We start from the raw sequence: 72089 nt of genomic DNA, 5'->3' as shown, positions 1-72089 counted from the left end.
AGTGTTATTCTTTCCTGGGAAGGGTCAGTATACTAGTAGTGCTTGGACAAATGTGCCTACAGTATATATCAGATGGGCAATATTAATAATAGTATAAGTTTAGCGCATAACTAAAAGGATTGCTGTGGTTAAATGTCATTTTTGTTTTGTGAAATACCACTGCTTTCCATTATGTGAAACAAAACTTTATCATACAGTATTCAATCAATGTTCAGTATTATCTTATGTTTCTAAACACTTTACTCATACTGTAGGTAAGGAATCTGCCAAGAGCATTGTGACCGTCACAGTAAAAGCTCTAAGATAATATACTTGCTTGTCATTCAGAGAATGGTGTCTCCAGTCTCTTTCACAGAGTCTAACCTTGGTTCACATCCTGTATATTGTCTTAAATAGCTGTGCAAGTTGACTCATCCTTTTAAAATACCTTTTTAAAATGCCTGCAAAGAGACTTTTTCATTTCAAAGATGCATTGCTCGCTCCACTGAATTGCAGGGTTTATTGGGATGGCAATAGATCACGAAAGCACTTATTCTTGATTTGTTTTGATTCGAACCATCCAGTTATTGCCAGGGTTCAAAAATGCCCTGACGAACTCTTAGAACACTGATGTTATAATGAGTGGACTGCTGTGCTGTGGCTGTTAACCCTGCTGTTCGTCTGTCCCGGGCAGGACATGCTCTGCAGATCCAGTGCTACCAGTGTGAGGAGGTGAAGCATAATGATTGCTCCACGCCGGAGTTCATCGTCAACTGCACCGTCAACGTGCAGGACATGTGCCAGAAGGAGGTGCTGGTGATGGAGGATGGTAAGAACAGACGTCTCACCGGCCCTTTCTTCTGACGCATTCACTATATGCCATGAACCGTAAGCTCCGTGCTGGAGGACGGGACAGCATATGCGTTAAATATACAATAACACAAACCTGACTCCACACATTGAGGATTCAAGTAAACCTCTGCCGTAAAGAGCCTGCAAGGGAACCACATTAGGAATGTTGGAGAATGGAGGTTGTCTTTAACTATGTCATTTCATATAATGTCAGTTTGAGACCAGGAGCCAAACTAATTAACTTTATTTGCTGCAAACATAATTTATCAAAATAATGAATTTGTTTACCACAATATTATAAGTGGAATGAAGCACTCACATAATGTGTTTATGATATATGAAGACATCTCTAGCACACTAAATCCTCAGGGAGAGTTGTTCTTTTGCTACTGGTCTCGGGAGTCTAATGAATTGCAGTGTAAGGGCTGCAGGGTTCTCATCATTAGACTAATTTTCCTAAACACTCATGTTTTAATTTAGGGTTAAACTGATTATATCGACCTCCTACTAACCCTTCTAATTATGCACTGTTGAGATGCCTGAGTATGGTTGAACTGCTCCACCTCTGACTGTCTAATCGGAGATCTCTAAACCTCTCAAACTAATGTGAGCACAGACAGTCGCTATTCAACTCCAGCTCTCCAGCGATGTTGTTGTTGCCATGCTGTCAGTTCCAAACTTGCACAGCCAAGTCGTGAGTAGTGAACGGGAGCATTGAATATGCAGCAAATGTATTATTAGTTTTGTCAAACGTAATAGCAGTATTCAGAGCCAATAACTGCCTACTTACTCTTGATGACTAGTCTGAACTTGTTGAGACAGAAAAAAAAAGAATTATTTTAACAGGCTGTTCTGAAGCAGCTTCCAACATGTGACTATAAAGGTCACTTTATCGGCTGTATGTTCTTTTCTACCGCTGAAACATAACTTCTTTTCCCGTAAAGATTCACTGGAGCTTGAGTCGTATGAACAGGGTCACCTTGGTGTTGTTTGTGTCCAACAGCCCATCTCTGTTTCCCATAGGGGGTGCTTCCTGCTTCCTGCCAGGGGGCTCATTTATCACACACCTTCTTACCTGCTCCAGTGTGACGACTGACAGCTCCCCAGGACTGGCAGCAAATCAAAACACTCTTCCCCCATTAGTCAACGCTGCGTTTATCAAGATGCTGCTAACTTTCACAATCTTACGTTTTTGAGTTCTCCTTTGTTGAGGTTACATTCCGATTGTGGTTGTCTGCAGTGAGATTATAAAACTGCATGTGTGAATTGACTTGAAGTGAGGCGGCTGGAAGCCACATTTGAATGAACTGTGCCTTTTGTGATAAAGGCACCAAATTTGACACAGGGCAAGGACAGGTCTTAAAGATTTGGTGTGAAACCCCTCTGGTGGCCATTTTCAAATTGGCCGCTAACAATTGCTTTATGGCCTAGACCACAATAATTTTCAATGGCCATACATGAATAAATTATTGGTGCAGTAAGACCAATGATGGTTTATAATGTGTGTAGGAGTGCAGAGAACACAAACAAATGAATAGTAAGTTTATCCCTAGTTTAAATATTCTCTAGTACCGTATCTTCTGATTAAAATGATATGCAACATGACTCCTGTGCCTTTTATGATAAAAGCACAACATTTGACACAGAGCAAGGGCAAGTCTTAAGGAGCATTCTTAGCTAATGGGCCATCACCAATGTGGTCTTATACTTCCCTGGGGGCCATTTTGAAAATGGCCACCAAGCATTGCTATGGGGCCAACACCACACTAATTTTGAATGGCATAGTTGAATGAATTATTGGTGCAGGAAGCCCAATTATGGTTAATAATAATGGTGTTTGTAGGGTGGTGGGGAACACAAACAAATGAGAAAAGTTTGCCATGTATGTGTCCTTTATATAGTTAGCAGAAATGTGACAGAAAAGTACTCTAAAACGGACAAATGGGAAATCTCATAGGAATGTTTTTTTGTCCAATGGAGAGATAAAACCTCAATATTAGCAAAGTGTCTTAATAAAAGGTTAGATTGAGGTGATTAGCTTAACACCAGTCGTCCCAATCGGAGGTCCACAGGCACTTGTGACACTTTATAATAACATAACTTTGTTGTGAAACCCATGTCCCTCCTTCTCTGACTTTTCCTGAATGTCTGTCTCTAACAAAACACAAAAACAACATTTTAAGTGAGAAGTTATGGCTTGTTAAAAGTCTCAAAAGACAGGAACTTCAAAATGAGCACCACCACCCATAACTTCACTTATGCACTAACAAGGTTTTCCAACACACAGCTTTGATACCTGTACCGTGCTGTACTGTATGTTCATCTATTCATCTACTTCATCTACTGTACTTCAAACAACATGTACTCACCACTGGGCAGGTTGCTTAAGATTCAAATAATGTTTTGGGTACAGTCACATACCTTTGTCACCTACGTTTGTGTAAGGTTATAGAAGCTTTAAATATGTGTTCCTGTCTGTAAACATTCCCCTGTGTGACATCAAGGTCACTACCACAACAATTACCGTAATACCGTGTATATCACTTCCGTGATATATAATCAGTTCCGTGTCAAGTAGGCTAATAATGCCATAGTGTTTATACTGTATGTGTGTCTGTTTCACAATAAGTCTGGTTGTGTTACAATTAGAATATGGATAGGCTTAAATTCTGTTATATACAAATTAATGATATGCGTAAACCACCAAACATACACCTGCATCGGTGTTTCCTCAGCCTTTTGTCTGAAGCAGGGGTGCAGAAGCCCCCAAACCAGCATCCAGGCTTGACTTTTAGGGTTGTTATAGGACTGAGGTTTTTGGTGGGGCACAACAGACCTATTCAATGGAACACCGACCGGCATTTTATTCTGTGTGCAGCCTGAACCTCCATGGGTTTGTATTATCACTCTAAAGAGTATGAATTAGGCTGTTTGAGAGAACCTTTGAATTGTAGTGAGTACATGCTGTTTGAAGTACAGTAGACCAACATGCAGCACGATAGCAGATATCAAAGCTGCGTGCTGGAAAACCTTGTTAGTTTTTTGTCATTAATTTGCATGTTTTTTTTACACCGGAAGGTGATGTGCTGTTAAATTTCAAAAATGTGATTCCATTACTATCCTGTGAGACAATTAATAATCCTGTTAGAGAAGCAAAAACATTTAAAATCAAGGCTTATTAAAAAATATGACATTGGCTGACATGTTCCGATACAAAACAAAACTTCAGGACAGTGAGATAGCTACATAATATTAGGGATTTACATAATATTAGGGATTTTCTTGTACGATAAAGCCAGGCAGTCAGGCTCGAAGTTTGGACAGTATGAATAATGCAGTGACCCTCTGACATGTCACCTGTAAGCTGAAGGAGTGGACCTCCACATGTAAACACAAATAGCACAACTATGATGGGAACACTGACTCTAGCTGCTGTTGTTGTTTTTCAGTGCTGTTCTCTTGTTTGAAAGACTGGCATGGGCTACGTCCACAATTATTAATATAATCCATCCATCCATCCATCCATCCATCCATCCATCCATCCATCCATCCATCCATCCATCCATCCATCCATCCATCCACCCTATCATCCATCCATCCACGTCCTGACACAACATGGCAACATTTCAAAATCACACAGAAAAAAATAGACAGGCAGATAATAACAGTTATTTGCATGATCAATGTGCGATTACATTAAAATGATGTAGTTCCTGCGTTTTGATGATAAGGACATCTCCAGGCCTTACTCTGGTTAGTAATGAGGGCCCGGGCATCTAGTGTTAAAAGATAAAAGAGGAGAAGCATCTTAAAATGTATCATAGCCAATTGTCCCCATTGAAACCTATGTTCATTCAGGGCAACTTCAAATGCTAATAGTTTAAAAAGTCAAAATAGTTTTAAAAATCTCTATAGAAGTTAATTAAGTGGAGTAGGTCTACATACATTGTAAAGTTTGCTAAGGGCATCTAGCTCAAGATAAGAAAAAGTGCATTTAAAAATGTACCATCGAAAGTCAATAGCCATTGGAAGGAATAGGATTTAACACAAATTCAAATATAGCTTTATTGAGGCTTGGCTCAGTTTGACCGACGGTCCAATACATTGTAATCTGTAATCTCCCTGACAGTTTCTCTCTGTCTCCTCAGGCATACATTACCGCAAGTCCTGCGCCTCCTCTGGGGCCTGCCTCATAGCCTCGTCAGGCTACCAGCAGTTCTGCACTGGGAGGCTTAACTCTGTGTGCATCACCTGTTGCAACACACCACTCTGCAACGGACCTCGGCTGAAGAAGCGGCCAGGCCCCGCGAACGCAACGTCCCACCCGCTGCCCTCCTCCCTCCCGGCCGTGCTGGTCTACCTGGCTCTCCTCTCCCTGACATAGACACAGACAGGCTGCTCCTCCTCGGCTCTCCGACAGGATCCCTTTTACAGTAGTAGCCCTGCTGTTTCTCGGAACTGAACACTTGCATTGCCTCTGTCCTTCCTAACCCTCCACACCTCCTGCTTGCTCCACACGGTCCACATCAGGGCACCGACCTCACTGACCTCATCAGCCTCGCTGTGCTTCTGTTGGTAGGAAGCTGTAGTGCAGCCAGCAATCCAAATCAATATCTAATTATTAGGAGTCAGTCGTATGCATAGGCAGTGAATGCTGAGCCTTTCCTGTGAGAGCTGTGTTTCCTCATGGACCTTTGAGTAGAAGAGATCAAACTGACAGCTGAGGATATCAGGCAATGAGTTGCTGTAGGGGTTTGAGAGATACTGAGATGTTTGCATCATTTATTGTTTTTACAAAAGTTATGGAACAAAAAACAACAGACTTTCCAGACAAGTGCAGCTGAGGTGTACGGTAAGAAAAACAGGCTACAGTTCCTTTCACAGTACTTTTTAACATTCTAATAACCAGATATATTAGTGAAGTTCCTGATTAAGCACTTGTTGCCAAATATCAGGTCTTTATTACCATATTAGTTCAAATATTTTGGCAATTAGCTGACTGTAAAAGAACAGTGCTGGGTGTTTCTTTTCATGGGGCATACTTGTATCCTTTAACTCTCCATGTTTAATCACGTTAGTTGTAGTTATTTGCTTATGATCTGTGTCAACGAGTCACAAAGTCAGACTTTTAAATGGACACTGGGATTTCAACCAGAATTTTCCAAAATATATGTACCAATCCCAGATCCCCCATTTAACAGTCATGCAGTTCAGTTATGTATACAATTCAAATGAATACATGTCACTGCAGGAACCGATAAGTGATACATGTGCTTTTGTTCAGAAGAGAGATGTTGCTGTCATTGCGGAAGGTCGTTTTTGTGTACTGGTTGTTTTGTACCTGCTGAAACTGCTTAGAAAAGCCTATTAATGTCACTGCTTCTCTGGCACTATTCATAACTCTTTCAGTAGGCAGTAGCATAGGACTGCTGCAAACAAAGACTTGCAGGACTGTAAACATCTGCAAAGCATGTAGAATTTAAACATAAGCCCCAAATTCAATCACTTGCAGATAGGAGGTCTCCATGATAGTACAAAATATTCTTCTCCATGTGTGGCAACAATAAATGTATGGATTAATGTCCATAGCGCAGCAATGTTTTAAGTATGAAACTGAAGCAATGGTTAATGCATTTTGCAACTGAGCAATAATCATTGATATTCTGGAAAACCTGAATCTGCATTTGATTGAATTGTGGCCTAAGTACCTGAGAGAGACTGTGGATCGCTTAAATCTTGTTAAAGAGCACAGCTGAAGGATACATTAATTCTAAAACTCATCATGTACAAATACCGATGATAATTATCACACTTTATGTATCTATTGATGTTTTCTTCTTCATGTATTGCCATTTGTAAGTCCCGGCTTGCTTAATTGAACAAGAAGGCCACTCACACAATGACACACCTTTTAGGTCTTGAATTTCCCATTTAAAACACAATGAATGCACTTGGTAACACATTCAACTACAATCTCTATGGCAAGTCAAATGTATAAAAGTAGAGGTTATGTAAGATTGAGACCACAATTAGCTCTGGACAGGCATCGGTGTCAATGAATTTGGCATGAATGTGAGGCGCAGCACTCTCCATAAAAAAATACTTTATTACATTAATAAGTACTTTAAAATATGACAGACCTTTGGGTCAACATGACCATGACCCAAACGCCACGTCAGGTTTTTAATAAAAATCATATCTTTTTTTCCAGTAAACGGAGCTGCACCTCACATTCAGTTTCTCTCTTTGTTTGAACACGAACCTTTAACCTTCACATTCATATCAATGAATTTGGGGAACAGGTCTTCTGATTGACCCCTAAAAGGGCATTCACATGATAGGCGCAGGAAAGGCATTGCGCCGGGCGAGTCATTGCGCTTGTCTCTAAAATCCTCAATAGAACGTCCCTCTGCATTTTCTTGAAATAACCACCACATGTCACAACCATCAACCGAACATATATGTCCAATCAAATACCTCTCAAATTACCATAATTATTTATATCCTACCACAATCTACACATCGCGACATATAGGTATTTTTGTCATACAAGTACACGTGTCAAGAAAACATTCCTATGATTGGACGTGAAAAGTGCCTCCCTCAATGAAGGCGCTTGCTGCTCCATGCAGTCGGTGAGGAGCAACTGCGGGGCTGTACAGCGCCTCGCCTGATGAACTGTGTAAGCCTCGGTCTCACGCTATCGTCAGTCTCAAACAGTCTACTTTTTGGAGCAAGTCGGACACATTTTATCCCCATCAGGCAACAAGTTGAACAGGTACTGACGATCAGTACTGCTCAAAACCGATGCTCTCAAACACGCTCATTGTTTTCAATCAACTGTTTCCTAATTAACTGTTTTCTAAGTGGCGGTGCACGCCATGAATGTTTTAGAGTAAGTGCCGTCTAGAGTTCAAATTAATTACATTTTGGGTACAAGCTGCACTGTATTTTTCTTTCAGCTCAGCTCATTTCGCTTATCGTGTGAATGGCCTCTGCTACTGCTCTCAGAATCTATAAAAGGCTACTGAATATTGTACGTGTGTTTGCTGGAGTGAATTTGAAAGGTAATTGTACGTACATTAAATGAGAGAATAAGCCAATTATTGACTCATAAAAAAGTGATGTTTATTTATTTATTTTTGCCACATGTGTCTTTCTTGCTTCTTGTGCCATGGGTTTTATGAGTCAAGTTCAGTATAAGCTTTACAGTAGATTTAAGTATCATATATATATTGTTAACGGTCCACTACTTTGTCTTTGTTTTCTTCATGATCTATTGTCAATTTAATGTGCTTTGAAGAAAACACAGTGTTTATTAAATAGATTTCAGAAATGTATCTGATTGCATGATTGATATCAGGGTCATGTATGAATTTAAAAAGTCCGTAATTGTTTGTTTTCATATCTCAAAGTAAAATAAAATAACCTGATTGAATATAATAGTGAGAGCATTTTACCCCTTCTGATTTGGTGTTTGTCATGAACGTGTATGATATTGACCTAATATGTTGACAACAGAGTTGGGATATGGGCAATGTTTTCAGTCTACCTTGATTGGTCTTCTGTGAAGAGTAACTGTATTTTGCAAATGTGAAATTAAAAAAATATCTAGGCAAAAATAAATTGCTTTTGAACCGACTGTCAACACACTGTTATTAGAAGATGAGAAGATTTGATAGACAAATGTTACGTTTGTAACACTTTGTAAAGGGTCGATTTCATTTCCTTGAGCAGCCTAAATAACCTTGGGAGACCAAGAGGGTGGCTTCCTTTGTTGAGTAGGGTCTATTAGAGAATGATGGGCCCGGTAAGGTCAGGCTCACACTGGGAGAGAGGGATGGCCTTGAGAGCTGTGCCCCACGTTTAAATGAGGGTACGGGGAAAGAGGGTATGAAATATCCCAGCTTGAAGTCTAGCTTTAAATTACAGTGACCTCCACAGGCAGGGCTTCTATTATTATTCACCACAGATACAGTATATGGACCTGGCTCACCTTATTCCACCGTCTGAAAAATGGAAATCTACTCAAAGGGCCGTATATCTGGTGGTCTCTGGAGGAGATATCACTAGCTTTCCCGTTCTAGTAACCTCCACACTGCTAGGTATAGGACAGAATGGAACATATTGAAAGCCTTTAATTAGTTTACTAGACATCAAGTACCCTCTCACACTCATTGTGTTATGCAGTTTCAGTCGCTTTCAATTTTCAGTTGCTGTAATCCTATAAACAACTATTCTTATGTGACCGAGGTTGCAGAACGGTGAGTATGAACAAAGTTTTAATAACTAGGTTTGGTTTGTTACTGTTGTCGTAGCAGCAGCTTGAGTTATACTGCTCACCTGTCGTTGTGCTGTGTTTGATCATACTATGCAACTGCCATTGACGGCATTTTGCATGCCACACACTCCCATGCTAATATAATATATGCCATTTAGCTGACGCTTTTATCCAAAGCGACTTACATTGCAGTGAGTGCATACATTTCAGTACATTTATGCAGGAATCAAACCCACAACCTAAGCGTTGTTAGCACCATGCTCTACCAACTGAGCCACAGAGGACCACATATTCTCAGAATTGACAACATCATCAATTGTCACACTATGAAAGGCAATAACTGGGGACAGAGGCGAAGGATATGGAGGCCTCTGAGTTCCATTCATGGGTGCAAATGTAACTAAATGTTGCGGAGCAGTGAAGAAAAGCGAGTGCAAACAGCACTCAACAGTAATCAACTGTGTGATATGTACAGTAGGAACATGGATGAATGATGGACTATGAGGGATGATGTTTTTTGTTGAATGCATCTTTGATGATCTTTCAGGTCGGCTTCCTCTGTCTTCTTTGTGTAGCTCACAACCCAGTGCATAGTAACGCTGAATGCCAGCCGTGGACGGGTCTTGTACAATAGAGGCAAAGGGCATTTTGTCTCCTTATTCTTTCAAAAGATGTGCTGTACAGTATGTGTAAGGAAACATGCTATAGTGTGCTTCAGCATCATCTCTTCAGATGACTCACTGTGTTGTGTTCACTTTGATACTAAAAGGAAGGTGTGCAGTAGTTAGTATAACATCATGTTTTCAATAAAACACATCCACGTTCCTATTTGTGAGCATTTTACATTCACAAGTTTCAAGATTCCCTCTCATCAAAAAGCATTGACTAAAGCGCACAGTATCCAACATGGCCACTGTGGATCCAGGGTGTAATGTACTTCATATGTTGGACTTGAAAGAGAGAAGCCAGTGCTTCAGCCTGTTAAAATGCAATTTCCCAGATACGTGGGTGGGAGTGAGCTGAGTGGCCATCTCTTTGGTCAATAGAGTCAGCATAGTCTGTAGACACAGTCTTCTTCAAGCATGAGTGAGCTTCCAGAGTTAGCAATATCTGTGCGTGTGTGTGTGTGTGTGTGTGTGTGTGTGTGTGTGTGTGTGTGTGTGTGTGTGTGTGTGTGTGTGTGAGTTTGCGCATATGTTTTCAATGTCATACATAAAAGGCCAGACTAACCACTTGAGAGATTGTCACCTCTGGTTTGCATTGTGACCTGATAAAAGCTGGCAAGGAAACCAGGAGATTAAGGCTTCGAGGCCATGAATAAAAATACCTGGGGAGGAAAAATACCAGGAGGAATACAAATCAGAAATGATTGAACTCCTCTGCTCAAATCCACTCTTCACTGTTTCATGAGTCTTACATTCTGCTTCAAGTGTCCTAGAGAATGCTATTAAGGATGGGAGCAATTCAAGACTGGTGGTGGGGTTCTCAGAATAAAAAAGCCCATTGTTTCTCCTACTTCTGAGGTTTGAGAACAGAGCAAACTATAAGTAAACTCCCGAACATGCAATAATAGACAGAAACATGTTCCATGTTCAGTGGTCCCTCACTAGAGAGAGAAAACATTGTGTTTGATGGCGATACATTCTTTTTTGGTGTCATACAGGACAACACTTCAGATGTGGCTGTTGTAGCCTTTAATTAATTCAAACCTAATGCTATGTCCTGTTTTATGGTCCATCCACAGCTGCAGAAAAATCCATATCTGTGAAAGTCAGAATGACTTATTGTACACAAGTCTCTCATTGGATGCTGATTCACTGGGCTTAATAGTTCCGTTCAGAGAGACAAGAAGCACCATGCTTGCTTTACAAGCTTTGGCAATCAACATAACGGCCTTTTGTTCCTAACAGCATATACAAACAATTTCTACAGAGCAATAAAACTCTCTACTTGAATATCATTACATATCAGCACAACCATGGATTCCCAACAATGACTCATTGAGTAGATTCATGGCGTCAGGTTACTGTAGAATCTGCAGTAACCTGGCAGAAACAGTGAGCTCAGAGCTCTACAGTGTAGACAATCACTGAGCTCTGAGATCACTGTTTCTGCCTGGTGTCATTGATTACCATTGGCTCATCAAAAGGTTCACAGTGGGGCTCGGAGGTGGTTTACAGCCGTTGCTTGAACAGATGGAGGACACTTAATGCTGATGATAGCTCACCCAATTACACACACAAATCAGCAGCAGTATCTGGTGATTGTCCAGCGCTTGTTAGCAGATGTCAGACAGCAGCCAGAATCTCACAACCTCAGTACTGTACATTTCTTCTGTGTGTTTATTCTCTCTTAGTAGGAACGCTGTGTGATAGGTCAGGAAAGCAGATGCCACAGTGAGATTCTAAAGGAAGACATGTGCATAACTCAACCCTCAGTTGAAACATCTAGTGTCTGTGTTTCTCCGTCCTAAGAATGTTGTAGGTTTTAAAAGGACAGGGCTGCCTGCAAACATACCGTAAGGTCTTCATTCTTACCATTTAATGACCCAATGTTTTGTGAGGGAGTGTCAACATTCAGCTCACAACTCATTCTTAAATAGCCCAATATAAGTCTGGAAACACACACTGATATCTTGGGGAGCACTTAAGAGTCGGCTCACTTTCACCGTTTGGGATAAAAATGTGCAGTTAGAGGAAGATATGAGGGAAACAGTGATGAACACAACACAGGCGGATGTCTGCACCTTAAAGAATGAGATCATTAACAGCAAGTGCACCATGCTGCAGAAAAAGTGTGTTGGTGACAGTGCCATTAAACACAGACAGGGAGGCTATGTGGAAAAGCCAAGGATTGAGACAGGAGAAAGTAAGTGCAGACTACAGATCTCCTGGGTTTAACAAGCAGCAAAAAAATAAGATTATTAAAAATAATAAGACCCACCTCTGTTGCTGCCTAATGATGTGTGTGCAAACATAGTCATATTAGGGCTTGGTGGTTAAAACACTCAAGTTGATGAGGGACCTCAACTCATATAGCTTGTTTACTGTCTAAGTGTATTAGAAATGAGGGCAAAAGTATTGAAAAATTTGTGGGGGGAAATTGTTGGAGGTACAAAGATCAGGTTTCTGAGAGGAGAGTTGGGTGTAGAACCCAAGGGACTTCATTACCAACCAGAACCTCCATTACTGACATATCGGCAGAGCTGCTTCAATGTGATTGATCTCATCCAGTTCTCATGTGCTGTATGTTCATTGGAATAAACCATGCATATCAGTACATTTGTTCTTGGTACCAGGAGTCCAGCAGCAGGATAAAACATAAAACTATATGAAATTGATGCTGAACATATACATACTGTATTCATAGCTTGCTTCGTGCTCATACCCTTAATTACATCATAGGTAGAGTTACTGTGAATTAATCTCAATCTTTGAGGGTCAACAATGGAGAACATACTAATAACAAGCCAGGCTTACTCCCACTCTACAGTATTCTGGAGGGAAATCAAAAGTGTATTTACTTCACTTTTCTCAAGGTCAGAGAGTTAATAAAGAAGCAGAAACTTAATGAAAAAAATTCCGTTTTGATTGATTCCACTGAGTTATTGGGGATTTCAGTGGGAGGGATCTATATCACTGGGTAAGGAAAGACATTAACAAGCATCGGGCTGACACTAAGTACATCACACCTCCAGAAGTGGCCAGAAGATAAAGAGTGTGTATTAATCACAATAATGCTTCTGAGGAACCCTTGGTGCAATGTCCAGTCGTTTTACACTAATTAAAATAGAAGCCCAAGCAGGGAATCCAATAATTATGCTTTATGGATGGAGTGGTGGAAGGGCTATTGGATAACTCCAAAAGGACGCCTCATATAGCTAATCCACTCCATTCATTTATCTTTTAAAGTAAGATGCCATGGCCCGCAAGCTTTTTACCACATTGGGATAATTAGAAACAAACAGATAGAGTAGGTTTCCCATTCAGAGTGATAAATGGAACTGGTGGAGAACTGAAAGGACTAGCCCTCCTTACTAACTTGCTCTGCTTTCTCTGGGCCTACGTATTGATACCAGTAAAATTAGCAATTGAAAAGACCAACAGACATACTTGTATTAGATGATACTGAATTCAAATTTACTACATTTCACATCATTATGTTCACGTTCAGCTGTACAAAACAGTATTTGACATTTATTTTTGATTGAAACATTTGTTACACAATGCCACAAATATTACAACCATATATTGTAGGCATTATACTATAATGTAATCACTTGGGAGTGTTGGTTCTCTTTGAGTGATAAATTCCCACAAAACTGAACCTGAGTATTATGTCTTTTGGCAGTGTGATCCATTTAACCATGACTTTGCCCTACAGGTGATTTCAAGCCACTCACCAGTAAGTGCTTTCTTAAGAGCCTCCAGATTCACTGTCACACGTCTGTGTCATCCACAAATAATGAATGCTATTGCATTCGCAAGAGACAAAATCACCTAGGCATTGTGAAGTACTGTTGCTATAGTCTCTTCCATTGTGATAAGAGGAGGACAACGATGTTGCAGTCATTACCACCTCACTTCAGGTTGCACATACAGCAATCATAGAGTAGCTGCCCTGTTATAGTCCAGCTTCTGGTCCAAAGAATTCAAATGTAAAAGAAATATCATCTGGAAAGAATTGCCAAAAGCATTTTTCTCATGGACCAAATTTAGCATAATCTATATTCATGTATTAAATTTTTGCCATGCTATGTTTCAAACTAAAATGAAACAAATGTTCACTTGACATATGGTGGGCAAATGAGATTCAAATTATCACCTTATGGGTCGAGCTGAATAAATAGAACAATGTATTGTTTTCTCATGCATGTACATTTGTATAACAACACCAAAGAACCCATCTCGAGTGGTGTGTTGTGGGGTCAAAACAAGAGTGCTTTTAGCTTGCTAATGCCTTCCCCTGACAACTTACCCTTACCCTAACCCTAACCCTAACCCTAACCTAAATCACTTGAAATTATTGCCTAATACTGCCTGACTGCCACAGAAGTCAAAGTACTAGGTGCATTGCTAATGTAGCACTTGGCTGTTATATACAGTATCTCTCTCTCTCTCTCTCTCTCCCTTCCTCTCTCCCTCTCTCTCCCTCTCTCTCTCTCTGTCTCTCTCTCTCTATGCAATGCTCTCATGATCAGAGCTGTTTATTGGGCCCGGACGGGTACACCTGGGTCCAGACAGCTGTAGGCCTAGTGTCATTTTCCTGAAACTCGATCATTTTGTGCTTTTCACTTGCTAACCACCGACCATCAGTTATTATTCTCCCATCAAAATTCACCAGAATTGCTTGTTTTAGGTAGGAAATATACTTCGTTCGTCCTTCTATATGTCTGACAGTCTTGGATAAAAAGGGTGCTAATAACTTTATGTGTTTAGACTATAATTGGATATTTCTATACAGATTATGTGTGGACAACTCAACTTCAAACAGGATCTCATCCCTTGTCATCCCTGTCTTTTACCATTTGCAGGCCTCAAATGTGGATGAAAAATTATATAAGCAGTCATATATTTTGCATGGGAGGAGAGCGTAGGCTATTTCACTCAGAGTTACCCATCTGTTCTTTTTAGCAACCTTTCCGGTGGTCAATCAAGTGTTGACACGGTAAACGGATGATCCCTCCCGCTGACTTGGGAGGGGATTTTAACAGGTAGAGGAAGAAAGCTGAGGGCTTCAGGAGGAGAGAGGCAGTGAGGAAACCCTGATGTGAGTGATGGCTCTGCCTGGAGAGAAAAGGGCAATGTTCTATAAAGCTGTGGGATTGGATCTGGTCTGGTCATACGTGATGGATCCAGCTCTGCCCCCCAAGTGCCCTCTCTGATAATATATCTTCTTTATCTTGTGGATGTCACATAATTTCTTGCAATTGAACAAACATAAGACAGAGGTTTTAATTATCGGAGCAAAGGTCTAGAGAGAGAGATACTGTGCACTAACTTAAAATCCCTGGCACAAAAGGCCAAACCCCTCGCGAAAAATCTTGCCGTGCTTCTTGGCCCTGATTTGAATTTTGAATCTCACATCAGTAATTTCATTAAAACCGCCTTTAATCACCTTAGAAATATTGCTAATGTGCAACCGTTTCTCTCCCAGGTAGATACTGAGAGACTTGTGCATGCTTTTATCACTAGCAGGCTTGATGACTGCAATGCTCTCCTTTCTGGTCTACCTAAGAAAACTATAAATAAGCTACAGATCATTCAGAATGCAGCAGCATGTGTACTAACCCAGACCAGAAAGAGAGCACACATCTCACCTGTCCTTAAGTCCCTTCATTGGTTGCCTGTCAGTTTTAGAATAGATTTTAAGATCCTTTTATTGGTGTTCAAATCACTCAATGGACTAGTGCCTGAAGTTCAAGTTTATTTGTTACATCTCATACACAAGTGCAGGGAGTAAAATTCTTGGGCTCGGTTCCTTGACAATGCAGCATACAATACAAATAATACAAATAATACAGATAATACAGATAATACAAATACGCAGTAGTGCAATGAGGTAGGACAAGACAATAAGTGACATAGTACAATATAAGTGAGACAAGACAATAAGTGACATAGTACAATATAAGTGAGACAAGACAATAAGTGACATAGTACAAGATAAGTGAGACAAGACAATAAGTGACATAGTGCAAGATAAGTGAGACGGTTGGACAGTGACGATTGTTGGGGACACAAGACAGTAGACATGACACAATTGCAGTATAAATAGTAGAGTAAAAAAGTAAAGTGGTCCAGTGGAATGTCATTATTATTGCACTGTGCCGTTGGTGTAAGAGGTGTTGTTAAAGTGACTATGTGCTGGTAGAGTCGAATACTGAATACTTGTCAGTCATGCTTTTAATATATGCTCCGTCTAGATCACTCAGGTCCTCTGGCTCTGGCCGTTTAGTTGTTCCCTGGGTGAGGACAAAGAACTACGGGGAGGCGGCATTTAGTGTCTCTGGTCCTCCCCTCTGGAACAGCCTGCCAGAGGAGCTTATTTAAAATAAATCTTAAGACATACCTTTTTAGTTTAGTATTCTCTTAATCCATCTTATTTTAATCGACTCTATTCTACTGTGCTGCACTGGTCTCTCTGTTCTACCATGTCTCATGTTTCCTATACTATCATTTCCTTATATTACCGTTTATTTTCACTGTATTGTTAAGCACCTTTACAAATATTGCAATTTTGCACGGAAGGCACGATGTAAATAAAGTCTGATTTGATTTGATCAGTGGCCCTCCATGAGGTATTGGGAGGAGAACACCATCCTCCGTGGCTGTTGATTGGGGGTAAATCAATAGCATCATCTTTGGGCAGGGCAGACCTGCGTAGATGAGCTCTGTGGGAGGCTGCGATACAGCTCAGCTCAGCTTTCATTGTTGTTGAAGTGATGAAAACTTCTGGGGTCTTAGGTGAGACGGATCACTCACTATGATTGCAGTTGAACCTAACTTCCATTTTTTGCGACATTGTTTAAAGGTGCAATAGGCAATTATTACAAATTATCAATGGTCAAATCAATCAATGCTATGTACCCATTGAGTGTTGGAGAATGCCTCGAGCTTGTACAACTGTACTACCCCATCAAAACCCAATATGGTCCTTTTACTCCATTGTTTATAAAAAATGTCCATGTAAACAAACAATGTATCATTTCCAATAGCTTCTAAATATGTTTTATCATGTTCAATTTCTCATTGACTGTCAGTCCGAGCATCCTTTGCTCTATCAATCAATTTGAGAGCGGAAACATTTCTCTTGCCCCATCTTTCAGATTTAAGAAAGTGGTGGGGCAGATGTTTCATACAAATAAATTCAGGATTGTAGCTTTAAACAAACAAAAAACATTGATTGACAGTTAATTGATTAAATTAATTGAAGGCTACTGTACGAACTGCTTAGGCTACAAGCAAACAAAATATTTAAATAAACCCTCCAAACCCTATTTTAAGACTAAAATAAAGTCTTAACATATCTAAAACAGGGGGACAGATATGTACGACGCTGAAGTTTAACATGAAAAGTTTAAAAATGTTTAGTTTTTGTCTGATTCCAGAGTCGTGAAAAAAAAAGAGTATTCACACAAACCACAGTCTCACATCTTTATTAGCTCAACATCTCCCTCTGCTGGAAGGTCCGGGAAGTCAACTGCTTGCGCGGAGAAATGTCATAATAGGGGGAGAAGAGATAATTAATATATTTAGCCATGCAATAGTGATAATGAGAGTACATGTCGAATATAGCACTCAAAGCACTCAATTTCATTGTCTCCAAAATCAGGGTTCAGGTCATTGAAGAATGGGTCAGTGCCGCGTAGGCGCGTCGCGTAATCGCGTCGCGTCACTTTCAACTTCCGCATCGTCTCCTGAATGATTACGGAAGAATCAGCTGCCTCAAGTTGGTCATCCCTTTTCCCCGGCCGAAACACATCTAGCTTACTTTAGTAAAACGAATTTAGAATACACTACTATTCAACTACCGTATTCAATAGATACTAAAGTAAAATTATGGCTGGTCGGTTACCGGCTTGTGTTGTTGACTGTGGCACAGGGTAAGTAGCTAGCGAATGCTAACGCGTTAGCCCAGATTGACACCGTGTAGTTTGCTATGATATATCCATTTTATAGGCAGTAACGTGAAGTCAGGAGGGAAGTTTGGGCGTTTAAGATGTGCTCCTTTACCTTGTTAATTCAACGCCAACCTTTTGCCATCGGTTGTTTGGTCCTATTTTATTTAGCTCGTACTTCCTCATTACTTTGACTGTCTTTACTGGCCTAGCTACATAACAGCTATCATTTTTGCTATAATACATGACCTGAATCAGTGATTGGAATTGAATTAACGTATTATATGTGAAAAGAAAATGTGTGTGTGTGTATTCCAGTTTCATGCAGACATTTGTTAGCAAGTGTAGCCTACCTAACGTGTAGAACAGACCCCTCCCTATGCTGCTCATTCAAGGATGGGCAGTCACAGTCTCAGTCACAGTCACAGTCACAGACTCAGTCTCAGACTCAGTCTCAGACTCAGTCTCAGTCTCAGTCACAGTCACAGTCACAGACTCAGTCTCAGTCTCAGTCTCAGTCACAGACTCAGTCACAGACTCAGTCACTCTGTCACAGGTCAGAAAGTGAGCCTCTGTCACCGCACTTGTTCCACACCTTAGAGCGCTTATCCTTGATTGTAATATCAATTTTCTTCTGCTCAAAAAGACCCCAGTTTCTTGGATTGGATTTACTTTGCGTAGGACTAAACATACAAATTGAGGGGCTAATTCGTGTAGCCCAGGGGTGCCCAACCGTCCTCCTGGGGAGCTGCCATCCTGCACGTTTGTACTCCAGACCTGACCCCCTAGCACACCTGATCCACTTAACAAGGTGTCAATGAGTAGCTAATTAGTAGAACCACATGTGTTAGGTTAGGGGTTGAGGAGTCTCGTCTAGCCATGGAGGTCTGGAGACTTTTAGTGGAAGGAGCCTGAGAGTGTGCTTGCAATTTCATTGGATGTTACATTCCAAGACCCCCCCCCCCCCCCCCCCCACACACACACACACACACACACACACACACACACACACACACACACACACACGCCTAGAGAATAGTTTCTTGTTACTATTATACAGAGAGTTGTTGCCTGGCTTGGAGCCCCATCCAAGCAAGGTATCTGATTTGGTTTATCGTGTCGGGAGGCATCATTCATTTCAAACAGGTTTCCACCCCTTCGTAGCTACATTTTGCCAAGGATTTTATAAAATAAGAAAAAAATGCTGTCGGGGGCCCTAGTCCACGTATGGGGAGAGATGGTACTGATTACTACATATTTTGCATAGAGACCCCTCAGACAGTGTTCTAGCCAACCGGGTTAGAGGAATGCATCATCTTGCTAGAACCTTCTCTCTTCTTCTTTTTTTTTTTTTAGATATACAAAGATTGGATACGCTGGAAACACAGAGCCACAGTTTATCGTTCCATCATGTAAGTATAATTGTTTTAGACTTATTAGTACAGTATTCTTCCTAAGTATGCACCATTTTTATCTATAGAGTCATGATTTTTCAACAAAAAATGTAAAACTGTTTTAGACAAACTTTGACCAGAATCACACTGATGTGGTTCAGTTGATGGGTGAACACACAAAAAAAGCATGATAAAACGCTGTGATGATTCTCTCTTCAACAGTGGCCTTTGTAAAATGCATTTCTGCATGCCTATGACTGATTATGATCAGGCTCATCTCTCGATTAAGATTCTGGGGGCGTGGGATGTAAACACTAGGGACAGGAAGTTGTCAGCGAGTCCCCACCCCCCTAAAGTGTTCAATGTAGCTCATGCTCACATTGCAAGAAATTAAAACATGGCATTAGCTAAAGATGCCATCATTTCGCAAATGAGCAGTGTGCATTAAATTCCCTGTTTGAAAGAAAATTCCTATTAAAATCCCTGCCTACATTTCAAGCACCTCTATTCATCAATAGAATCCATGGTGCTGGTAAAATTCACCGGATGGATAACTGCTCCCAGCCCCACTTGCATTATGGTTCACCATCAGACTCTTCATCTATGGAGACTCTAACTTGGTGAGACTAGTTATTTGGGGCTTGCATATATACATATACAGTTCTGTAGAGTATTTATTATATTTATTGAAAGAGTTCTGCACTTGCAATCAGGTCATGCACTGCTTGAGAGGAAGCTATAGCCTAGTCATTTGGTTCCAGAGAGTCCCATTATGCCCCTGCTGACTGGAATAATTGACTAATGTTGTCATGCCATCTCCCTGTGGGGCGTAGAGTACACAAGATGGTGAAGCCTAGACTACATTTTGAGTCTTAAATTTTCAACATTAGCACCTCATTGTGTAGGAAATGTAGGTCATGTGTCTTGGCAGTACAGAGAACACAGGGTTGAGTCTGAGTGTGAGCTTGTGTGCGAGGAGGCAATGCTGTGTACATACAGAATGAGGCCTGTTCCACCTGCACAGCCCATCTCCAGCCCACTACCATCTGTGATTGGTGTTGTGGCTGCTCCTCCTCCTCCTCCTCCACCGCCAACAACCCACTATCAATGCAGTATGTATCAGGCTCTGTCAGCCGTGCCCTCCCAGGAGAGGAGGCATAACAAGCACCAAGTCAGGGAGCTTTTAAACCAAATTGAAAAGGTTTATAGACTTAATAAAAGTGATTCTGATAGAAGCACGATGAAAGCTTCGGTGAACAACAAACTGAAGTGCGAAATGCGAAGTGTTGTTGGGGGTTTTTGGATGAAGAATGATTATGGTGTTTTAACGTTCTCAAACTTTAGGTATCGCAATCAAAGAGTCTGCCAAGGTTGGAGACCAGGCCCAGCGCAGGATGATGAAAGGTGTGGATGATCTGGACTTCTTCATCGGTGACGAGGCCATTGACAAACCCAACTATGCCACAAAGGTAGAGAGGACAGGGTTCCCTAAACTTAAGCTTGATTAAAAGATCTTCATCACTATGTACTGCAACTGCAAACATACATTAATACAGTGTGTGTGTGTGTGTGTGTGTGTGTGTGTGTGTGTGTGTGTGTGTGTGTGTGTCTGTCTGTGTGTCTGTCTGTGTGTCTGCATGCTTCCCTGTTTTATAGTGGCCCATTCGTCATGGGATAGTGGAAGACTGGGACCTTATGGAGCGGTTCATGGAACAGGTCATCTTCAAGTATCTGCGGGCAGAGCCAGAAGACCACTACTTTCTCTTGGTAAGTTTCGAGAATGTGCATTAGTATGGAAATGATCAGAATGCCTCAAGAGCTGTTGTGTTGGTGGACACTTTATTGAGACAAATGCCAGGTTGAAAATGTTTATATAGTAGGAGCAGGCTCAAACTCACAGCAGCAAATGACTCATGGTATTATTATTATTTTTTATTTTTTTTCACAGACAGAGCCTCCCTTGAATACTCCTGAAAACAGAGAGTATACAGCAGAGATTATGTTTGAGTCTTTCAACGTTCCGGGTCTATACATCGCTGTTCAGGTAAGTCCAGTACGCCTTACCCCCCCCCCCCCCCCCCTCCATACTCTAGTATAGACCTCAGTTGTGTTTTCTTGTTGGTGGAGGTGGAAAGTCATTGGGGTTGTCTTTTCTCCCCCAGGCTGTGCTGGCGTTGGCAGCCTCCTGGACATCCAGGCAAGTGGGTGAGAGGACACTAACTGGGACCGTGATTGACAGTGGAGACGGTGTCACCCACGTCATCCCAGTGGTAAGTGCCTTCGCTGGATTATCACGATGCATAACGATGCAATGCAAGAGCAGCATGTTCTCCATGATAGATTGAAGCACGTGTTTGGATATTAAGTCACTAGAACACAGTATTCTGTTTTCTTAGCAGTTAGTGGTGTAAAAGTTGTTGTTCTTTGTCTTCCCCAGGCGGAAGGGTACGTCATCGGCAGCTGTATAAAGCACATCCCCATCGCTGGTCGAGACATCACATACTTCACCCAGCAGCTGCTGAGGGAGAGGGAAGTGGGGATCCCTCCTGAGCAGTCTCTGGAGACGGCCAAAGCTGTCAAGGTTGTCCTCTCTCTCCACACCTCTTACACCATCTCTCACATTCAGTGTGCAGCCAATTTGGTCTATATTTGTGTCTGTCTGTGTCTGTGTCTGTGTCTGTGTGTCTGTGTCTGTGTCTGTGTGTCTGTGTGTGTAGTCATTGTCACCCTGTTATTGCATGTAATAACACTGATGTAATCAAACTGCTTATCACCTGCATTCTGAAGATCTCTTGAGTTATATGCCTGTGTTTTCTTATATGCATACACTTGAATTGCCTTTCCCCCTCGAAATCCAAACCCAAGAATAATGTCAATGTATCACTACTACTGTACTCTCTGGGCATTTCTCAGGTTCAACAGTAGATGTCAGTAGAGCCTCGTTGTGGCCAGGGCGATGTACAGTTACAAACCAAGAGTCCCTATTTTCAAGTCTTAAACTATCTGTCCACTAGCAGTTATCTGTTTAATTGTGGTCTCATAAATCACTGGTACTGTGTTGTAGGAGCGGTTCAGCTATGTGTGCCCTGATTTGGTGAAGGAGTTCAGCAAGTATGACACGGACGGGTCCAAATGGATCAAGCAATACACAGGCATCAACTCTATCAGCAAGAAAGAGTTCACCATCGACGTGGGCTACGAGCGCTTCCTCGGGCCTGAGATCTTCTTCCACCCTGAGGTAACACGGTCATATTGATCATTTGGAAGATGTCCGTCCATAGCCCACCCTATCGCTATGCTTCATTAAGTTCACAGTCACATTTCACTTCCCGCAGTTTGCCAACCCTGACTTCACCCAGCCGATCTCTGAGGTTGTTGACGAGGTTATTCAGAACTGCCCCATAGACGTCAGACGTCCTCTTTACAAGGTGAGTCCTGGGCCTGACGTCCTGGTTATAGCTCGCTGTAGACCTTTACAATAGAAAAGGATGTTTCTGTATGACTTGTTTTGGGGTGTTTCCAAGCTTAAGTGAATGTACAGCAAATGTCTTCTCTCGTCTGCCTCTTTCTATATAGAACATTGTTCTCTCCGGAGGCTCCACGATGTTCAGGGACTTCGGCCGTCGTCTGCAGAGGGACCTGAAGAGGACAGTAGACGGCCGGCTGAAAATCAGCGAGGAGCTGAGTGGCGGCAAGTTAAAGGTAAGACGGTGGGAACGGCCCAAATCGGTACAGTGGTCAGCATTGGCTCAATAATGACGTCCCTGGATGCTGAATTTATTTCCTATGTCTTTTGCAGCCCAAACCCATTGATGTGCAAGTCATCACTCATCACATGCAGAGATACGCTGTCTGGTTTGGTGGGTCCATGTTGGCGTCAACGGTGAGTATTGGAACAGAGTTGATCTTTGTCACTCGCTTCCATGTTGTCAATGGGAAATTAAAAGAAAAATCAGGAATTTTTAGTAGGATATGTTAGACTAGGGCTGGGGAATATGGCCTAAAGTTACTATCTCTGTGTTCTTTTGGGTGAGAAGATGTTTACAGTCTTGTCACAACATTGAAAACACAACAGAGTACGTCATGAGCGTTTCTCGGACTTTTCAAAATGACAAGAAACGCTCAACAAAACTATCAGTCACTCGAGCGAAACGCATCATGTTCACTATTCTCCCAAGCGTTCTGCGTGTGCCCCGTGAGACGCGGTGCGATACTGTGTGAGTCCAGCAGGCTTCGCTTAGACCCCGGTACGGCCGCTTGCAGCTTTACATCCTCTTTTTTGTTTGTTTTGGTGGAACGCACCCTCAGAGTTTTTGCCTGAAATTAGGAATGTTCAACCAATGTCCCGACAGCAGACTTGACGCGAAAGCTGCGACACGACAACACAAGTTCTGCGAGATTTCTCTCTGGCCATCTGTGGCGCGTGACCGCCGCTCCAGTACAAACAGACGAGGGCGAGAGGTTGGCTTCACTAGAGTCTGTGGTCATCAGTGCATGATCTGGGCTCATGTAGCAGGCCTGTGAGATAGTACAGAGGTGGGGGAATAACGCAAATGTATCGACATAAGCAAAATGCCTTTACAAAAATAAAAAAAAAGGATAAAATGCACTAAAACTCTCTACTCATGATGCAGCTGATGGCCATTTCATGCATACAAATACATTGAGTATATTGTTAAAAATCGATATACAGCCCAGCCCTGTGTTAGACTATGAATGAAACCCAATGAATAATAACACTCATATCTACTCTCTCCCCAGCCTGAGTTTTACCAGGTATGCCACACCAAAAAGGACTATGAGGAGATTGGACCAAGTATCTGCCGCCACAACCCTGTGTTTGGGGTCATGTCTTAAGAACTTCCCCCAGGAATCACTGGGGCTTGCAGTCGGATACAGGTGTGAATGGAGAGAGCAACTGTGTGCTACAGGTGCTGCTTATCTTGCCTATACGGGGCTGCGGTTACAGAGAAACACAGGAAGAAACTGACCAGACCAAACCATCAGACGGGCACACTGTTGTGAATGTCTTCAAAGGAGAGAGTGGAATGGTGTCTAAGCCAAAAGCATCCTCAGAGCAATGTGTGTGTGGACTGAAAATAGTTCTAATGTTTAAAATCATGATAAAAAATAAAAAAAATCATTTATTGTTATGTGCCCAAAGTATATTATTATGGTATCCTAATAAATACAGGGTTGATATATATTTAGTTTATCAATATCTCTTTAGTTCAGGTGCACTTCTCTCTCTCTCTCTCTTTCTCTCTCTCTCTCTCTGTGTATAGGTAGAGCTTGTTTATATTTCATATAAAGTTTTTTATATATAATGATGGATAATCAGAACAAATTAACATGAACTCATAACAGCAAAGTGACATTGACAATGTGGTTGTATTTCTCTCAAACCATAATGTAGTCCTATCAATAATTCAACATTGTGTACAATTAAAAAAAAACACTTTTTGTTGAATGTTTTGTTCATTTGTTTGTTTGTTACATGCTCACTTTGTAGGCAGGCCTTGGAATATATGTTCTTGAACCCCTGATTCATGTATTTAAAAAAAAAAATAACGAAAGAAAAACAAGTAGGATAATTTACATCTAAATTACTGTTGAACCATCACTGTTGCATCTCATTTGTACTGTACTGTATGACCACATTCCAGTGTGGATTTCAACACCTACCGACATTCCAATAAAGGCAGATATTTCTGTAAGTGTGTTTTTGATGTGACGGGTCTCCATGGCAATGGCATTGAGTTAGGAGGCCCGTCAAAAGCCAAGGTTTGCAATTGTCAGATTATATTGAAGAGAAGGACTAGCTCGGTTTTGGGTAATTTTACATGTCTACTAGGGGTGTGCGTCTTTGATACAAGCCGATTGGATATGCATCTCGATACAAAAGCAGCGATATGATACGGAAAAAAGATTCCTCTTGATATGATACGGAAAAGATTCCTCTCATTTTTAACGATTCGATTCAATACGCCTCAGCTCAATGCAATATTCATGTGTCTGGATCAATTGTCATTCTTATCACGAATCAATTTTAACATTAGTATTCCGGTTCAAATATTTATTGAGAAAAGAAACAGGCAATCTGCCTTTGTTTCAATTAAGGAATCTACTACCACAATAAGATGAATCATGGTGACAGAAAGATATTCTAGAGGATAATAGAGAATAGGTACAATACTTTGCAATTGAAGTGAAGGGGTCAGCATCATGACCAGGTACAGTGATGAAGTCAAGGACATAGGAGCCAGCTCGACATGAGAGGGGACACATTGTGCTACAGTGTGGATGGACAAAATATATGACTGAATGTGGATATATTTAATTAAACAACCATTTGTGTTCATGTACACCCCCCGCCTCCTAAACCCTTGGATAAAGTAATAAGGGTCAGACTTAAAAATATGAAACTGGTATTGTAGGTTGGAGATTTCAGATTTGGGTGCTGGTAAAACTATGACCTAACTGACACGTCTTTCTTTCCATCTGTGATGAAAATGTGTATTTTGTATCAGTATGTGGGTTGGATTGTATTTGTATATAAAGCAGTTCTTTTAAAACTCATATTTTATCTCACGTCATTGCTTTCATGGCGACCCAGTGGTGATCAGACACACTCTCAGAGTTTGCTACTTATGTTCCATGGGTGTCCACAGAATTAGGAAAATATGCTTTTAGCTACTGTGCTCCTCAGACTTGGAACAATCTTCAGGGTAGACGGAGGTTGGAGCACTTAGTCGTTTTAAGTCCTTGGTTAGGGACCAGCTTACAGAGACATGCTCTTGTTTTGATTAATTATTGTGTGTACATTGTGTTTACTGTGTATATTCAATGTGTTGTTTTGTAATTGTATGTATATGTGGGCAGGGCACACCTGCAAAAGAGACTTTGGTCTCAAGTGTGTTTTCCCCGATAAATAAAGGTTCAATAAAAAAAACTAAAAAACAAAAAAGAAATTCAAAGAACTGTGAATGGACAGTCACTCAAACAAATGTCGTGTGTCGAATGTACTGTTTCCCTGGTAACTGCTGAGGTCATTGGAGTTAAGATTCTCTAAAGCACCCACAACTCTCATTATCTGCTATAATCAACAGAATATAGAAACAAGAATATATAAGCATCATGTACTGCAGATAATAGCTTTCTGATTGCAAAGAGGCGTGCATCCTTTCATGCTCTTGGAGGCTGCATCGAAGTACGGATGAGCGGTGATGTGGTAATTGCCTGGTCAGTGATTGAGACAGCCTGTAGATTTATGGAATTCAAGTATTGTAATATTGTAGCTGTGGTCAACTGTCCATGATAGGCAATGTCGCATCCACCATGTCGGTTCCATTTGCGGGATTATAAGTAAGTAATTTGCATTTGGCAGGAAAGGACAGTCAAAATGATTCCTTTCCTTGTGTTTTTTCTGTAGTTCATGCACTCAGGGGTTGGTACAGTAGGTTGATCAATTATAACGTCAAAAGAGAGGTTTGTCATCATTTGGCGCTGCTTTGGGGGACAGTAATTCAATCACTGTTCAATCAATTGTTCATAACTTGTATCTAGCCTTCTTTTTTTAAATGTCACTATATCTTTCCTGAACTATGAAGTATATTCTGAGGCTCTGTGCTGTTCCTCATTCAGTGATAGCCTGGTTCTTGCAATCTCCTATGGCTATCGTTAATAATAATTATAGTTGGCATAACAACGAGTTGGCTAGAGCACATGCAAATCTGGAAGCAGGCTAAAGTCAGTGGAGGTTTGAGGAAAGTGATTTTGACTCCTGCTATTTAGAGATGTTCTTTCTAATTCTGCCAGGTTTCTTCTCTCCCAGCTCCTGCCCACACCAGTCACACTGAATGTGTATCCCTTCAGTAATTAAAGATGGGCCATAGTGATTACAGGGATCACATATTTGCAGAAAATCACCTTAGTGTGAAATTAGGCAGTATATTCAGAAAGAAAGAACATAAGATAAATGTGCCAATTACAAAGAATGCCCACAATGCAAATCCAAAGTCTGTAGTTTAGGTGCTAGCTGAGGCCACATTCCATATGTCTCCACCACCACCATGATGACCTGCACTGTATTTTTCTTTCTTTTTCCTTTTTCATTTTCTTCATCATCTTTGATGTTATGCCTTTATAGCCCTATAAAAGGCAAATGGAAAGAAAAAGCAGTATTAGTCGCAATAAGGTGATGGGGGGGGGGGGGGACTGTCCATCAAATATGTATGATTTCCTTCTTACATATTTAATGTGCAGTAACTTACTGTAGCTGCTGTATGGTGTAATTGTTCTTGGAAAATGCAATGCATATCCTTTCTGCTGCACATCCATGAATTTGACAACCAGGAACAGTAGGCTAATATAGTGGTAAACTGTTTCACTTTAAATAGATGTCTACCATCCTTTCCTGCTTGTGTTTCACACATGTACAAATAAGGCAGAAACATGTCTTTTTTTTTTTTCTGATCTGGGCAATTTAACACATCATCTAAGACAAGCGTAGGCGCTGAGACGGTGCTATGACCAGGTCTAAAGTCAGATTGGTGCACATTTAGAATAGAATGAGAAGATAAAAGGGTTCTTAGATGGGAGTTGACTGGAGACTCTAACACATTGGAAAGGCATACATCTACATTTCGGGTCCTGAAATCCTGCGATAGTTCACTGAGTAAATCCACTGGCTTAAACTCGGTGGGCTGAGGCACTGATATTATGAGTGGGGAGTAAGAAACTTTTTTCTGTTTTATTTCTTCTTTCTTTCTTTTTGTATTCGAAACCTTATGGCCATATGTGTAAACATGTTGTCACACTGTTACAAACAATTCCAATTTCACTTTGATTTACTTAACTTTCAAAACATAACTGTCCTCAATGAGATAATCCTGCCGTCTACCGACTGATCCTTGGAGTGTTTTGTGACTGCACTCTTTCTCGAAATGAGACAGAACCAGTGACCATGTAACACTCTGTCACTCTCACTCTGTCTGCTCAGAAGTGTTGCAAGTATTTCTCATTCAGAGAAAAAACGGAGCAGTGACGGGAGAAACTCAGCGCGGCCACGAAGATTGTTGACTGAGAAATGTATTTCCAGTTCAGCAGCAGAGCTGAAGACACCGCTGCATTCTGCGGTGTGAAGGAAGCCGTTCGTGATCTCTAAACTGGGGAAACACTAGAAAACGGAAATTGGTGAATTTATATAATTTTTATTTTGACAATAATTTCAAAGTTAAAGATGAATCAAACAGCCTCCGTCTCTCATCAAATACCATGCCAATCATCCAAGGATTTGGTGAGTGTCCTAGTTTTGTTCTTATGATTAAATAACGTGTGTGTGTGGTGGGTGTGTGTGGGGGGGGGGGGGGGGGGGACCTGAACTTGCCAATATGCAAATCCAATATTAGTTGTATCTATCACTTGTGTCAATCACTTTAAGGATGCTCAGGTATATCCTCCCACTGTAGCTGCAACCTATTAATGCACTGTGTATAATTGCTTATAGGCTAATTATGCTATCATACACAGTACTGTACACTCTTTGTGTACACTCTCATTGAATAATTGCAGATGTCTTACTTTAACATGTTGTATGATGTCTTACTTTAACATGTTGTACAATGGTGCCTGTTTGATGCAGAACCCCCACCACTTATTTACATACCACCATCTTGTTCTGTTAGGACAGTATATTATAACAGTGAATGGTAATCATTGCAATCATCATCTGAGACTCCACAATCAAGTGACCGTAGCTGGTTTCCTAGCAACAACCATGATAAGAAGTACAAGGGAAGTATTCTGTTTGCTTAGGGAAAATGGTTACTTTGTCAGACAAATGAAATACAATGATTCCTTTATTGATTAATTTCACTGAAGCCTGTAAGACCATGATCAGTTATCCTTCACACATAAAGACCAACTCTCTCTGGCAATGGTTTCCAAATAAATGATGATGCAAATTGTTCCATACACTTCCACTCTGAACAGAGCAGAACCTAATGACAACGCGTGTTGAAATTGAGAATTCTGCCTGGATTCCATCAAAAATGATCAACTGTCTCCATTTGAGCAACATTATGTGTCACATTCATGTTATACTGCATAATCACTGTGGGTTTGTTCAAGGCTGTGCTTGTCTCTAAGCAGTGCAGATCCCTACGAGCGTGGCAGGCAGGTTTTAATCCCCCTCTCTTCATTTAAATCCACAATTATTTATGTGAAGAATTTATGTTATGGACTCTGCAAGAGGACAGCTTATTACATGGTTGAGGATTCTGCCAGAGGAAAGCTTAGTGTGTGATGCCAACAGGTTTGGGATGTATGGTAGGATTTAAGTTTGTTGGCCAGTATATCACTGTGCGCACACACACACACACACACACACACACACACACACACACACACACACACACACACACACACACACACACACACACACACAGACACACACACACACACACACACACACACACACACACACACACAGACACACACACACACACACACACACACACACACACACACACACACACACACACACACACACACACACACACCGCTGATCTCTGTAAACTCATCAGCACTTGCAGAGGATGTTCATTGTTAATAAGTGGGAATGAGAAGAAAAGACTGTGAGAAGCTTATGAAAAGCTGTATCTCAAGGTACCAGAGAGGCTTTGCTGACAGGTTGTTAATCTGACGTTACCTGCAGAGCAGACGGTTTGATCACAGTGACATACAGTACAAAACAAAGTGAGAAAGAGGGAGAGGGCGTTTAACGCCGCCATCTAGTGGTATTGCATGACATTGCATTACAATTGCATTCAGAAGAAGGTCATATTTACAGTTGCTCCTTAAGAATATACATGATGAATGAACAGTGATTTAAATTATACGTGTTGATGCACATCTTATTATTTTAATGATGTGTGGCCTTCTACAAATAGTGTGCTACATTGTTAGTTTTTCAATCTTTGTGCAGCATAATTATCCATTTGAGTTTTTCCTTCAGTTACATTGTTTTCTGAGGTTTAATTGCTCAAAGATTACTCATTAAGCCACTGAATAATTAAGTGTTTGCATAATTGTATATCAACTCCAAGTTATTCGTTAGATTGAATGAACACAAATGCATAATAATATTTTCACCACTAGAGGGTGCTGCTATCATGACTTCAAGATTCAAGATTCTTTATTTGTCACGTGCATACAAGTATGCAGTGAAATGCAAAAGTGACAGTGCCACAGAGTAGTGCAACAATACGTTTTAAAATAAAATAAAATAAAATAGAACTAATAAATAATATAACCAGTATAACCAGTATAAACAGTTTAAGCAGTATAAAGCAATGTACACAATGGAATGACAGGTTGACAGTACAGATAATTACAGTGGAAGATGAGTCTGCAATGGATATTTATGTGTGTGCATGTGTGTTATGTTAACATCCAGTCAGAGAAGCTTTACTTGTCTGGAGTGCTTGACCTTCTCTCCTCATTCTCCCTTACCCTGTCCCACTCTCCTCTGACTCATAAGGCGGGCGATCAGCTCGACCTCGTCTTCACCAGATCCTCCCATACCTCCGACCTTACTGTTACCCCTCTCCCAGTTTCTGATCATCATTTTGTATCCTTCCCCCTTCCCCTCAAATCCACCCCCCCCTCCCGGTCAGACTTTACCTTCCTTTACTTTACTGTATCCTCTTGTCATAACCTGCGTACCCTCTCCCTCACAGCTCTCTCTTCCTCTGTCTTATCCTCCCTACCCTCTGTTGAATCCTTCTCCCTTCTATCCTTCCTCTGTCTCTGTCCTTCTTCTCTCTCTTCCTCTGTCTTATCCTCCCTACCCTCTGTTGAATCCTTCTCCCTTCTATCCACTGATGCAGCCTCCTCCACCCTCCTGTCCACTCCTCCCTCGTCCTTCGACTCTCTCAGTCCACAGACCTCGAGGCCAGCACGATCCTCTCCACATGCTCCTTTGCTGTCTGACACTCTGCAAGCTTGTAGAATAGGGCTCCGGGCAGCTGAGAGGAAATGGAGAAAAACCGGCCTCCCTGATGACCTAAAACCTTATCTCTCTCTCCTCCTCAACTACACCTCCTCTGCATCAGCTGCTAAAGCTTCTTACTACCATTCCGACATTCAAACCTCTGCCTCTGACCCAAGGAAACTATTCTCCACATTTTCCTCACTCCTCAACCCACCTCCCCCCCCTCTTACCTCCTCCCTGTCTGCAGATGACTTTGTCACCTACTTTGAAAAGAAGGTTGATGACATTAACAGGTCTTTCTCTCTGTCTCTCTCCAACACTGTTACCACTCCTCCCAAACCCACTCCGCTACACTCGGTCTCTGGTTTATCAGCTCTTTCCCCGCTCTCCCCTGTTGATATTCTAAAACTGATCTCATCCAAGCGGGCAACCACCTGCCCTCTCAATCCTATCCCCTCCCCTGTTCTCCAATCCATTTCAAAAGACCTCCTCTGTTCCTTACCACCATAATCAATTCCTCTCTATCCACCGGATCTGTCCCAGCTGCCTAAAAGACAGCCAGAGTCAAGCCTCTTCTCAAGAAACCAACCCTTGACCCATCTGCTGTCCATAAATATAGACCAGTATCCCTTCTCTCCTTCTTATCTAAAACCCTTGAACGTGTTGTCTCTAACCAACTGTCTCACTATCTCCTTCAGAACAACCCCCTTGACCCTCATCAATCCGGCTTTAAGGCTGAGCACTCAACCGAGACTGCTCTCCTTGCTGTCACGGAGGCCCTCCACTCTTTTCGAGCTTCCTCCCTCTCCTTTGTTCTCATTCTTCTGTACCTGTCTGCTGCATTCGACACAGTAAACCACCTGATCCTTCTCTCCACCCTCTCAGAACTGGGCATCTCTGGCTCTGCACTCTCCTGGTTTGCATCCTACCTGCCGATCGCTCTTACCAGGTGACGTGGAGAGGATCGCTGTCCTCCCCACAAGCCCTCACCACTGGGGTCCCCCAGGGCTCTGTCCTAGGGCCCTTACTGTTCTCCCTCTATGCCAAATCTCTTAGCTCGGTAATTTCGTCACATGGTTTCTCCTACCACTGCTATGCAGATGACACTCAACTCTTTCTCTCTTCCCCCGCCTCTGAGTCACAGGTGGCAACACATGTCTCTGTGTGTCTTGCAGACATTTCTGCTTGGATGTCAGCCCACCATTTAAAGCTCAACCTTGCTCTTCCTGCTCTTCCTCCCAGGGAAAGCCTGCCCTCTCCAAGACTTCTCCATCACAGGAGACACTCTACTGTGACCTCCTCTCAGACAGCCAAGAATCTTGGGTGACCCTTGACAACCACTTATTCTATGCAGCGAACATCACAGTGACAGCACGCTCCTGCAGATTCTTCCTCTACAACATCAGAAGGATACGTCCATTCCTCACGAGACAACTCTTGGTCCAGACACTTGTGATCTCCCACCTTGACTACTGCAACGCACTCTTGGCCGGGCTCCCCGCCTCCTCCATCAGACCTCTGCAGCTCATCCAGAATGCTGCTGCCCGTCTGGTGTTCAATCTTCCCAAGTTCTCCCATGTCACTCCCCTCCTTCGCACCCTTCACTTGCTCCTGGTAGCAGCTTGCATCAGATTCAAGACCCTTTGCTCACCTACCGGGCGGCAAAGGTAACAGCCCCTCCCTACTTGCAAGCAATGGTCAGCCCCCAAACCCCTGCCCGATCACTCCGCTCTCCCACCTCGGCTGGCCGCCTGGCATCACCGCCTCTACGTGGATGCAGCAGTCGCACTACTCGGTCACGGCTTTTCACTGTCCAGGTGCCCCGCTGGTGGAACGAGCTTCCCACTGCTGTCATGACTGCAGAGTCACTACCTATCTTCAGCCGTAGATTGAAGACCTAACTCTTCAGGCTATACCTTAACTGCCCCTCCTAAAGACCTCTTCATCCCCACTACCCCCCTTCCTTCCTCTAGCATTGTGACTGCCAATGGCCCCTGCTCCTAGCATAGATTTGTTTTTCTTATGATAACTGATGGATATATGATTCACTTACTTAGCCAAATGTATTTGTTGTCAGTCGCTTTGGATAAAGGCGTCTGCTAAATGTCAAAAATGTAAATGTAAATGTATATGTTCAGCTAAGACATTGTATCTGGTGTCATCATTTGTGTATGAGAGCATGTCAAATGTATCAAAAGTCAGCAACATCTTTGCTGGAGGAACAGCATCTGGCTAAACACCCATGAAATTATTATTAGTTATTAAAAAAGGAGGAGATGTGTCTTGCAGAAATAATTGAACTTTAAATATTGCATATGTACCAAACAGATATTGTGACCGCAAGCATTGATAGCCTATGAATGTAGTTGATCAAGCCAACAATACTTTAAAACATATGAAACACACATTAGGATTCACATTAACTGTAGACATGCGGTATGCCATTTTACAGCACACAGGGAAAAAAGTGATGAGGGGAAGCAAGGTTATTCATATCCTCAAGAGCAAACAACAATGTTACCAAATATAAACCAGTCCTGACACATGGTGATGGCCATGGTGACACTGACGCTAATATGAGATATGATGAAACAGAATGAAATGCAATTTCCCTTGATAGTTAGAGTCACCAGTTTAGATCAAAACCACAGCATCAAAGTCTTTGAAATCACCGTTTTTTTTAATTCACCTGCTGCACAAAAGGACTGTAACACCTGTGGTTATAGGAGATAATGTGCTTTTTCTTTTAAGGTGCAAATGTTCTTGTACACTTCTCTTTGCCTCTCTGGATGTCCTGTTCATGTCACCTACAATCAAACATCAAAGTAGCTCATACTCAAAGCCCAACAAGAAAATTGGCAATTGCACAGAAATCCTCTGGGAAATTCATCAGCTAGGTCTCTTTGTGGACATATGGAAATGGTTATATTAGGAATATACAGTTGTTATTTCATTATTCAATTATACATTATTCAAGCATGACAACAATGGGCTGTATCAATGAAGATGTTCTAAAACATCCCTTCCCAGGCTATGTAATGAACCTTGAAATTAATCAAAAGTTCAAACTAATTTAAAAATATGAAATTAGTTTTAGTTGTTCTTCATAGCTGCCAAATTGTTTCCCAGTTTGTGAACGTCAAATTACGTTTAGAACATGAAGCTTTGTACAGATGAGCAGAGCACTTTGTGGTCTGTGGCTTCACTCCAGGAGCAGGCAAAAGATGGGCTATTTCTGGTGCTTGATCCGGAGAAGGACATCGGAGAGAACAATTCCCCCCACCGCCCCCTTGTCTCAGATGCTGTTGTTGGCCATTGTCTGTTCTTCTGTAAGAAATGGGGGAAATGCTTGTTATTGGTTCAGGGGACACAGTGAGCTGGGTAAATCAAATAAACATGAGTAATCATGTGAACAGATTCAATGAAGCTTTAATTAAGCTTTTTATCCCTTTGTTGGTTTGTGAAGACGGGAGGGGGAGGCATACATGGTTTGTTGTCAAGTCTTCAGTGGCATTGAGGTGTTCAGGCACTTTGTGTGTAAATAAACCCAGGGAGCCATGCTGTCAGATCCTCCCTGGGTGACACATAACCCTTGTAGATTAGTGATGCTGTACAAATTAATCAATGGCGAAGAAAATAGCTCTGCACTGAACAGAAAAGGCTGCCTGAGCCACAAAGGCATTGTGTTTTGACTATTTCAACACGGCAAATGATGAATGAGGACATTTTTGAGGTTAGGTGCTTCTGGAGGATGTTACCGTACTCTACCTCCAGGTTGCCAGGGGGCAGTATTGGGGAGATACAGAGGAGACATCTCTGTTCTGGATCAGACCGGGGGCTGTTGATGGAGAAGCAGGGGGAGGGAGAAGGAGGTGTGTGTGTGAGTGTGTGTGTGTGTGTGTGTGTGTGTGTGTGTGTGTGTGTGTGTGTGTGTGTGTGTCTGTGTGTGTGACTGTGTGTGTGTCTGTGTGTGTGTGTGTGTGTGTGTGTGTCTGTGTGTGTGTCTGTGTGACTGTGTGTGCGTGCACATGTGAAGTGTAACAGTCCTATGTGCCTCTCAAAGACCTCAGGGAGAAGAAATGGAAACAGCCCCTCTGGGATTGGAAGTGTGTCAAGACTCTTAGTGCTGGGGTTGTTTTCTCCAAGTGAGACTCAATTCCCTCTTTTTACTGACATACATTAGACAGCTGTAAGACCAATTGCCTCTATGTAATGCATATTTCAATAATTTGATGTGATTGTTACGATGCTATTTGTTGTATTGCTGCTTTCTACACCGATTAGAATGTTTTAGAATACTCCCGTTTGCTTGTGTGGGGGTGCATTAACTAACGTCAACAGCTGGCCATGATAACATATGAACCATGAGGTTATCTTCTTAGGATTTATTTCATTAGATCATGCCATGTTAGTTTAGGTGTGGCTGTGCCATGTTCAGTGGATCTGGTCAGGTCAGTGTGAGTCAAACAGTAATCAACCTGTTTATCACTAGCAATAAGCCAACTGTAGGCACAAAAGAGGTGGGGAAATGCTTTGTGTTTCTGTCTGGGATTTGAGATAACCTATTTGTAGCCTTTGCCACAAAACCTCATCAAGAACTGCATGCGGTGGATAAAGGATCCGATCGTTTGACTAGCAGTGTGTGTTGAGTGTTGCCAGAGAGGCTGACTCAGAAGTGCACAGGGCCTGGGCAGCCTCTGTTCTGCTCATCTTCTTCCAGGCAGTGTTCATTGACTGCTTTAGTATTCAGAAGGAAGGCGGTTTGGCAGGTCAGACTATTGCCATAATAACAGATGACTTAAGGCGAAATCCTAATTTGCCCCTGCTTAAATCAAGCTCGCTACGCACAGTTTATTCAAATTTGAGTTGTTTGTATCTAAATTCTAACTACACGACCACTTAGCCCCATTTGTGGTTAGACGTACTACTTTTTACTTGTTGGATGTAGAACTAGACCCATGCATAATTTACCTACCTTTGCTGTGGTTGTGACATTTCTGACCTTTATTAAACTGTATTTTAGAAAGGACAATATATAAGATGAGTTTGAGAAAATATTGTTAATGACAGCAAAGCTGGTGTGAATGCGTGGTCACGTGACTGTGAATCACATGGGAGTTTTTTCAGTTGGCCATCGTTCGGAATGCTGACTGAAATTGGGAAATGCCTGAAACAATGTAAACCTTTCCAGTTCACTGTAGGCCTACCCTTATCTAAAAACAAACCAACTTCAAAATGTGCAGACTTACTTCAATTAATTAATGAATGTACTTACATTTTGAGTTATATGTACTTTTTCAAAAACAAACAAACATATATTTAAGATGCTACTTCTCTAAAACCTTTAAAGGTTAAATAAACACCAACCTTCCTTTAAAATGTACAGATAGACTCAACTTCGACTCAACGTACAAATGACTTAAAATTCATTCTATTTCAGGAAGGCACAGTGTTTACACACATATTGCAGTGCATTCAAATTGTTATCTGTATCTTATTTAAGAATAACAATGGCTATAAATACTATATATGCCACTTCTGCCCACGTAGAGTTTAGTATATATGCCTATTATAGCCAGTTTAGAACTGAACCCCAGTAAGATGGCTGCCAAATTGCTCCATTCCAGAGCATTAGGTTGCCTATGAAATCAGCCCATCTATTGTTCTATATCTGTGGACTCAGCATTGTCATGTGGAGAAGTGTTTTGCCCATATTTGGGCCCTGGCAGTTACAACTCCCAGTAGGCCATTTGAGAGGAATTTGAGAGGATGAGAATATTGAATTACTCACTTCAAAGGAGCTCTGGGCCAAGGGTACCACATGTGCTACGTCAGCTTGTACGAGAGGGGAATGGAAAATATGAGTGATACTCTTGAGATGGTATGCTTAAAAAGTTCATATCACTTTTGGCTGCTATCCATGTTTACTGAATATAGTATAGTATATCCATATCACTATTAATGAAATGTGTTTTTAAGCTTTTTAACATTTTTTTTTGTTATTGACAGCTTAAAATACTTCATGGTAAAACTCATGGTAACACATGGTAAAACTCATGGTAACACACATTAGCCTGAAATGTAACTTTAGAGGTAGACTCTGGGATATGACATCATAGCAACAGGAGCGGGGCCACGCTGCCAGAGACTCTTAAAAACCAGAGATGCAACAGACGGGAGAATAGAACATGTTGCGAGTCGAATGCGATCGGGGCATGCCCTCTGCCATCTTTTGTCGGAGGCCGGTGAAACGACTGGGCGCTCTGGTTCGCTTGTGTTCGCTACAACATCTTTGATGAAAGTTGCTCTCTCTTCACGGGTGTGTGTTCCGGGTGGGGGTCGCACTACCCAGTGCGGTCCCTAGGTGTCTCCCTCCGGCCGTCCACTGTGCCGCCTCATCAAGAACTTATCACTCAGCACCTGTGTGTAATTGTCACTGATGCTTTGCGTACCCTCACTTCCCTTCACTCCCTGCTTGGTCTTCACCGTTTGCTGGTCGCTTCATGAACGTAAGCTATTGGAACATACAAAGTACTGTTTTTGGAGAATGCGTTCTCCCCTTTTGTTTTCGAGCTTGAGTCTGTGTTTGTATCCTGTTTTTTCTGCACTTCTTTAAGTAAAGAACCTTTTGTTTGGTACCGCTACCTAGTCGCCTGCCTCCCTGTACCTGCACTGGGTCCGCTTACTATACCTGATCGTTACAGGTGTGATGCCGTATCCCAGAGTCTACCTTCAGTTACAGTATTTTAATTCAGTAAGGACCATTTTACGATAGTTTTAAAAGAATAAGTGAGGCTATGTAAACACAAATGCTTGCAACTGTCACATTTCTCGTCGCAACAAAGCAGGGCCCTTAGGGCGAAGCTTACTTCGCTGGTAGCCTATTTGATACTGAGCAATGATACCATACCAGACAAACAGAACAGTAAAGATCAGTGAAATGGTTCAATGCAGAAAAGGGAGGAGCAGAAATACACATTGATGACATACTTAAAATCTCTCGATCCAGGCTTATTAAAGTGTGACCTAGCGAGCCCTCATTTCCACTGACCCACTCTCTGAGTAACAGGGAGAAGAAAATCAATCCCATTTCAGTCCCTACATATCTCAGCACCCCCCTACTGTGTGGCCTAGCTACAAATACCAGGATATAACACCCGTGAACCACCATACAAACTCTATCCATCAAATATCTCTAATTGGTACACACATAAAAGTCTATAGGCAATTTGGACTATCATGACTGAGTATGAATATTTTTTTTAATTGCAAGACTTTCAAAATGTATTGTTTGTTTTGCATTGTTTGCATTGAATTTTCACAAGGGACATACACTCAACTCATCAAGACACACCAGCTACTCATTGACATGCTCATCATGGTAATTGTACTTCTCATACAGAATTAGAAAATGTTCACTTACAGCAGAATTTTGATGAAATGCATATTGCCTCGAAATCCACTCCCACAGTGTGATAGTACCCTTGCTAGTACCCTTAATAACCCTTGCTTTTATTTCTGGCAGCTCAGTAGATTACTTCATCTCTGAACATTATAAACTCCCTTCATTCAAAACCCCTTCCAACTCAATTACACAATGGGGATTGAAGCTAATGAAACCTCTGCCTGATTTCATAAGGGCATTGGTGCCATTGTCAACAAAGAACAAAGTGCCTCCTTTCCTATAGCCTGGGCTTAAGTAATGAGAGAGGGGAGCCTTGCTCCTGCCTTAGCCACAGAATAGAGAAACACAATGAGGCAATCTCTAACACAAACAATATGGCTGAACTTACAGACACCAGGGGAGGTCACCTCTGAATGGGAAAGAATTTCCCATGGTCTCTGATTCCACCGGTTCAATATTTACTGGGTGAGGAAGGAAAAACCACAGTTCTGATTCCTTCTCGCTGGCATTGCTCATTCCACGTCACTCACATTTCCCACAATCAAAATAGAAAGTGAAGAAAAATATCCCCTGGCTGTTTTCCACCCTTTCTTCTCTCCTCTTATTTTTAGGTTTTACTCCGCAACTTGAAGAATGTCCAAAGGGCATTTCTCAGTGAAATCCATCACTTTGTATTCAATCGTTCACACACAAATGCTCTCTCTTGCATCAGTGAGAGGATTGCATGTGGGTTTCAGGTTTGATCAGTTTGATCAGTTGCCATGTAGTGGAGTCTAAAGTAGTCATATTGTCATTGTCCTTCTGAGATATACCCACCAACCTTGAGAGATATGGTCCGAATAATTGATTCCTGTATTCACCTGCAACACAGGCTCCTAGCAAAACATGCTTGCTGCAGTGACAAGAGAGAGAGAGAGACGTCAGTTTGCCCTTCAGTCCATTATATCAAGACAATCCAAAGAGACAATGAGGGTTTCAGTGTTCTCTCTCTCTCTCTCTCTCTCTCTCTCTCTCTCTCTCTCTCTCTCTCTGTCTCTCTCTCTCTCTCTCTCTCTCTCTCTCTCTCTCTCTCTCTCTCTCTCTCTAGTGTTAATGGGCAACCAATAATTTGTACCAATTTGTCACTCCTGATTGTAATCCTGCAGGACATTTTTGGGACAGTCATGATGTGGTGAATGTATAAGCATATGACGTATTCCATGATGCATATTCTGAGAGCTGGATATGATTGCTTTGCTGGAGATAAAGGTTGCAATCTGCATGATTTGTTGTTGGGTTTGAGATTGAATGCCAGTGTGCTGTATTTCTGCCCGACTTCTCAGGTCCAGAGAGCTACATCTTATGTCCCTGATAATTGTGGGTGGATGGCTATGCTCTCAATTCAACTCAATTGAGGACTTGAAAGCATAATTTTCAGGATTTTGGCGGACGTTGTGATAGTGAAACGGTTTGATTATGTAATGTAAATCATTGGCTATGTGCTGTAACGCATGTTGTGTTGGTAAGAAAGCTTTATACGATTCATAATCGTTAATTGAATTGAATCTACCAAGTTTCATAAGACACTGCATGAAGCAGTTTCGATTAAGCAAATGCAAATACCACATATTTTCACTTTGGCGAACCCTAACACTCGATCATGTTATCGTGGAAAGTGGTTTTCAATATTCAATGGTCTAGAGCGGTTATTGGTCAATGATTTCAAATGTCAAGTCTCCCTACAGTATCTCTCCTTTGAATGCATGAAATGCAAAGAGGGAGAACAGAAGCCTCATGATCAATGTTTTCTTTATTATTTCTGGTATTTTAAATGTATTCTGCACATTCTTTCCAAACCAGCGTCTGTTTGATATTATGGCGGTCCATTTTGTGGGAGAAACTGTGCTGATTTGATAGTTTGTAGTTTCGAGACCATGGACAGTTCCTATGCGCGTAGCCTATTACCCTACTTCGCAAAACGTAAAATGACCTCTTCATTCAGAAGGCTACTCACACGAATAATCCTGTGTATGTTAAAGGGCTATACTGATCCCACCTCAAATCCTTGATCCTGAACTCCTGAAAACTATGTAAGTAATGATCATGAAGTTCCCCGCCCACTGTGCCGAGTGTCTACAGATTGAAGTGAAAGGGGGGCACATTTCGATTCATGGATCATAACAGCGCACCTCAGTCGTCTGGAAATAGGCTATTGTCTTTTTGACATTGCTTCAAATAGAAACAAGACAGGAGGTATTATATATGGCACGATATTTACGCACAACTGGGTTTCTCTCCCCTGTAATATGTTTATTTTGCCCGTGAGCCCCAACCTCCAGGTGACCGGTAGATGTCTTGGAATCGTGACATCCTTCTTACTTCGGTTATAATTGAGATTAGGTAGACTGACGCCGGCGCGGCCACATCTCTAGTTTCGTTGGTTAAAGATTCCCTTCTGAAAAGATTGATGCATTCGTCACAGGCTAGTATTGTTAATTGTTGAGTCAATACGATTGAAGACGTCCGAAAATTTCAAGATTTCACGATGACAGCTTCAAAGGAGCAATCAAAGCAGAGATCGAACCAGCCACAGCCAGAAGAGGTAATTCAACATACTGATTTTCCATTTAGTTGGATCAACCGATTTATATGAAGTGATCCAGTCTCCAATATGTGTTTGTTTCAGGAGATCGTGCGGTTATTTTACTGGGGCATCGTAGCATCCGCGTGATTGATGCAACAGATAGGCGACGAAACATAATCGATTCAGTTACTCATCAGGAATCAGTTTAAAGTTCAATTTCGTTTGCGGATCACTTGATTGCAAATACTTTGTTGTGAGAGATTGATTTCACATATGCTTGTTTGTCGAGTATGAGTAGCCTATACCATTTTGATACATCAAACGTGAATCTCATAGATTTGTGCCTATACTGTAGGCTATAGGTTTAACTCAAGTTGACTCTTAGTATTATACGCGATGTCTAGATTAATGAGGAGGATGGTGATGGACTAGGATGATTTCTTGGTTAAGCCATGTGGCAACTCCAGCTCTCTAGGACCAGCATAGAACATTCACTACCTGTTAACGACTACCTTTCTATTTAGTGATGAACATTCACTACTTCAAAGTTCAGCCTACATATAGTAAACACTATTTAAAAAAAAAAAAAAAGAGCTAAGAAAGTGACTTTTGAATAGTTCTGACTTTTCTACACATAATGCACAACAAGTAAGTCAGATAATCATAGAAGATTATGATCTTACTCACAGCTGGTCATTAGATCCTTCATGCATCTCATAATCACTGTAGGTTTGTAGAAATCCTCTGATTGGCCAACCACATGGTGTCCTTCACAAGCCAAGCTTGTAGACTCTGGCTGTTTTTATTTACATACATTCTGTCATAGAACTGTAACATTTACATTCTGATTTAAAAAAACAGATAATAGTGTTCTCTTTTCCTCATGTTCCACAATGATTTGAGTTACCAATTATCATCTCAGGGGTGTCTGCTCAGTTCTCTAGGGTTTTGCCTGGCCTTTTATATGTAGAAGAATAGCTCATGATGTTGAACAAATACTTAAGGAGTTGAAGGTTGATAATGAAATATGTCATGATTATAATCATGCCATAGTCATTTACAGATATGGAAATTGCATTTGTCAGCAACAGACTGCAGTTGGTGTCGAGAGGATACATGTTTAAAATCACTCCCAAATGCAGAAATGTAAATGCAGAATTTCAAGGCATCATAAGGAATACAATTATACTGTATTATTCCTTGTCAATTTGAAGTGGGCTATCCACCAAGCATGGCTCAAGCAATGGTCTAGCAACTACTCTGGACTATAGCAAGGGAAAGAGTTAAAATAAGTCGTCCTTGTCGCCTTTTTGTGTCGTCTGCCTGCCCCTTGGTATTGTCCCAACATAGTGTGAGATGGTAGTTGATTTAAACAAGGACATGTTGTCTATTGAACGATTTCAATCTGTGAACCTGCTCCTAGTTATTGAATAAAAGATAAAGTGTTATTTTGACAAAAAGCCAAAGTAGGCCTCGTGAATATGATCATGAATCGGTACGCTCCCACTGTCAAACCTATAATCAGGCAGTAGTGATTTCCCCTTGCTTCACCTGACAGCTCAGATGAGCTCAAATGATTCCAGCAGGGTACACTTACGGCATGGTTGCACTATCCACAACAGCATCCCTCCCTCTCCACCTATCAGATCTAATCATGACAAGCTTTTCAGAGTCACTGTATGAAGGAGCTGTCGTTTAATGGTGAATCATGCCTTAACCTTTCAATAATGCAGTTTTCTGTGTAGAAGCTAACCACTACTAGTGAGGATTGCATTTGTTTGTGAAATGTCTGTGTCCAATGTATTGTTGTTCATGTTCAACAGTTTTCTGGTATCTAGATTGAGAATGTGTGTCTGATGCATCCACTTGGATAATGTGCTGTTTTTAAAAAAAAATGTATTTATGAATGATGCTATTCTGCACTATTGTGCAGTTCAACATGTTTACTTGCTTGTCTTGACCAGCCACATACTGTGTCCACACTGATGGCCATTCTGCACGCCTGTGCCATATGGTCAACTGTAGTCAATATGGTAAGGAGGGTATGCAGCAGGGCAAGTGTATTTATTGAAGCCTTTGCCCTCTTTTCAATGGCCTGGAAACATGTAGGCTACTTATTACTCGTGAATTGGAGAGAAAAAAAAGAGTTGTGTACCTCTCCACAGCCCAGTTCTGATTTATACCACCTGTGCTGCCAACATGGGTCATAATAAAACCCTCACAACAAAACAGACCCGCTGTGAATTATTCAGTGCAAGTGTCTCTCCGTGGGGAATGTTGGACATGTATATGGTTTAGGGCTAACCCCTAAAAAAGCCTGTGTGAAATACATTTGGACAGGTTAGACAGGGTTACGGCTAGGTAGGTGCTTGGGGAGATCCGATGTCTTTTGTCATGGCTGCAGCAGAACCCTGATCAACAAATATTTACTGACTCTCTCCGACTGATTTTCGGTTTCGTCTCAATTGTTGGCCTGATCCTCAGAAGAGCTTAATCAGGGTCAGATGGTGACAGGTGGCCTTAGTAACGAACAAGGAGATGGGTTTCTGGCGTGGTGGGTACCCTGGCAGTAGAGCGGAGGGATAGGGAGATCTGTTTGGTGAAGACTTGGCAGGGTCTCCCGCTCCCTCATTCCACTTGTTCTGCAGTGTCTGGCAGACGGTCAGCGTTTTAATGACTACCCCAACGCCTGGGGAGTCCTCACCATTCTCTCCCTCTTAGCTCCCTAAGAACACGGTCTGTCACCAACAAACAAACAAACAAACAAACAAACAAACAAACGGACAAAAGAAAAAAGAACAAATAAAAGCGTAATGTACTGATGTTGTATGCGTAGATGACTACCATCCATTTCAATGTGAGACTACCATATCATATATTGTTCACACTCTGGGAGACACATTCCAAAGTGGTTGGAACCAGGATCAGGCAGACATGTACATGTACCTCTGCTCTAGGTGCAAATTACAGTATGTTGGTTTCTTTGCACAGGGGATGTACTCACAGAGTTGTTTATGTATGCAGTCTTGAAGCTCAGTCACAACCAAAACAACAGTGAAACACTGCAGGTATCTGGAACATTATTGCTTAGTTATTTGCCACACAGAGTCAAACACATGCACCTGTACCCTGTGGAGTTGACTTCCTTGCTTCGCATTTTGTGTGCATCTCTTGTGCATTTCTTTGATGAACAGCTTTGTAAAAAGTTCAGAAATCTGTCTCTCTCCGCCTCTGTAGCTACGGCCTCTGTGCCTCGAGAATGGACAAAGGAAAGGTTAATTTGAAGGTCGAGGTCAGGATGGTAATCTTTCCTGAGATGGCTACTTGACAATCAATAGTTTGTCTCGACTACTATCTGCCCTCTGCTGCGTCTCAGGACCTCTCTCTTCACATCCCTAACATTTCAGCTGTAGTCAGTAATGATATTGATTCATTTTTATTCATAACCCTTTTGTTGGTTTATATTGAATGCTGAATCAAATCCCTTCATTTATTCATGTTTTGTTGCTATAATGTAATGGGTTGGTGGAGTAGTAGTTCTCTCTCAGTCGACTCAGTTTGACCCCTCATTATGGGACATACTTGTGTACCACTCTTGTGTGCCTTTCGCTGAAGGCCGGCATTCAATAATGACTGGTACAGGCAGGCCAGCTATGCCATGCGCAAGGGGGGCAATGAGGTGAGGGGTCTCCCTCATCTTCTTCAGAGAACCTAGGTTACATTTCTAACCTTTAGTTCTCTCCCTTACTATGGAACCCTGCAAAACACCCCTATTGCTTTAGGATGGTGTGCACCGAGGGTGCAGTCCAGGCTGTAAAAAAAACATTGAAAAGTATGTGGAGATGCCCAGATGGCAGCAGCACATATCTCTGATCTATCACATGTACAAGTGAAAGGTAGACAAGAGCACGTGTCCCATAATGCGGGGGTCTCCCTCATCTCCTTCAGAGAACCTGGGTTACATTTGTAACCTTTAGGTCCAGGTAATGTAGTAAGGCAAGAAGAGTTATCAGTGTGTTCTGTGTGTTGTTGTTTTCTTCTCAGGACTTTGTGGATGTGAGCCCCTCTCATAGGAACTGGAAAGGGATCGCCATCTCCCTGTTGGTCATAGTGGTGGTCTGCTCTCTCATCACCATGTCTGTCGTCGTCCTCACGCCAGGTAACACATGATGGGGAGGAGAATGCATTGGCTTCCAGATTGGGTTTTTTAATCTTGGCTTGACCAATGCTTTATTGTTCAATCTGGGCAATGTTCAATGTTGTGTCTGTCCCCATCGGGTGAGGGTTGGAGGTTGTAGCAACTAATACTGTAATAACTGCAGACCATGTCATAATTGCTAATAATGTAATAAAATACATTGCTTAAGTGTAATGACTGCAACTAATAATGTAATAACATACTAACATCTCAGTCTTTCTGATTTATTTAGAGTCGCACTTAAGTAACAGTTTCTTTGAAGAATCCCCTGCTGTTGTTTTATCAATCAATAATCTATATAGCACCAATCCTAACCCATACATCCTAGCCATACACACACACACACACACACACACACACACACACACAATATCATAGAGAGAGAGAGAGATTACTTCCATCTGCCCGCCAAGCTGTGTGTTGTAAACTGAGCGTATGTGACACAATGTAACACAAAGGAAGTGTGAGCTCTCGGCACCTAGTAGGATGTTTCAGTGCTCCAGTACTTTGCTAATACTTACTGATATTGTTTTGCAGTGGAAGTCCCCGGTGGCAGTAACTCCAGACTTACTGTGATGGACCTGTTTAAACCAGACTTCACCGTGCATGACCCTGAAGCCAAATGGATAAGTGGTAAGTGCTTTGAGGAGAATTATCTCACACGCCTGGTTAAATGAAGCATTTTTTAAGGGACCTGTCTCCCCTGAATCTGATTACATTTCCAATTAAGAGCTCTGATGTCCTCACAAACCAACTCAGCCACCCAGGTTAGGTGATTTTTTGGGCTCTCCTATAAATTATAGGTACAATAACTTTAACGGGATAACAGAGATGTTGCATTCTGTTGACATGAATGCACGTCGTGAAGGAACCATTGAATAATATATTTAAGATTTTGTTGTTAGCAAGCAAAGCCTGTGGAGGCACCCACCGAAAAGCGTCAGAGTGACACCTCCTAATGCACATCACTAACAACAGATGGCCTCACAGCCATGCCTGTTTTGGGCCAAAACAGCGGACTGTCTCTTTATCCCATGTTATGACTCGGACAGCCTCTAGGATGTAGCCTTGGGTCAAATCTTCTAGCCCATATTCGGGATAAACACCCTTTGCCATAAAGCCAACAGGCTCAATAGTGCGAGACAATAGTTTGGGCACAGGTGTCTGTTTTTGTGTCCACCTGCCACAGCGAGTGAGCTTCCTCACACGGCCACGGTAAGAAATGGATACAGAGAGCCTGTGGCTCCATGGGCAGCAAATACAAATGACTTTTTCAGTAGCCTGTTGATTCTCATTACGTGGATGGGGCGGGACGCCTTTTCTCACACTGTGCCAGGCTGATGGACGGCGTGAACTCTTCTGGAACCCCTGTTGATTTCACACCCCTACCATGATGGATCAAGCCGTATCACCCGTCCACGCATTCACGCTAGCTTTCCCTTTCTGCAGGGTACAGGGCCCTAACACCGATAATCCCTTTAGTAAACCACTGTGAGGAACATAATGACAAACACACAGTCACCAGTTTCACGTCTGCTGACATGGCATTAGTCATTATTGATCAGAGATTGTATTTAGCCTGGCAATCAGAGCTAAAGTATTGTGTTGGATGGGGAAGATGTGGAGGTGATACTCTAGTATGTGCTTAAGAATTACACTTGGTGTGGAGAGTGATGTATTGGTTAGGGACTCTGTTCTGACAAGACCCAGACAGCCACTCCTGCTTGGACCTCATTATATTTGGAGGGATTATCTGGATGAGGGCTCTCTGTCACTCTGCTGCTTAGTGTGCCAGAACACCATAGTCTATCAGTCTATTTTAGATAGACCACATTGGCAAAGCTAATTATGATTTTTTGGGGGGTTATTACAATGTCTGCCATTGTGTCTTTCTCTTTGCAACTGGTGTTTGCAATTCATTGCGTGAAATATGGTATTCACTTTATTTTCACTATATTGGTATAATCTCTACTGTATGGGCAGACATTTAGGGTCTAATACCAACGTTAACAATGTGGTTGTGTTTATTGGGTTTTGGGGAAGTAATTACAGTTGTGTAATACATGGTGCCGGGCAAATGTCTGATAGATAACGCCACAATACAACAAAGAGATAAAGCGGTACTGTATAGCCAGTAGCCTCACAATTTAATTTAATTCTCATGCAATTAATTTACATAACCATGGAAACTGTTTTAATCGTCAGTGAGACATTTTATTTTCATCTAATTCATCTAACTATCTGCGGATGAATTATTCAAAGCTGTTTATTTTGGGCAGTCAAATGTGTGACTAATGTAGATTAGAGCCAACCTTACATTTTCACACAACATATTAGTCAGAGCAACATTTGTTTTAATCAGACAAGGATGCAATGTTCCAATACCAGAATTATACCAATAATAATTATAAACTGCACGATGTGAGCACCATGCATTTACATTTATGGCATTTAGCAGACGCCTTTATCCAGAGCGGCAGATACATTTGTCTAGGTAAGTGAATCATCTATCCATTAGTCATCATAAGAAAGTAATCAGTGCTAAGATCAGGAGCTATTGGCAGTCACAATGCTAGAAGAAGGAAGATTTTTTTGTATTATTATTATTTTTATTAATTTATTTACAGTAGAGAAACTTGTACAGGGGGGTAGTGGGGATGAAGAGGTCTTTAGGAGGGACAGTTAAGATATAGCCTGAAGAGTTGGGTGTTCAATCTACGGCTGAAGATAGGTAGTGACTCTGCAGTCATGACAGCAGTGGGAAGCTCGTTCCATCAGTGGGGTGTCAGGACAGTGAAAAGCCGTGACCAAGTACCACGGCTGCTGCATCCACGTAGAGGCAGCGGTGCCCGGCGGCCAGCCGAGGTGGAAGAGCGGAGTGATCGGGCAGGGGTTTGGGGGCTGACCATTGCTTGCAAGTAGGGAGGGGCTGTTCCCTTTACCGCCCGGTAGGCGAGCACCAGGATCTTGAATCTGATGTGAGCTGCTACCGGGAGCCAGTGGAGGGTGCGAAGGAGGGGCGTGACATGGGAGAATTTGGGGAGATTGAACACCAGGCGGGCAGCAGCATTCTGGATGAGCTGCAGAGGCCTGATGGCAGAGGCGGGGAGCCCGGCCAAGAGTGCGTTGCAGTAGTCAAGGCAAGAGATCACAAGTGTTTGGACCAAGAGTTGTGCTGCTTCTCTGATGAGGATTGGACGTATCCTTCTGATGTTGTCGAGGAAAAATCTACAGGAGCGTGCTGTCGCTGTGATGTTTGCCGCACAGGATAAGTGGTTGTCAAGGATCACTCCATGGTTCTTGGCTGTCTGGGAGGAGGTCACAGTAGAGTTCTCTACTGTGATGGAGAAGTCTTGGAGAGGGCAGGCTTTCCACGGGAGGAAGAGCAGCTCAGTCTTGTTAAGGTTGAGCTTGAGGTGGTGGGCTGACATTCAAGCGGTAATGTCAGGAGGGGGGAAAGAGAGAAAGTTGAATGTTATCTGCGATGCAGTGGTAGGACAGCACCTTCAAGGGTTTTAGATAAGAAGGAGAGAAGGGATACCAGTCTGTAGTTATGGACAGCAGATGGGTCAATAGTTGGTTTCTTGAGAAGAGGCTTGACTCTGGCTGTCTCAAAGGAAGCTGGGACAGATCCTGTGGATAGAGAATAATTGATGATGGTGGTAAGGAACGGAAGGATGTCTTTGGAGATGGATTGGAGAAAGGGGGAGGGGATAGGATCCAGAGGGCAGGTGTTTGCCCGTTTGGATGTGACCAGTTTTAGAATATCATCAGGGGAGAGGGGGGAAAGAGCTGATAAACCAGAGACCGAGTGTAGCGCAGTGGGTTTGGGAGGAGAGGTAGCAGTGTTGGCAAGAGAGAGAGAGAAAGAGCTGCTAATGTCATCAACCTTCTTCTCAAAGTAGGTGACAAAGTCATCCACAGACAGGGAGGAGGGGGAGGACGTGGGTTGAGGAGGGAGGAAAATGTGGAGAACAGTTTCCTTGGGTCAGAGACAGAGGATTGAATTTTGGAATGGTAGTAAGAAGCTTTAGCAGCTGATGCAGAGGAGGTATAGTTGAGGAGGAGAGAGAGATAAGGTTTTAGGTCATCAGGGAGGCCGTTTTTTCTCTATTTCCTCTGAGCTGCCCGGAGCCCTATTCTACAAGGAGGTATGAGAGGGTCTGGTGAAGACAATGTCGAGCTGATTGGCCGCTTTATGAGTCGGAGGAGAGTGGGACAGTGTGAGGCCGAAGGAGGAGAGAAGGTCAAGTACTCCAGACGACAATGTGAAGTTTGACAGGGGAGGTGACAGAAACAGCCTGGAATTCATTTTATGACCACTTAGCTGAGATGAGGAGTCCTGTGCCTCCCTCTCGACCAGAGAGTCTAGAGGAATAAGAAAAGGAGTAGGCATCAGAGAGGGCTTCCGGAGTAGCTGTTCTGGTGTAATCCATGTCTTTGTGAGGGCAAGGAAGTGGAGGGACATGAAGCAGGTGTAAGCTGAGATAGCCTCTGCTTTCCGGACCGCTGACTGGCAGTTCCAAAGTCCTCCCACGACAGTGAGGTCGTGGTCAGTTTAGCATGGTGGGTAGATTAGATTAGAATGGTTGCGAGAGGAGGTGTAGCGTCAATGTGTCCTCCTGAGGGATGAAATAACAGGAATGTGGAGAAAGCACATTGTGATATTTGCTGATATAGAGATAGAGGGTTTGTGGGCGATATAAGATGTAGGTACCGCTCAATACAAAAATAATCAAATAAATAAAAATACTTAGTAGTTAGGCCTTCCTCTCAGGCCTTCCTCGATGGACTCCACAGATTGGCTCCTTCGTCCTCGTGTCAGGAGGCTGTCGCTCTATGACCATCACGATAGAAATGCAGATTCTGTGATTGCTGATGACTAGCAGGGTAGCAGCCCCTCCCACCTAACGATCAGTTAACGACCAGACAGGTTTCACCACTTAATCCCAAATGTGTATGTCCTGGTCCAAGGTGAGCAGAAGTTAAAATCCTTTGCAGAATAGTTTCAGGCCGTCCCACTGGAGATTGGCAGCAATTGGCTTCAAACAGATAGCTTTCAACAGAAATTGGTCCCAGAGCTGAAGGCAGGATAGCCACAGCAAAATACAGCAAAACTACCAGCAACACACTGACTTTAAACAAGATTAAATTGATTTACTTAGACTGGAGAACAGGCTTCACCACTCAATCCCAGTTGTATTGTCCCATACATTCATAAAGTCAAAATAGTTTGTCCATATTTTGCCCAATACATAAATAATATACAGTCATTCAAAGACTTTAGATTGCAACTTAGGTCAACTTAAAAAGAGGGATTTCACCACAGGTATACTCCATGGTCACGTGTTATTACCATATCTCCAAAAGTGATCTGTTAGTTCATACACAACCTCCATCAATGACATTAGAATTCACTTGGCCGTCATATCATCCATTTTTGGTTACATTTGTATTTAATACCACACCAGCAGGTAATATTATCTCATTAAAATAGGGATGTTCTCCCTGATGAAAGGTTAGTAGTTGGAGGTCAGTGAGAACAGCTATTTATAGATACTTGACTAGCCTTAAGGATGTAGGATGGTTTTAATGAAGTGAAGTATACATATTCCTAATGATGGCACAGAGGCAGGAGCAGAAGCAGCGAGATGAAAGGCCATTTAAAGGTTAGAGTCATACAGACCTCCAGATAGACCTAATGGCTCATTGTGTAATGCCTTAATACCGGTCTAGTACTGGATGCTCAAAACCAAAGATAGGTTGAGAAATAAAGAAACACCATGAGGGTCTTACTTCTATTATATCCAAATGAACTGTCTCACGTCTCCCCCAGCAGCGTGTTAGTCTCATTGACCAACCCCCTCCAGCAACTAACAGCATACTGCACCACACGCTGAGTCAGGACATAAAAGTACATCATGATTGTGTTGAAAGACATTTTTACATGATGGATACAATTCTCATGTGGTGCGACGCTACATGAATATGACACTCTCCAGAAATCTTAAAGCAACTCTCCGGTGCAGTGGTGAAATGGGAACCACCTTTTTTTTAAGAAAGTTACATTCGTAATGCAGAACACAAGGACAACATTGCCATTTAATGTGGCCGTAGGCCAGCAAGGTGCGCCCATGCCTGGGAGAGATAAGAAGAGGCTGTCTCGAAATGAAATGCAGGGAAATGAACTGAGCTCACAATCCCTGCCTGGTGTAGTGGGACCAGGGGAGTCGTCTTTTAAGCTCCCTGTGTTGCTTGTCGATGAGGATCAGGAGATGACAGCTACACATCCTTCACTAGTCAACACAGGTCAAGCTGATCACTCTGCAAAACATCTGTCAAAGAAGATAATGCTATACTGATTTAAATGGCATTATTGACTTGTATTGTTACTCAGAGTGTGATGGTTGTACATCAGCCATACTGATGGGTACAGTATGTATTCTGAGCTTCATTATTACTTATTGTTTCTTTACTCTCAGTTGCTGTACTGTCTTGGGATTATTGTCATGTATTGCTGTACTGTCTGTGCAGGTCACACTGGCTGTCATTTCAGAATGATATATTGGATACTGTTTCAAGTTCATCTGTATTAATACTGATATGTCCATGTTTCTACTGCATATCTTTGATGAATAACAGGCATAATATTTGTCAATGCATGTCGCTTTTTTAGGTCTTTAGTAGTGATATGAAGTACCCTCTGATGTGTGCTTCTCGTATGGACCATAACAAAATGTTCTCCCCTGTCATCTTACAGATTCCGAGGTTTTGTACAGGAACCGAGATGGCCATGTCATCAAGTTCAACTTTGCCACAAATGAAACAGACATAATACTGAGAAACAGCACATTTGTAAGTGGACTGTCAGTTATTCATCCCTGCTCTCCATCAACTGATTTGTGTTTGTTTAAGAGAGTGCAGTATTGCATACAAATGAGTAAATTCTCATTATTTGACTCCTGTTACTTCTTGATAATTGTTAGAGCCTTCTGATAGGTCATGTTTTGTGTGGTGCATTAGCAGATTTCTCTTTCAGTAGCAAGGTTGGGCCATTTCAGTATTTGGGGGGAAAACAGGGAGATATTTATCAGGCTAGCCAACAGAGGAATGGTCGTACAGTAACGTGCCTGTCATACACTACACTACAATTATACTCATACACAAATACAAGATACGGTAGCAACCACTTAATCTAATTTCTTCATTTTGTATATGATTTATGATGAATTCAAGTGTATACAGACTTTGTCTTTCTTTGTCCTAGGTTGCTTTCAAAGTTGCAAAATATTCTCTCTCTCCAGACATGAAATATGTGCTTTTTGCTTATGATGTTAAACAGGTAGGTTATAAAAAATAATAATTGCTCCTTTTTGTTGTTGTTTTGTTTGACGGTATACTGTATGTTTATAGTTGATGAATCTGGTCTCTATCTATACACTGTTGTTCTCTATTGTCAGAGCTGCTGAGGGTCACTTAGACAAACATTTGGTATTGTGTCATGACCAGTTTTTGGCTGATTGAATATGAAGAGTTGAACGTCTTTAAAGCTGCAACTCCAAACATGATGGGATATAGATCACTCTTATGAAATCCAAACAGAAAGCTAAGGAGGCAGCATTCAAGACATAACCACCCATGACCTTGATTATAGTCTGCCAAGCGAGGGCCAAGGAGACAATCTACTGTACAAAAGACATTGCATGCACCACCTGGGTTCTGTCTGGCATTCAGACATCCTTTGTGCGACTCTCTGTAGTGTTAGGCCACAATCGGTGATCGGCCATTGATTTCCTCTTTGTTTATGAACGGGTCGATTAAAAGCAAGGTTTGGAAACATTGAATCATCTGGAAACCCTAGGGACCAGACTGACACAATACAACTGTTTTCATGTAATGTCAGGCATTGCATTGTTGAATCCTGACACTATGCTGCAGCCTCTACTGCTTCCATTTACAGGCTAGGTTGTAATTGCAAAATAAGGCGCATGCTGCAGTACACTTTATACTGTGTGATTGATTAATGATTGTCTTTTGAGGAAAGTTAGAGGAGCTTATTTCTGTGAGGTAAAGTCAGTGTAAAATAACATAGATGTGTTAGTCAGTGTGTTATTTGAACATCCTTTATCATTTCAGGTGTACAGATATTCATACACTGCATCATATACCATTTACAACATCCACACAAGGTAGGAGACTGAATCGACTGTACTCACTTTATGTGTGGATTGAAATGTTTAAATGTGCATCCATTATGTGTTGAAATACATATGCAACATTTTGGAGGAGGGGTAAATTTCTGCACCTACAATACAGCCAGTCTGCGGCATCCTGCATTAGGCAACATATGGTGTTTGTTCTACATCTGTGTGCGTGTGCGTGTGCGTGTGCGTGTGCGTGTGTGTGTGTCTGCCCGCGTGCGTGCGTGCGTGCGTGCGTGTTTGTGTTAGGGAGGTGTGGGAATTGAATCCACCCGAGGTCCAGAATGCAGTGCTCCAGCATGCCGCCTGGGGAGTACAGGGACAGCAGCTGGTGAGTGTGTCCCTCCTCTGTGACGTCACCCACCCACCCACTCTCTCTCTCTCCACCACCACCACCACCCCCCGCTCTCCAACACACATCCCTCTCATCTGAGAGAAACGGATTGGTGTTAACATTGTGGCTTGATGGGGCTACATTGCTTTTATACCTGTCTGAACCTTTAAGATGTGAGTCATCAGTGGTGTGTGCAGGAGTTTGGGTTGGCAGTGCTCAGGGAGTATAATTGTGTGGGGTTCGGTTCAACATAAACCCCTGTGAGATAAAAGTACAAAAACTAAGTATGTCAGTAATCTTGTAGCCTATTGAAGCACAAAGGATAAATCAAAGACTGCATCTAAAATGCCCACGTCTAATCACTGTAACTGACTGAAAGGCTCTGTCAAACACAATCAAGTAGCAACACACAATTATCTACCATATAATTTTGCTTTGGTTCATAAATGGAAATAAGTCATGAATGTTTTAGAGTCACTACTGCAAGTCTTCTACAATGAGCTTGGCTTGTGGACACTCTGGTGAGGTGATGTAGGTGCTGTCGCCACAACAATAGAATTATACCCACCTTACTCTTCTCATTTCAGATCTACATCTTTGAAAACAACATCTATTACCAATCCCAAGTACAAAGCAATTCCCTCAGGATCACCTCCTCGGGAATAGAAGGAGTAATTTTTAATGGAATCGCTGACTGGCTATATGAAGGTCTGTATGAATGCCAATTTTCAGGTTCAAAGCTCGTCCAAGGACACACAGAAAATGTATACCAGAGAGGGGGGATAAATAACGTACAGACAAAAAAAGGAATAAATCACATTTTCACAGATGAATGGCTCTCGCATTCGGGGGGGAAAGATGGAATAAAATGCTAAATTAGTGCTATAACCGCATTTGTCCATTTGTAAAGAATAATTGAAAAGATGAGAACTAACTCGACATTTTAGGAAAGTTAATTAAATGTAGATAAAGGAAAGTCATTATTTTACTTGGCAGTATGCTGATAATGCTCTCCTCCCATAATGGTTAGCACTGTGCCAAGCTCAAGGATAGGGGCAAGGGTTAATGTCATTCTAAATTTGCACACAATAATTATACCCTAATGATACACTTTAGCCCGCACCTACTTTCATTTAGCTTCCTGTTCCTAAATGGTAGTTATATAACCAAAGACCCCATGATCTCATTCTTTTTTATTTTCTTAGTTTTTAGTTTTTCTTAAATTTTTGATAGTGTTTGTAGTGAAACACAGGCAGTAAGGTGATTGTAGTTCAGTGTATGTCTGATGGTTATCTTGTTAATTGTTAATCTTGTATGTCTGATGGTTATTTTGTTAATTGTTAATCTTGTATGTCTGATGGTTATTGTAGTTCAGAGTATGCCTGATGGTTATTGTAGTTCCGAGTATGCCTGATGGTTATTGTAGTTCCGAGTATGCCTGATGGTTATTGTAGTTCAGAGTATGCCTGATGGTTATTGTAGTTCAGAGTATGCCTGATGGTTATTGTAGTTCAGAGTATGTCTGATGGTTATTGTAGTTCAGAGTATGTCTGATGGTTATCTTGTCATTGTGTTCAGAGGAGCTCCTGCAGTCTTACCTCGCTCACTGGTGGTCACCTGATGGGGAGATGCTGGCCTTTCTGGTGATTAATGACACCCTGGTGCCCAACATGGTCCTCCCACAGTTCACTGGCAGCCCATATCCCAAAGGACTACAGTACCCATACCCCAAGGTACAGTAAGACAAGAGTAGACCGCCTGTCATTGTCCTTCAGTTTATCTATCCCATTAGTGAGTCTCTGTTTGAATGTACCGTAGGAGAGGACTTTAAACATTTACAAGCATTTTGCATTGCTGCTTCTGCTTTGGGAGCTCTGCAAACTTAGCCTTGGTTTTTCATGCAATATACAAGATGTGACGTCTAGTGCAATTTTCCTTGGGAAAATATGACATATTATGTGTTTTGCAACAACTGTAGCTTTCAGTTATGTTGACGATGCTGTAATTAGGGTTGGTTGGAAACGCCTTATGGATTATGGTCTTGTATTATACAACATTCTGTCTAATAAAGTATTCATGCTGTCTACAAAAGGGAAATGGGAAACTGAATATATGATTAGATGAATTGATAAGACCACTGCTGTGATTTTACAGGAGGGAGCAAAAGCTATGTTAGCTTCCATAAAGGAGCCTGCAATGTTCATTGTGATGTGATGACAGTCCAGTCTTTACCTCGAGAGCTTTTTAAAAACTAGTATTTCTTCTATAATCAGCTAAATATGAAGGACAGTTTAATAGGCCATAACTCATCCAAGTGTCCAGGCAAAATGAAGATGATAGTTAGACCAGAGAGGTTATTTTGTAGCTTTGTTTGAATGTATCTACGTTCTTAGAATATAATTGCTTCTAACTCAACTGGGCTGTCCTCTCTCCCAGGCTGGCCAGGCCAACCCCACTGTGGGGCTGTTTGTGGTCAACCTGTATGGACCCACACACACTCAGGAGTTGGTGCCACCACAGAACATGAGACTCAGGTGAGGAGGACAGGCAGGGTGAAATGCTTATCTGACATAATTATAATAGCCCATTCCTTTACTTCTGTACCTCAATGGCAGGGCTGCTTTATATCACTTGTTGAATATATGCATTCTTTCTTTCATTATTACAGTGCATGTCTGACAAAGTGCCATTTATAGTAGTAAAAATATTTCATGAGCAAGGATGTTTTGTGTGTGTGTGTGTGTGTGTGTGTGTGTGTGTGTGTGTGTGTGTGTGTGAACCAGGGAACACTATGTGGCGATGGTGAAGTGGATCAGTAAGACACACGTAGCGGTGCGGTGGCTCAACCGGCCCCAGAATTCTTCAGTCCTCACCGTTTGTGATGCAACCGTAGGAGCCTGCATCCAGGTGGGCACATATATCCATACACCTACAACAGGGAGGGTTCACAGTTGCTGTTGCTTGATTCGCAGGAGCTACTGATGAAACATACACACTTGGTTTCCACCTACGTGCAATGCTTGGGAGAGAGTGGAAACAACGCAGGGTCTCTGTGGCCTTGATATTATGCCGTCAGCCAGAGAGAGAGTGAAGTGGCTTAATGTGGCCTAAGTGGCCCATCATTTATGAAACCTTTTAGGAATTAGCCTTTTAGGAATAACATTGTGGTGTTTCATATTTCTTATATTTTATGTGGGCTACCAGACCTGATTTCACGTTTTTTATTTCAGAGACATGAGGAGATCTCAGAACTCTGGCTCACCAAGCAGGTATGCTGAGTGAAATGTTCAATTTCTGCACACGTTATATTCCGCCATGTTATATTCACAGCTCATGTATTCTCTCTGATAGCATCTTATTTATCTTATTCATGCTACACACTTACATGTGTCTGGCTTTTACACAGTAATACTAAGGAAGACGGCATTGTGGTTATGTCTTCAGAACCAGGTGCCGGTATTTTCAAGGGACGGCAGCAGGTTTTTCCTGGTCATGCCTGTGAAGCAAGGGGGACAAGGAGTATTTAATCATGTTGCCATGTATACTAAACAGGTGGGTGCTGCTGTTACACTGTCACTCAAAAACACACATTTGCTACCAGAGATGCTTTTTCACTTGGCCCCAATGCTCCACCCTGCTTGAGGCTCCCCTGTCTGGGTGGAAAAGCAGAGCCCATGCTTACTCCAATTGTATGATTTTAAATCAATGTGGAGGAATGCACAAGTGAATACATCAGGGACAAATGTGTGGAGTTGGGACACAGGGTTTGTTTAAAATGGCTATCACAATAAAGTCAGCTTGAATTTCGTCACCCAGTGCAGATCGTGTCCAGGCAACTTCATACTTGACTTCCGATTCTTATGAATTATTAGTTGCAGTGGTTTATGTCTGGGAAAGGTTGAACTTGATGTAGTTCTCTTGCTGTTTCAGTCTTATGTTTTGTCCGTTTCTTTTCTTCAGAAAGGAGCATCGTTTAATGATTTAAGGTAGCATCGCACCTCTACTCCAGCTGAGGACAAAACCCCCTTTTCTTTTTTTTCTCTCTCTTGAAAATCATTATCTGTTTTCTTCTCTCAGTTCAGAAGTGATCAAAGCGAAGTTCGTCACTTAACATCAGGCAACTGGGAGGTGACCCGAATCTTAACTTACGATGAAAGGGATCATATCATGTAAGTGTGCCAGTTCCGTTTAGTGTTTGATGAAATGTAAGAATCTTGATAGCCCTCCGTAGTGGTATGATTATAAAGTAGTGTATTCTATGACAGTCTATGTATTCATATGAGCTTTAATAGATAGTAATATTTTTATTTTATGTTCTCTCATCTAACCTATTCCCATTATGCAACTAGCTGTTCTTATTTGTAATGCTTTCACCCAAAACAGATATTTTCTCAGTACTGAAGAGTCCCCACAAAAGAGACACTTGTACAGGCAAGTCATATACAGTACATGTTATATTCCATTCTAAATCATATTGTAAACATTCCTCTCAATAAAGCACTATTGCAGTGGTTGCCTGTTAGCCCCTTTCAGCTGGACAATGACTGTGAATGACTGGAATGCACTAGTATTAGTATAACAATTAGTCATAATAACATATTTGTTTAGCATGAATACTAAACATGCTCCCTTTTGCAGTGTTTCTACGGTCGGTCTGTTTCCACGCCAGTGTCTGACCTGTGAGCTCAATCAGGAGGAGTGCACATTCTTTGACGCTGACATCAGCCCCACTGCCCAGCATGTCATCCTGCAGTGTAAAGGTGAGTCTGTTGTGTCTTCCTCCCTCACAGATGATGTACAGCACTAGCACCAACTAGTACCCTGGCTCAAGAAGAAGAAGGGGTAGTGACTAAGCACTGGAACCTAAGATACTGTAATTGTTAATTGAGCAACCTTTTAAAATGATATGATCAGTGTGCTCAGACACAGATTTATGTTTTCAGCCTAATGTGATACACAGACATTTATGCACAAAAGGGAAATATTTTGGGTGCAATTATAAGTTATGATATTAAATGGATGGTGGAATAGCGTTCTGGTCATATGGATTAATCACGTTTCTTGTTTTAGTCGTTTTAAAAGATCAAAGCTTCTGTTAAGACGGTTCTGGCCCAGAAACATGTTGTGGTGTGTGTGTGTGTGTGTGTGTGGTTCCCCAGGTCCTGGTGCCCCATCTGTAATGCTGCTGAGTTTTGATAATGTTAACTGTAAGTACTGATTTTAAACCCTCCTGTTCCGTTCAATTTCCAGTCATTTGCAATGGTCCTTTTCATGTTGGGGATGAAATTGTTGGCTGGGTTTCATATCATTGTGTGAAATTTCGAACAGCTGCTCAATGAAATTGTCTGCCAAGGTTGGCTGAAACAAGCAGCTGGGAAGTGGTTTTAATGCAAATGTCATAGATTTTTATGCCTGGATGCTTTCACTGATTCTGAATCTGTGGCTTAAAAATGTTTAATTACACTGAAATTATGCAATTGATGCAATTTGTAAGTCCAAAACAAATTCGATGGAAGCTAGTGGAAAAGTAGTTAAATGGTTTTACTGCAGAAATGAATATGCGGTATTGCTTTAAGCCTTATTACAATCTGTGGATTTATTTGTAGATCTTTATGACCCATATCATTAGCTTTTTCAGTTTCAGCTTCTGTCCAGCAGCCAAAACTGCCTTTGTACAGTATCTCATTCTATTTCCTCAATAACCTTCACAAATATCACTCCAGCTTCCATGAGTATTTAAATGTCTTCCGTAAATGTGCAGTGTGTTGTAAACATACAGTATGTTCAGAACAACACTTTCTCCTCACACAGCCTACTTCATCCTGGAGAACAATATGCCTCTGAGGGCTGCCTTGGAGAGCAAAAAGGTCCTTCAAACAGACATCAGGGTCATCACAAATGAAAACTATGGTAACCACACGCTTCTTTTTAAAGGGATAGTTCACCCAAATTGCAAAATCACATAGTTGGTGCCTTACCCTGAAAGGATAAGGACAAGGACGGACTTCAGTTCACACATTATTTCTGTTTATATGAGCACAGTAACTGACAGCTAATTGTTAGCAGGTTTAACCGAAAAAACAATGGAAATTAGCATGTTTGAAATGTCATGCCAAAATCATCTGAAATTCTCTGAAAACACTACATTCCTTGATTTAAATGACAGATGATTTTGGCGTGACATTTTAAACATGCAAATGTAGGGTCCATTGACTTCCATTGGTTGTTGATTGAAGTCTGACCTTTATTTATTTCACGGTAAGGAACCAAATATGTGATTTGGTCATTTGGGTGAACTATCCCTTCTACACTTTTCTCGACTCACCCCCCTTTCTCTCTCTCTCTCTCTCTCTCGCCCTCTCTGTATGCCCCCGTATGTCTCTATCTGTTTATCTCTATTTATCTCTACTTAGAAACATCTCTCGTATCAGCTTCTCTAATTCCCATTTCTTCTTTCACAGAGCTCCCTTTGAAACTGACCTATCCACTTGATTTCTCAGAATCTCTTCTCTATGGGCTTCTCTTGATCGTGTAAGCATTGTTCCATATCAACGCTTCTTTTCTGACATGACAATGGTTCCCATAGTTTTCTTTACTTGGCACTTGAAAAGATTGAAAGACAGCTAGAACAGTGTGTCTTACCCTTAAACCTGACCTGTCTTTGTGTTTGCGGCAGTGACAGTGGTCCCGGCAGTCAGTCTGTGAGTGATGAGTTTCAGCTGGGCTGGGACTCGGTTCTGGTCAGTTCAGATGAGGTGATTGTAGCGAGGGTGGACGGCGGAGGGGCAGGCTTCCAGGGCCAGAGAGGTCCGCAGCAGGTCGACCAGAGGCTGGGCACCGGGGATGTCGAGCACCATATCGCTGCATTGGAGTATGTAGTCTACCACCCACTCAAACCTTGAACTTCCATAGCAACCTTCCTTGTGCCATTTTCTTCTTCTTCTTTTTTTTTGGCACGCTGTAGACAAGTGACTAAGACAAGTGACAGAAGTTGCATCATGTACAAGTAAAAGTTAAATGTGTAGGTGAGGAGAGAGACTCCAAATGGCATGAGAAGAAACCTAACTTAAAAAAAGAGTTGAGTCAAATCAGAAGTCATGTCAATACTTTGTTGTTTTTGTTGCTCCAGGTACTTAACAAAACTCCCATATATTGATCGCTCACAAGTTGGAATCTACGGGAAGGTAGGTTCACTTCTCTCCTTCTGTTGATCATCATGTGTCACACTCCTGGGGGTATGTTCAATAAGTCATTATTTAATTTTCCCTGTACAGGGTTATGGTGGTTATATTACATTAATGCTGCTGAAGTCCACAAAGAAATTGATAAAGTGTGCAGTTGCTATGGCTCCAGTGATTGACTGGACCATGTATGGTAAGTGAATGTTTGTATGAACTGCTACAATTTGCTGCTACAAGTAGTGTTTGAGTTAGTACATTTTCTGAAACAAATGGCAAACAATGTGTTTTCTTCAAAATGTAATGATCTAGTTCATGAAAGATGAGAAAAAGAGATTGCTTTTTAACATTTGTCTTTTGTTTACTCTGTATTGCAGCTTCAGCGTTTTCAGAGAGACACTTTGGCCTGCCTTCAAAGAACGACAACAGATATCAAGTAAGTTGTTTACGACGGCCCATCTGTTGTTGTTCTCTTAACATTCTGCTTCCCTCCCTAGTTCCTAGTTTTCTCTCAACATACCGTAATGTCACACCATATTGGAAAACAGCAAGATATTTAGCACGTGTGTTTGTGTGTGTGTGTGTGTGTGTGTGTGTGTGTGTGTGTGTGTGTGTGTGTGTGTGTGTGTGTGTGTGTGTGTGACTGCGTGAGTGCGTGCGTGCGTGCGTGACTGCGTGCGTGCTTGTGTGTGTGCGTGCGTGTGCGTGCGTGCGGTGCGTGTATGTGTTTAACAGTTTAACCACTAGCCAATTTGAAGCACTAGCTCATGTTAAATGACCATGGAAACATTGGAAGTGTTTTTCTGGAAGTGGGTTGTTGATATGTGGGCCAGTTTGATCTATTTCTGTAGCTCCTGTAGAAGGGGGTATGCTTTAAATGATGCTAGCAGAAGGAAGTAGCACAATTTGATCTCGAAGTAATCAGTAGAGCGTCACTTATACAGTCCTCAGAGAAACGAGATGGAAAGGAGATGGAAAGGAGATGGAAAGGAGATGGAAAGGGACATCACCCATTAATAGCACAATAACAAACTTGGCATCCTCTGTGGCATTAGAAAGGTTTTGTCCAATTAGTATTATAAAAACTTGAAGTAGTAAGTTCTTCTCTGCAAATTGTAGGGTTAGGTTTGAATGCTGATTTCTGTTCAAACATTTGATCAACCTTCTCCTTTATCTGGCTTTTCAGATCTCAAATGTGCTGTCAAATATGAAGGTGCTGCAAGGACACAATCTGCTGTTGATACACGGGACGGCTGACGGTAGGTACCCTTTTGTAAAACAGGGTTGTGCTTACATCATGACCAACAATGTGGTGTATCTAATGAGTCTTAAAACCAATCTGTGTCTTTTCTTTCCCAGCAAATGTCCACTTTCAACATTCAGCAGAGTTAGTTAGACACCTGATAAAGATTGGAGCTAACTACACAATGCAGGTATGAGCCGTGATCTACACATACTTTGCATTTTAATTTTTGCATTTATGAAAAGCTTTGTAGTCATTTATAGTGAATATTGACACAAGACTTAGACTACGGCTCTGTTTGTTTTGTGGAAACCCACTTCCAGGAAAAAAAATCTAGTGAAATTGTCACATCTTATTCATTTAAGCTGATGGAGGAGTAGATACTGAATGATTGAAAGTACAATGCAGACAGGCCTATTCTGACTGACCTTGTTTTTGAGGCAGATTTACCCAGATGAGGGCCATTTCCTGTCTCTGAAGAGCCAGCAGCACCTGACCGAGTCCCTGATTGGCTCCTTCAGAGGATGTTTTCAGGACTATGCCTTAACGTTACCTGAGCAACCCAAAGAGGATGAGTGATATAGACACACAGACAGGCTGTTTGTATATCTTGGATCAAAATGTTATACAGTATTCTACAAGGACTGCATCTGCCCAGAGGGCTCTTGACAAAGTCTTAGATGGTAGACCAAGACAAAGCTTTAGTTGTAGGCAACTAATTGAGTTGAGTAAGCCCCGTGTGTGTGTGTGTATGTGTGTGTGTATGTGTGTGTGTGTGTGTATGTGTGTGTGTATGTGTGTGTGTGTGTGTGTGTGTGTGTGTGTGTGTGTGTGTGAGAGAGAAATGGGACACTACAGAATACTGAATGAAGGCTTACAATCTGCATAAGTACATAATGCATTATGGACAAATAATGAGGTTTAAAGGATTTTTACATATCAATATTCCATTCAGTGATACAGAAGGAGCCAAATATATTGTGTGTGACGATGCGGGCAATCGTGCGTGCTTCGTGAAATTGAGGCGGGCTCAAATTGTCCTTGTGCACACATTGACCTTGGTTACTAGTTGGCACTAGTAAGTCAAGCTTGGGCCACTTTTCTAAAACTAATGCAATGATCAAGTTTGTAGGCATATCCCACAAACCTGAACATTCAGTTCCTATTTTGGCAGTCCATTTTTCTGTAATATTCTGGCTTATGTGAGTTGTTCTCTTTGGAACTGTTCTGACATTGTTTCTGGCAACACAGGCCCAGTCGTAATGGCTATCGTAAGGAACGAACATTTGATTAGGGTTTTTCACACGTTTCCCCCAGACACAGATTTGGTTCATTTATTACTGTCACTGCATGATCCATTATTTGGGGAAAGTCGACGAAAGAGGGAGCTGTCATACCGTAGGTAGGCTACTCATTTATATACAAGTCCCTCCTTAGCTTAACTCCTAAATATTTCAACCAACAACAGCAACCTGCGCTCTGGTAGATCACACTGGTTAGCATAAAGCCTGCACTTCCTGGGTCCTGGGTCGTCACTCATTCCCATTTTCTGCTGCCAATGTCTTCTTAAATAAAGGTTCAATAAACAACTATCACCACTAAAGACTTTTCCCATTTTAACCTTTCCAATTTCCGCCAAAGCTGCATCGCCTAAACAAACATTTGAAATGCATGGATTAATACAACCATTTTATTATTTTAGTGATGTCAAATGGAATTAGAAGTGAAAAGCACTTCAGCGATACCATAACTCCAAAGGTTTACACTCAGAAACAAAACTGGAGACTTGTATTGAGTTGCATTTTATGTTCGCTCTGAGCGTTTTTCATCCAGATCGAAATAAGCTATTGCCCTATCGGTGGTGATTAGGTCGGCCTGTTGATATTCAAATGCAACAAGAGATGAGTGCACGTACTGCTTGACACTTGAACGTCTAGAAAAAAAAAGAAACATACAAATGATTATTACAGTATCCAACTTTTCTTTTAGTATTGTGGATGAGGGGGATGATAATGTTGAGAGTGGGCTCAAGGAGTGGGGGTCACGGGTTCATTCATGAAATTCACTAGCCAGTAGCTAGTTCAGACACTGTGGCCTAAGTGATGGGTTGTTTGCGCGGAACCGGCTCTTTTGAAATCTGAAGAGTCCTTCGTTTTATTGTTTTTGGTCGAAAAATTCATGCAGTATTATTCTAATCTGCATAGCCTAATTTCATGACACCCGCATTTTTTTTTACAAAATAAAACCAATGGAGAAAAGCATTCTGTTGTTTCTGTTGAGTCATTCTTCGTTTGGTGTCATTCTAGTCATCCAATTATAAGTTATAATAAGTGCTTCATAATAAAGCAAATAGAGAATAATTCATAACGTTACATATGTCAATAATAATAATAATAATAGTAAAAATAACCATGAAACAAAATAAGAAAACAATGGGGATGATATTGCTTTTGTGTTCTGTGATCCTCACTTTTAATTATTGACCTTAAACCTTTGACCTTAAACCTTTTTCTAGAGTGGAAAAAACATCTTAAGAGTATTTCTAGTGTTTGCGTGTTTGTCCCTCATAAATGAGCTTTTTTAACCCATGTTTTGCATTCCCAAACACTACAGGAATTATATGACACCTATATAAAAGTGATTCATTTGTAGCCAACTATGAGACATGATACACTGGACAGGGGAGAAAATAAAGCTAAAAATACCAAGTTACTGTAGGCAACTACAAATTACATGCTGGATACGGGTAGTGAGAGAGTGAAAATATAAGTTGTTTACATATATATATAAAAAAAAATAGTTTTGTATATTATAGCCTACAGAATAATATTAATAACAGCATGTTTGCAACAAATGCAAGGAAAAAAACTATCTATAGTACAATGTTTTCACCTGCTATGTAAAGTGCGAGCTGTCTCGATTTTCTGATCACTCTGTGTGTGTTTGATGTTGTGTTATAAAAGTTTTAATCCATGCACCTTCTGGTGGATGCAAACAGAAGTACACCTTGTCACGTAAGGAGGAGTTTTAAACAATCTCAAGTGTGTTCAGGCTCTGCGAAGCTTCCCAGCGCCTCCTGGCTGTTGGGAGTATCGCTGCAGGACCACGTACGACTGTCCACGAGAATTTCCACACAATCTATTTGGCTCCATCTGTACAGCTTCCCCCTCTATGTGTTGCGTTTAGTTCTCATTCAGTCAACTTGGTTCGACCCCTCACTATGGGACACGCACTCTTGTGTACCTTTTGCTGAAGACCCCTATTCAATCACGTCTGGTACAGTCCTATAACGCTGGCAAGAGATTGCCCTGCCTATCACCTATCCCAGTAAAGGGACCCAGCAAGCGTGCCATTTCGTCCTTTCCATTCTTCACTGACGGTCTGAAGCTGACTGTAGTCGTATTCTTATAGCTAGCTACAACTTAACTTAACTGTTCTCCTGAGAATCTTATGATTCTTCTAGGGCGTTAAGTTTGTCTCTACTGGAATCCTGTGGTTCAGCTCGACATTCTAAAGAAAATTGTCGAAGAATTTGGTAAGCCAAGTTCCTTCGTTTTTCACCTCCATGAGCATCTGTTAACTCTCTAAGCTAGCAGGCTAATTTCTATGCCATTTTGGTGTGTGGGTGAATGCTTTCTCTCTAGGGAGATTTTACTCTTTCGGTTGTTGACCCTGCCATGACTGTTGTGTGTGTGTGTGTGTGTGTGTGTGTGTGTCAACTTCCACAATAACCACTGTGACTCTAGTTTCTCCCACAGAAAACATGGTTACCATCAACCAGATCCAAGAGACATCACCTCAAGAAGGTGGGCTCCAAGGAGCTCTGCCCGAATGGATGTGGACGTGGCTTGTGGAAGCAAGACTCTCTCAAAGTCTGCCCACCGTGCCTTGGTTTAATCCATGCACGGACCGTCGCCTTCAGCACCTCTTTCTGCATGCTATGCGCTCTGCTGGACACTGAGGTATTCGGAGGGAGGGTCAGGTGCAGGGCGTCCTTGCTGCTGAGTGCCTCCTAACCCTCTGGAGAGGGCCCCCTCGACACTTCCTCCATTGCTGAGCCCGCCTCAAGCCCAAGCTCACCTGGAGCTTGCGAGGAGTTGAATTAAGAGGAGGATGACAACAGCGAGGCTAGTGAGCTGTCTGGTTGCGCCTCCAACATGGAGTTTGATGGCAACGCCGCTGGTCTGGACTCCCTCCGTTCTGCGTAACCTGCTAAGGCACAAGCCAGAGGTATTAAGAGTTCTTGCAATCAAAACGAAACTCCACCTCAAGCCCAATGGGCATGCAGGCGACCTGCCGCTTCTTGGGGTCACTACTCTCACGTGCATGATCCTGCTGATCTATCCTGCTGACACATGTCAGACACACAGACAGTTTCTGAGATTCGACCACTTGTATGTTACTAATGTCTAACTACCTGCCATTCGGTCTGTCCCTGTCCCCAAGGGCATTTATGAAGTGTGTCGAAGCTGCCATTTCCCCCCTTCTAGTGAGAGACATTTGGATTTTCACTTATATCATTGATTGGCTCGTATGCTCGGACTCGAGGCGCAGGCAGACAGCAGTACTGCTGTCACATCTGCTCAACCTAGGCATGCTGATGAATCCTGCCAAAAGCTCGCCCATTCCCAGCCAAGTGGTGACCTTCTTCGTTCTTACCCTGGACCCCTCACCCCAGCCAGACACACGGGTGTTCCAGCCCACGTACGTGGGTTTCGTACCATACAAAACTTTTGGGTCTAATGGCTTCATCGATTGCGGTCGTTCTTCTTGGCCTCCTCCACGTGCGAGACTTCCGGCGTTGGGTGTCATCACTCCACCTGGGTCCATCTCGTCACGGGCAACGAGGAGTGCTCATCTCCACACAGTGTCTAGCAGAACCGGCATGATGGAGAGACCCGTCCCCCCGTCTCCGGAGCTTACCTATGGGGAGAGTCCTCGAGCGAACAATTGTGACAGACACGTCACTTTGGGAATGGATGCTCTGTGAGCGCCGTTTGTTCGTGGCGTTTTCTGTCTTATAAGACCGCACTGTTACTCGCCCTGGCCACGGCTATCGGCCCATCCTCCATGCACTCAATTCGCCCCTGGCAACACTGACACAGCGCTCATCCCTAAAGTCATTTCCATAGCGTACTGCAGCAATGCTACCGTACTGCTCCCTTTCCATTCCCCACACTTTTATTCTCCGAACAGGAGTGTATGAACATCCTCTGTTCAGGGGTCAAACCGAGTTGACTGAAAAAGAACTGAAGGTTACAAATGCACTGAGCTTGTGAAGAGTGGTTCGCTAGATGAAATGGCGTACTTGCTGTGTCCCTTTATTGGGACGGGTGATTTACAACGAAAGGTACACAAGAGTGCATGTCTCCATAGTGTGAGGGGTCTTCAGAGAACTTCAGAGAACCTGGGTTACATTTGTAACCCCTTAGTTGTTGTTCGATTATCAATAGCATGTTTTTTTGAAAGCCTACTCTATCACATTATTTGAATTGTGCTTGGTATCAAAAAACATACCGTATTCCATCTGTTTCATCCTCAGTCACCTTTTGTATCAGTACAGTGATTATTCAGTTTATTTTTGATATACACAAGACACCATGTGATTACAAAAAGTGCATTCGTTGTGCTGTTTTCAACTGTACAGTAGATTGTGTACAGTATACACTGTGTATATTTCTAAGATGCAATGTATCACCTGGGGTCGATCTGTTTCAAATATGTTTAAATCGATGGTGTTTTTTTGGTCAGTTTGTAACACTTTAAAACCATTTCACTTCTCTTAGAATAAATGTGAATAATTACCATGGTCTGTTACTTGGTTAATACAACAATAAAGAACAATGTAAAACGATTGTATTCTTCCAACAGAATATGTGAGACCTTCATATGTCTGAGCCTCTTCTTGAGTCTTCTATTGAAAGACATGCAGTTGACTTTTTTCCTCCTGTGTTGTTAGAGTTAAGCTACAGTTCATTCAGGGTTCCAATGGAATAGACAGTACACTACAATATTTAGATGGAAAGTACAATTATTTGCTATGGTTTCACATGCTGTAAACCAGAGACACCCTCTCAGACCGAGGGACAACAGAGAAATTGATGTCGTGCCAATACATCATTAAACACTTTAAAATATCATGATAACAAATGAGTACTAAAAGTGGTTTATATTCCTCAATAAAATAGCTTTCTCTCTCTAAAACCTATTCCTGACATAATTTAAAGGTGCAAGCTGTGATTCCAACAACACGGTGGGCTCCCTCCCTAACCCTTTTGGGTAAACAGACTGAGATATGGATGCACAGGCTGACCATCCATGAGATCAAAACGATAGTTAAAACTATGTCTTTGTAGTAAAACAGTGTGTGCTTATAATTGCATTGTTTGGGTTCTGATGGGGTAAGCTCATGAACCATTTATAAGTTGACTATATGTATCGTTAATTTAAAAGTCCAAACATCGATGTACCAATTACAGCTTGCATCTTTAAGCAATAACAGCAACTCAATCGCAATTTGCCCTCGTGGAAGTGAAGTGATTTTTGTACACTGCAACTGACATCAAGGTAAAACGTGCCCGTGCTCTAAACCTCAGCGCCGATCTCACAGCAATCACAACAAAGGAGCTGTCAGTCTAAACTCAGTACATGTGTTTCAGTCGGGTTAAGAAACTGCAAAACTGTGCTGAAGTAGCTAGCATCTGTTATGCATGCGCTGTATGTATGAGCCCGGTTGTCACACAGTACCTTGAGCTTGACTGTGTGGAGGAATATGGAACTGTGTGTCAGCAGCTTTTAGGATGTCTCCAAGAGGAGACTTTCTGGTGTAACACCACAGGTTCTCTTGTGATGGCTCTGCACTTTATTATTCATGAGTTCAGGGTTTCAGATATTGCTGCTCCTGTTTAAAAGCTGTTGGTATGAGGAGGTCTTTCATCATTTTGACAAGAGGGGGGGGGGGGTTGCTCCTAGCACCCTGGAAACACACACAATTCCAACCCTGCTGATACCATGGAAAATGGACATTGGCTGTCGTGTTTGATGGTTGTTTTTAGCCCGTGATAAGCTATCCTCTCCCTCACACCCAGAGGGAGCATAGAACTTTAAACTCTGTTAGTCTAGCACAGGACTGTTAACATGGGTCACATGACTCTAAACTCTGCTAACTGAACTGTAGATAATCAGGTGAGGCTGCCCACCCACGCTGGGTTGCACATGTGCTGTCTGACTGAATGGACAGTTGTGATTGCCCGGTGGGCCTTGGTTGCACAAGATGATGCCTTAGTGTTGCTGAGCATCCTGATGAATTGCTATTGTTATCCACTCCCTCTTGCATTCTATCTTGAGGCCCACGCAAAATCTTTTTTTTGTATTTTATAACATTTTTTTTTCATAACACACATTACACATACAAAACATAGACACCATGGTACACATGTAGGCAGTCAATGGGTAGGCAGATAATCCAGGAAGGGGGTAGGCAAGGCAGGGTTTGGTACACAGGTAGGCAGTTCAAAAAGGCAGGCAGATAATCCGAAAAGGGGAAGGCAAAAAGGCAAAGTCAAAAACACACTCAGAGATCAAAAACCAGGAATACTTATCACTAGGAAATGCTGGGACGTATGACACGAAGGTACAAAGATGAACTGGCACGGAGACAGGGGAACACACAGACTAAATACACAGGGAAGGATGATGAGGAACAGGTGAAGCAGGGTGGGGTAGACAATCACACAGGGAAACACAAAAGGGCAGGTGGTGAAGTGTCTGAAACGAGAGACAAGGTGAGTAACACAAAAATGAACAGGAAACAATAAATGAATAACATGAAACAAAGACAAACATAAACTAAGAAACAGGACGAGACGTTACAATCACCACGGAGTGTTATGTGTAGTTTTATGTATAGGCAAAGTGTTTGTGTGTATAAAAAAAAAGAAAAAAAAAAAAAAAAAAAAAGAAATCCATACATATGAAGTTCTCATACATATATTAAACAAGGACGGGGTGGCGACATGCTGTATTCATTTATCGTAAGGAGACGACGTGAACACTGACTGACTATGCAAATGCTACATTACAGTGTATCATTTTTAATTACCCTTGAATTAAGCGAGACGAATCATAAAGCACATATCGAAATCATGTCATTTCATTTCTGTCGATACATATCATGCATCACGCCCCTCATACAGTCTGTTCTCTTTCAGTCCTAACGGCGTGCATACCGTTGTGAGGGTGCGTCTGAGCAGGGAGCCTTGGCAAGGAGGAGATTCGCCGTTGGACGGAACGGTTTCTACAGCTCAGGGTTTTTCTAAATGCACATGTTTCCCTCTTCTTCACGTGTCTGTGTTATCTGGTCGCGGCGCTGCGGACTCAGTGTGGTACATACTGTACTATGATGAATTCTGAGATGTTCTGGCCATTTTAGCCTTGACAAGGCCCGAGGCTCCTGGATGTTTTTCACTCGGCATCCTACTCACTTACTGGTTTACTCTGTGCAGTGTGATCTTTGACTGTAAAAGAGAAACACTTTACCATGTGGTGTGTCATAAGGGGCTAGTTGCCTGAAGCCTACAGTATTACTGTAGCTGTATGTGTATTGTTATGTTATATAATACACAAATAATGGAAACATTTACTTACTGACAGTGTGTTCATGGACATCGATGCTCAAATTCATGTTGGATAGATTTACTGGTGAACGTGTTACATTTTCTCATTCGTCTTTAGTTAGACACTAAAGTAAAGGCTGGTTTCCCAGACACAGATTTAGCCTAATTCTAGACTAAATGGAGATTTTCTATTGAAAATATTATTTAGTCCGAGACCAGGCTTAATCTGTGTCCAGGAAACCAGACCTCAAAGTGGCAATCGGGGATTAGTCCATACATTTGGACTTCCAAAATAAAATTTAGCCATTGATTCTTGAAGATTATAACTTCAAGATTATAAAAATAAATAGTTCCGTCTATGAATTTGAGAGTACTTCCATTTCTCCTCATCTCTCAGCTGTTTACCAAAAAAAGTGGTGTAGTGACCACTTTGTTGTTCTTTGAATCCTTGATTGCCGTGTGTTTAATGTGTGGTTCACCCTATGTCTCACCTTAGTGCCTGGTGCTTTTAAACTCTCTCTGCTTTTAAACTCTCTCTGCTTTTAAACTCTCTCTGGTTACTCTCTTTTTCATCCCTGTGATGCACATTCAATGTTGTGGAGGATCTGACATTTTAACCATGTTAAATGAATGACAAATTAAAAATAAAATAAAATAAAAACCCAGCCTTGGTAGATCCTGTATCTGTTTATAATCCTGCAAATGGGATCAAAGAGGTGCTGGAGTCAAGCGTGCAGTTTCCCAATGCTTTTCCAAGGCTCCGATTCCACAGCAGTGTACTGAATGGAGCCTGCTGTTATGCTTATCTGTCAGCTATAATCCTGCTTCAGTGGATGTCTCACCCATTCTGTGGTTTGGAGCAGGAAAGAACCTCCTTCTCTGCACTCTTGGCTTGCTTATTGATTTCTCCCTCAGCCTCAGACAAGCCACATTCAGGGAAAAATAGGCTACATTTCATTAAATGTTTGAATTAGATTATTATTATTATTCAATATGAATTATTTAGATAACCCACAATATTTTGGTTGGAATTTCATTGGCATTATTGATATTATTATTTTATTTTTTAAACGTTTAAGATCCAATATGTAACAACAAAGCTGTCTAAAAGCTTTCTAATGGTTGTAATGACTATGTTTAATCGGTAGCGATCAGGGAGATCCCTAGATCCTGAAAAGTGCTTTCTAAAATGGAGTGTCAGGGGAGACACTCGGTTTGTATACAAACATGT

The 72089-nt window shown here is 41.9% G+C and overlaps 3 protein-coding genes across 3 annotated transcripts in view; all 3 read left to right on the top strand.

Annotated features, from left to right (window-relative positions):
* LOC310812117 (ly6/PLAUR domain-containing protein 1-like) overlaps positions 1 to 5215 on the top strand; it is a gene marked incomplete at both ends in the record, with an annotated part of 7305 nt that extends 2090 nt beyond the window's left edge. Inside the window, 2 exons of the mRNA XM_083680538.1 lie at positions 674 to 808; positions 4980 to 5215. Coding sequence (XP_083536664.1) covers positions 674 to 808; positions 4980 to 5215 — 371 coding nt within the window. The remainder of the gene's footprint in view (positions 1 to 673; positions 809 to 4979) is intronic.
* Positions 5216 to 17536: 12321 nt separating this feature from the next.
* Positions 17537 to 24275, top strand: LOC310812218 (actin-related protein 3-like). Its single transcript, XM_083680658.1, has 12 exons — positions 17537 to 17717; positions 19089 to 19144; positions 20471 to 20595; positions 20783 to 20893; positions 21075 to 21170; positions 21289 to 21396; positions 21564 to 21707; positions 22191 to 22364; positions 22462 to 22554; positions 22703 to 22828; positions 22926 to 23009; positions 23888 to 24275. Exons 1-12 carry the CDS (start codon positions 17674 to 17676, stop codon positions 23981 to 23983), a joined length of 1257 nt encoding a protein of 418 aa, XP_083536784.1. The 5' UTR covers positions 17537 to 17673; the 3' UTR covers positions 23984 to 24275.
* A 4092-nt stretch (positions 24276 to 28367) lies between these two features.
* Positions 28368 to 62822, top strand: LOC310812116 (inactive dipeptidyl peptidase 10-like; the record flags this gene model as incomplete). The annotated part of the gene is made up of 26 exons (XM_083680537.1): positions 28368 to 28424; positions 45134 to 45248; positions 45825 to 45920; positions 52048 to 52142; positions 52555 to 52629; positions 53424 to 53476; positions 53738 to 53819; positions 54410 to 54530; positions 55401 to 55555; positions 56259 to 56356; positions 56606 to 56729; positions 57053 to 57091; positions 57267 to 57374; positions 57900 to 57991; positions 58206 to 58253; positions 58461 to 58582; positions 58982 to 59029; positions 59634 to 59732; positions 60284 to 60353; positions 60499 to 60693; positions 60952 to 61006; positions 61097 to 61196; positions 61378 to 61436; positions 62187 to 62259; positions 62360 to 62433; positions 62688 to 62822. The coding sequence occupies 26 exons, from the start codon at positions 28368 to 28370 to the stop codon at positions 62820 to 62822; spliced, it is 2388 nt and encodes a 795-aa protein (XP_083536663.1).
* Positions 62823 to 72089: the final 9267 nt, after the last annotated feature.

This window comes from Argentina silus, assembly GCF_951799395.1.
Source record: "Argentina silus genome assembly, chromosome: 11".
Lineage (NCBI taxonomy): Eukaryota > Metazoa > Chordata > Actinopteri > Argentiniformes > Argentinidae > Argentina > Argentina silus.
The sequence above is the reverse complement of the archived record's forward strand: the minus strand, read 5'-3'. Positions and strand labels throughout refer to the sequence as shown.

Excerpts from the sequence above, each read along its gene's own strand:
- LOC310812218 (XM_083680658.1), top strand. The coding sequence starts at position 17,674 with ATGGCTGGTCGGTTACCGGCTTGTGTTGTTGACTGTGGCACAGG. Across the intron at positions 21,708-22,190 it reads AGACGGCCAAAGCTGTCAAG|GAGCGGTTCAGCTATGTGTG; the intron begins GTTGTCCTCTCT and ends ACTGTGTTGTAG. Across the intron at positions 22,365-22,461 it reads AGATCTTCTTCCACCCTGAG|TTTGCCAACCCTGACTTCAC; the intron begins GTAACACGGTCA and ends CACTTCCCGCAG.